The 60948-nt window shown below is 47.0% G+C and overlaps 3 protein-coding genes and 1 pseudogene across 4 annotated transcripts; 3 read left to right on the top strand and 1 right to left on the bottom strand.

Annotated features, from left to right (window-relative positions):
• Nucleotides 1–16600: 16600 nt before the first annotated feature.
• Nucleotides 16601–28890, bottom strand: Wfdc3 (WAP four-disulfide core domain 3). The gene is made up of 4 exons (XM_051144958.1): nt 28717–28890; nt 19959–20090; nt 17591–17776; nt 16601–17060 (listed from the first exon to the last, which is right to left on the bottom strand). Exons 1-4 carry the CDS (start codon nt 28793–28795, stop codon nt 17044–17046), a joined length of 414 nt encoding a protein of 137 aa, XP_051000915.1. The 5' UTR covers nt 28796–28890; the 3' UTR covers nt 16601–17043.
• A 3176-nt stretch (nt 28891–32066) lies between these two features.
• Nucleotides 32067–56790, top strand: Dnttip1 (deoxynucleotidyltransferase terminal interacting protein 1). Of its 2 annotated transcripts, none has more exons than XM_051143772.1 (13): nt 32067–32239; nt 32767–32837; nt 33510–33606; nt 39007–39105; nt 42835–42903; nt 43158–43211; nt 43490–43548; nt 44817–44865; nt 50803–50861; nt 50953–51013; nt 53120–53191; nt 56323–56378; nt 56461–56790. In XM_051143772.1, the coding sequence occupies exons 1-13, from the start codon at nt 32135–32137 to the stop codon at nt 56597–56599; spliced, it is 990 nt and encodes a 329-aa protein (XP_050999729.1). In that variant the 5' UTR covers nt 32067–32134; the 3' UTR covers nt 56600–56790. The 2 variants fall into 2 exon arrangements, with proteins under 2 accessions (XP_050999729.1, XP_050999730.1); XM_051143773.1 differs by having other exon boundaries at nt 32068–32239; nt 44820–44865; nt 56461–56788.
• On the top strand, nt 35373–35901 carry LOC127187681 (peptidyl-prolyl cis-trans isomerase A-like; annotated as a pseudogene).
• A 974-nt stretch (nt 56791–57764) lies between the features above and the next one.
• Ube2c (ubiquitin conjugating enzyme E2 C) lies at nt 57765–60494 on the top strand. Its single transcript, XM_051143774.1, has 6 exons — nt 57765–57938; nt 58267–58294; nt 58854–58940; nt 59677–59881; nt 59983–60042; nt 60284–60494. Exons 1-6 carry the CDS (start codon nt 57841–57843, stop codon nt 60340–60342), a joined length of 537 nt encoding a protein of 178 aa, XP_050999731.1. The 5' UTR covers nt 57765–57840; the 3' UTR covers nt 60343–60494.
• Nucleotides 60495–60948: the final 454 nt, after the last annotated feature.

Here is a 60948-nt window from a genome sequence, read left to right on the forward strand (position 1 = left end):
TATAGTTTGTAGTTTTATTTGTTCAGTTATTTATTTATTTATTAAATATTTTATTTGTTATAAAGATTTTATTTATTATGTATACAGTGCTCTGCCTGCATGTGCACCTGCAGGCCAGAAGAAGGCATCAGATCACATTATAGATGGTTGTGAGCCGCCATGTGGTTGCTGGGAATTGAACTCATGACCTTCAGAAGAGCAGCCAGTGCTCTTAACCTCTGAGCCATCTCTCCAGCCTGAGATTTTTTTTTTTTTAAAGAGGAGCCAGTGCACACTCTACATTCTCTTCTGATCTGTGTAGACTTAAACACACATGCATACACACCACACACACACACACACATGCACACACGCACACACGCACACACACACACACACATGCACGCACACAGACACACACCACACACACACACACATGCACGCACGCACACACACACACACACACATGCACGCACGCACACACACACACACACCACACACACACACACATGCACGCACGCACACACACACACACACCACACACACACACACATGCACGCACGCACACACACACACACACACGCACACACACACACACATGCACACACACACACATGCACGCACGCACACACACACACGTGTGTCTGGTCATACATCAACACACATGCACGCACGCACACACACACACACACCACACACACACACACATGCACGCACGCACACACACACACCACACACACACACATGCACGCACGCACACACACACACACGCACGCACACACACACGCACACACACACACATGCACACACACACACATGCACGCACGCACACACACACACGTGTGTCTGGTCATACATCAATGGCCTCCACATTAGTGTCTGTTCAGTCATCCTTTTCCTTGCTGCTCCCTTCTCTCCAGATAAACTCAGCTCTGCACAGGTGCCCACAACTTCCCTCCACACTAACACATGGGAAGATTCTATATCCTTCTACAGAGATGGCTGTTCATCCATGTTCGTTGACCTCCAGTCACATGGATGTCTATCAGTAGGTAAATGGAAGAAAATACAGCACATTTACACGATAGAACATTATTCAGCTGTTTGGGGTTTTTTGTTTGTTTGTTTGTTTGTTTGTTTTTTAATGTGAGATTTTTAGGTAAATGGATAGAGCTGGAAAACAATCATTTCTGGGTGACGTAAATCCAGCTCAAAAGGTAAAAGTGGCTTGTCTTCTCGCATTTGTAGATGTTAGCTTTAAATTTTCAGATGTGTGTGCTTCATCTGGAGTACCCACCAAGGTCGGGGGATCACTGAAGGGCCACGGTGAGGAGGGGTTTCAAGAGAGGGGAAGCAGAGTGCAGTGGTCTAAAGGGTTAATACAGGAAAATAATGGAACAGAAAGGGTTAAATCGGGTAGGAGATGGGAGGGCACAGTAGAGGAGGAAATACAGGAAGGAGTAACTGACACGAGAGATTTTTTTTGTTTTTTAATTCCTATGGAATTGTAGAAGCCTCCTAAGACATGAACAATACTCATATAAAGAGTCCAAATGGAATGACCCTGTAAGGTGGCCAACGCCCCTACTAGACACCACAAACTAACAAACAGACGGCCCAGTGCCAGGGATGTATTGCCTCCTATGGAGTTGTTTCTCAGTGAGGTCCCGCCAACGTCACAGACTATTGCCATCCCTTTTGTTAACCCTCCAGAACTTGGTGGTAAGACGATCGCTGCCGACACCACACAGCTTTAGACATCGAGCTCGGAGGAATCAAGCTTGGACTCGCCTGGAAGGTCGATCTCCACTGGCTAGTTTTCACAGTGCTGGAAGAGGATATGCACATCCATGGAGGAGAAAAGTAATCATCAGTCTCACCCAGCTGTGAGCCCGACAAGCTACGATACTGAACAGCCTGGCAAGACATGCCCATGAGAACAGTAGTGGCACAGATGTCAAGGGAGTAATCCACCGCTTTCTGATTTTATTTAAGGCACGCTCTACAGGATATAAAACCCACAATGGGTACCACTACCAGGGCCAAGAACCCTGGGCCAGAGGGGAGAGCATCCTACTATTATTCTGCCAAATATATATCCTATTAGATGGATTTATTGTTATACCATAGATTAGCGCATCTCTCAAGCCTCAGCAGAGAAGTTTCTTTTTGTGGAAGATGGCGATTAGTACGGAGACCCACAACTGGTCAAGGTGCAGGGAATAAGAGAATGCTGGGGTTTTAGCCGTAAGTGAGACATTTTTATCGCAATGCCTCCCAAGGCTCAGAGATCATTGTGGAAGAGGGGCAGAGAGGTTGTGAGAACCAGAGATGGTTCATGGTTCATGGCTACCAAAAAAAAAAAAAAAAAGTTTCTAGATGCTCCAGATACGACTGGGTAGCAGCACGCATGAAATCACAGCAGGAAAGAGAGCGTGTACACAAGACCCGCAGGAGCTCAAACCAAACCAGACTGAATCCCAGCACTGCTAGGGGAGACTAGCCCCAAGAGTCCCTCCCGGAAGTGGAGTTCTTGGTGATTGATAGCTGCTGGGATAGGCGTGGCCTATATCCAAGGCAAGGCCGTATATCCAAGAGTATAGGGGCAGAACAAATTTGACTTGATAGGTTGAAAAGGAAACAAAAGATGACACAAAGTTAGGTAAGTCGGAGAGTAGTGGATCTTGGAGGAGTTGGGGGAGAGGGGTGAATATGATCGAAATAGATTTTATGAAATTCTCAAAGAAACAATAAAAGGGGGATTTTTTTAAAAATAAAAAATAAGATGCAGATTATTTCAAATGGTCATTTTGGATTGCTATTGCAACTAATAAATACCAATGGCTAAAAACCTTGATGTAACCTGTAAAAGGAACTTTATTTTTTTTAGGTGTGCACCACCACCACCTGACGATACTTTTTTAAAAAGATTTATTTATTTATCATATATACACAGTATTTTGCCTGCATGTACACCAGAAGAAGGCACCAGATCTCATTATAGATGGTTGTGAGCCACCATGTGTTTGGTAGGAACTGAACTCAGGACCTTTGAAAGAGAGCAGCCAGTGCTCTTAACCTCTGAGCCATCCCTTCAGCCCCATAAAAGAAACTCTTATTCTCTTGTTTCATTTGTTGTCTGGGAGGCTTACCACGTCATTCTGCTAACCTAGACCTAGTCCTGGAAGCTCTGTCCTCCATACAACCTAACATAGGCCTAAAATGTTTTCAGCCTATGAGACTTACTGCTTAATAAGCTCACCCTTTCTCCTCTTTCTGAGCTCTGGGCTGGCTCAGTTCAGCTCTTTTGGTTCAAACTCCTCTTCCAGCTGACTTATTTAATGTGGCTTCTTTCTTGGCCCAGAATTACTCTGTCTGGCCTCAAACTAACTCAGCAATCTGCTCTAATCTTCTGGCTTCTTCTCATTTTCTGGCTCATTCTGTCTTCACCTGAGTTCTCTCTATATAAAAAACCCGTCTCACTATTGCTGTCCTAGTTAAAAACAAACAAACATATTACTGTCCTAGTTAAAATAAACAAACAAACAAAAAACAAAAAAGCCTTCCTCCTCTCTCTGAAAAACTGCCTCTTAAGTAGCTTTCCTTTCCACACTCTTGGGCATATCCTATTCTGTCAAATCTTCTCTGATTTGTCACCTTTTATGCCACTCAATTAGACACCACTTCCAAACATGGGTGCTTCCTTCTACAAACTAACTTTCCCTTCATTTGGGTTTAAAGACATGTATCACCACACCTGGATCTAAGCTTTTCTTTGCCTGATACTTGCTCTGCACCAGGCTGGCCTTGAACTCCGATCTGTTTGTCTCTGTCTCCTGGATTAGAGGGCTGCTTGTATTCCAGGCGGATCACACAGACCCAAAGGATGTTTGCATGTGATCCCCTGCCAGCTGGATCCCATGGACCTAGAGCCAGATATTCATTTCTAATATGAAAACTAGGTGCCCTGGAGCCGTCATTTTACATTCTTACGTTCCAGGATCCCTCTTTTTGTTAATTTCCACTTAGTACAATGGCCCAACTGAGTGATTTAGGGAACCTTATTACATTTTTTTTTTTATTATTCTTTACTGTTATACAAGGTCAGCCGGGGCAGGCAAAGCCATAACCTCATTTTTGTTTAGCCATATGAGCAGGTGCCACTCTCTCGTTTCTCAACTCAGTGGGAGTCCTTTCGTCCTTTCTTAGTGGAAGTAATCCCAAACTTGATACAAGAAATACTGACTGAATACAAGTAAGATATCGCTAACCTTCTCCCAGAGGACCAGGGCTGATTCTCAGAACTACATGGCAGCTCACAACCATCTGTAACTCTAGACCCAGTGCCATCTCCTGGCCTCTGTGGGCATAAGGCACACAAGCAATATAGATATACATTCAGACAAAACACCTATATACGTAAAGTAGAATATTTTAAAGATTTATTTTATATTAATTATATATAATTGATATATACGAGTGGTTGTATGTGCAGCTCAGGGCAGATGCCTGAGACACTGGACATCCCAGGAAGCTGGAGTTACAGGTGGTTGTAAGCTAGCTATCTCATCTGGGTACTGGGAACTGAATGCAGGTCCTCTGCAGGAGCAATACACACTCATAACTGCTAAGCCATCTCTCCAGACCCCTTAAAACTGCTTGTTTGGTGCTGGAGAGATGGCTCAGAGGCTAAGGACATCGACTGCTCTTCCAAAGGTCCTGAGTTCAATTCCAAGCAACCACAGGGTGGCTCACAACCATCTATAATGTGATCTAACATGCTCTTCTGGCGTGCAGGTGTACATGCAGACAGAGCACTGTATACATAATAAATAAAATAAATCTTTTTTTAAAAAACTTCTTGTTTATTTTTTAATTCAATCTCACCCATCCAGAAGATCCGTCATCAAGAAAGTAACAACAGCAAAGCTAGTATTGGCACAAGAGAGAGGGAACCTAACTCACTGTTGGTGGGAGCGTAAACTGGTGTAGTCACTATAGAAATCCTTAAAGAGTGTCCTCAAAAAAAAAAAAACCCAAAAAACTGGAAATAAAAGTACCATATGACCCAGCTGCATGTCCATGCACACATACCCAATGGATTCTATGTGCCACCGTAGAGACATTTGCACAGCCCTGCCCACTGTATGTGATTCACAGTACTGGGAAATGGAACAGATTGTATGTCTCTAAAGAACACATGGTGGCACATGCCACACAGCATGGTGGCGAACACATTTAATCCCAGTACTTGGGAGGCATTGGCAGGTGGGTCTCTGTAAGATCAAGGCCAGCCTGGTTTACAGAGTGAGTTCCAGGACAACCTTATTTCAAAGAAAAAGAAAAAGGAAGAGAGGAAGAAAGGAAGGAAGAGAGGGAGGGATGGAGGAAGGGCAAAGGAAGGAAGGAAAAAAGGAAGGGAGGGGAGGAAGAAAGGAAGGGAAGGAGGGAGGGAGGGATGGAGGGAAGGAAGGGAGGAAGGAAGGAAGGGAGGGGAGGAAGAAAGGAAGGGAAGGAGGGAGGAATGGAGGGAAGGAAGGAAGGAAGGAGAGGCATTGCCTGTACACAGCAGAATTCCATGTATCTATAGAAAATAAGGTCATACTATTTGTAGGAAACTGGCTGGAAACGGGTGTTTCCATCTCAAGCAACATACCTCAGACTCAGAAGTGCAAATACACACGGCTGCTCTCAGAACAGACTTAAAGTTCTAGCTATGTGGAGACTTGTGTAAGGAGAGACAGGCCATGAAACTTGAGAGGGGAAAGATGACCTTAGGGAAGGAGATTTTTAAAAAAGGAAAAAAAGAGAGTAATGGAGTGCATGTGACATGAAGGCAGGAGGGCTTGTGGAGGCAGAAAGGGACCAGGAGGAGCGGGGACAGGAGACTGAGGGGGCAACAAAAACAAATATGAAAATCCTGCAATAAAACCCATTGTCTTGCGCACTAATTTTAAAAAATAATGGAAAGAAGCATATTGGCAGCTTGACTGCTCGAGTTCTAAGCAGCTCCACGCCATAGATGAAGAGAGAAGAAGAGGAGGGGCTTGTCCTGGGGCCTCTGGTCTGTCAGACTCCATGGCTGGGTACCCACGTACTTCCTGTCCTGCTCACTACACTGATTCTGGCTCCACCAGAGCCCTGCCCAGGCCCCGAGGAAATTAAATTCGAATATGGGTTTTGCTTCTCAGAAAAGCCAAAGCTCTGCCTCCAAGACATAGCATTCCAGCGCAGCCCAGGCCTCTCCCAGCATCTCCTGTCAGGGGCACCATGGAGGCTCAAGGGATCCGCCTCGCCCTGTGGCTTCTCACATTCTCTGTGCTCGCGCAGATGCTTTCTAGCAAGCTGCTTTCTGGCAGGCTGGAAAGAGAGCTGTGTGAAAGCGGGCACCTTGGAGGTAAGCAAAAATGAAAACATGAACCAGAGGGAAGCGGTGAAAGAGAGAGAGAGAAAAAAAAATCTAGGTATTCTGGATGGTGTTGCCGATGACCAGGATGAAGCCCACCTTTGATATCAAACTCTGTGGGTCTGGGGCTCCTGGTTATATTGCGTTCTCGCTATAGGTTAAAGGAAGAGGAAGACAGGAAAGTAAAACCAACTTAAGTCTCTGCCAAAGAGTTTCAGTAACAACAAAAGGTGGAGAATCGTGGGTTGGATTGATATTAGGGGTATCCAAGAAATTCTCTCTCTCTTTCTCTCTCTCTCTCTCTCTCTCTCTCTCTCTCTCTCTCTCTCTCTCGGTCTCTCTCTCTCTCTTTGTGTGTGTGTGTGTGTGTGTGTGTGAGAGAGAGAGAGAGAGAGAGAGAGAGAGAGGGAGATAGGAGCTTCTTTTTTATTCAGCACATAATCACAGGACTACTGTCATACTCCTTGGATTTAGAAGGGTAAAACCATCATCTGTACTTCCATGCTACTTTTAAAATGTGAATTCTAGCGGGCACTCTGGGAAAACTCAGAGTGGAGATACAAAATCCCTAATCACGGAAAACACTATAACCGGGACTTCATAAAGAATAATCTTAACACTCTGTTCTGTGTCTCCAACATGGTCGCCGTGACTCCTGCTGGAATCCACCTTTACGCTGACAGCGAAAGTCTGTGAGTCCAAGTGTGTCAACAAAGGGAAGTTGGGATGAGGGAGGACAAGAGAGACCTAGAGGGAAGGGAGAGCCGGCCAGATTTGTCAGCGGAAGTCCAGCCTTCAGGAGCAGCTGTCCAAGGTGGAAAGGCTTTTTAGCATATGTGCTCTGGCAACGAGGGTGGAAGGGACTAAAAGAAGGGTTCCGGATGAGGAGCATCCGCACCAAGTTAGATGCTCACCTGCAAGAACCAAGGAAGGTATGCAGAGACTCGGAAAACGGGGCGCATAATGAATAAGGGATTCTGGGGAAGCTGGAGGCTGGGCGCCCTTCTCCGAGCATCCTCTGTAACACCGACCCAGGCTGGAGCCCAGGTTCACTATCCTGTATCACGGATAGAGCAAAGTTCATGCCCTAGTGATTATAACTGGCTCCTCAATGATAAAATCAGATCTATGTCGAGGTGGAGTAATTTAGGTCCATGAGGAAAAGAGCGGTGACTGCTGCAGTAAGAGGGTCTAACCTGGACTTCTTATCGACAGCACTCTGCAACTACCCCGTCAAAAAGGGCTCCTGCAGCTTGTCATTGTACAGATATTACTTCAACAAAATAACGTCCTTGTGCGAGCCCTTCATTTTCTCTGGCTGTGGAGGCAACAGAAACAACTTCCACAGTAAATACCTCTGTGAACAACATTGCCTTTATAAGCAGGTAAGCCTCTTGGTCCCTCACCCCACCATTAATGATCCTAAACGGTTGGGGGGGGGGGGTGGAATCACAGCTTTACAGGTAACACCTAGAAAGAGGCTAGGGGGAAGTGAGCACGGAATAAGAAATTACTTCCAGATGTGAAGATCTTATATCCAGTACATATTATCCCAGTGCCCTGTGTTGTTTTCAAGCTGAAACTCAAGCTATGGTGAGTTGCTTGTGAGATCCCAGCATTTAGTAGTCTGAGGCAGGAATCTGAGGCTAGCCTGGGCTATGTAGTGAATAGTGAGGTCAGAACGAAAAGGAAGAAATGGAAAGCCTCAGGTGATAATTTGTTTGTTTCCTGGGAGGACGTGAATGTACAGCCCCTGACTCTCTGCCCGGCATCTCACTACCATGGCAATGGCCTGGGTCTTTAAGAGCCCGATAGGTTGCTGCGTGATGGTTAAAATAAAAGCTGCTGGAGCATCAGGAGAATGGAGGGGACCTCAGTCAGAGTACAATACCTGACGTAACTGTCTAAATGGAGGGTTCTCATTCCAGAGAGGAGAAGCTTAGTGGCCCAACCTGCATAGTCCCACAACCTAGCGTTACATGCTTTTAGTGGTTTCCAGATAGGAAAATATTATCAACAGACAGCTAAGAAATTCGGGCGAGACCTTAAGAACCAGTTGATTGGGCCCTTTTAACCTTACCGATGACCACAATAATCACACATTTTATTTATTAACAGAGAGACTAATCCAAAACCAGCAAATCAGTAAGCGAAACCAAATAAAGGATGAGGAAAAAATGGTGCAGAAATTATGCAGAGTGAATAAAGTAGAAATTTCTGACAACATTTAGAATTCAAAATTCTTGTTCATTTCCTTGCCTAGCTGGTTAGTTGTATACAATTTTAATTAAGATGTTTCTGAACCTCAGCCCTGGTGTGAATTCATGCGTCACTCCTATCCAAGATGCTTCTGGTATAAACTACATATGACCTCCTACAGGCAGCAGCCCTCATGCGTCAATCTCTGTGGCATCCTTCATCTTTGCTGTCTATCTGACTTTATTTCTGAATTCTGTTGCGGACCAAATTAATTGTCATGCAGTTCTCATATCTGCGACAAATCGTCTGTCCGTCAACGCTCAAGCCTGTCCATGTTCTAGGGAAATGCCTCCCTCACCCCAGAGCAATAGAAGCCACCACCTTGCAGCTGGGAGCTCCAAGTCTTTAGCTGTCATGGTATGGAGGGTCAATGACTTCTGCTCTGCTTGTTCAAATTCTTGTCAACAGTGGAGCCTCACAAAGGAATCTAGGTACACGATCCAGTGGCCTAGCAGTTGTTAAGTGATGAAGGAGCCGTGGTGCCACATGTGTTAGCTTGTGATGATTTCAGTTTAATCCAAACACCAGCAACCACAGATCCTGGCTTATGGGCACAACTAGGGAAACCTCTGGAAAGTGGCAGAAACCATAGATTAGAGGCCTGGGCATTTGTGCTCCCTAACCCAAGGGATCACTATAAGGCAGGGGTGGTGAGGGCAAAGAAAACAAGACAATTCTAGTAGACTCTAAATATTGGGTCAAAATCTCCAAGTCCAGTATCCCACAGGATGCTGTGGTCAAGTAAAACCTTGTCCCCTTGTCCTAGGGCCTGACACCATAGAGATGACTTACCTGGTACCCATCCATGGGATTTGGAGATAGTTTCCTCCCTCCAATTATAGAAATACTTCCTGTTTTATAAATATGGCTCAAGTGCAATTTCTTTTAAAAGTTTTTGAGAACTATGCTTTAGTTCAGAGGATGACTCTAAGTAATGAGTTTGGTAGAGACAAAGAAATCATGACCCGATTTCCTCTTAGGTTTCTTCTGTTTCTTGGTAGATCCAAATTATGCCTCCTTTAAAAAAAGAAAAAAAGAGCTGGGCAGTGGTGGCGCATGCCTTTAATCCCAGCAGAGGGAGGCAGAGGCAGGCAGATCTCTGTGAGTTCGAAGCCAACCTGGTATATAGCCCCGGATAGCCAGGACTGTGTAGAGACACCCTTTCTCAAGAGGACAAGGAAGAAGAAGAAGAAGAAGAAGAAGAAGAAGAAGAAGAAGAAGAAGAAGAAGAAGAAAAAGAAGAAGAAGAAGAAGAAGAAGAAGAAGAAGAAGAAGAAGAAGAAGAAGAAAGAAGAAGAAGAAGAAGAAGAAGAAGAAGAAGAAGAAGAAGGAAGAAGAAGAAGAAAAGAAAAACAAATGTGGACTACTCCTGAGGAATGACACCCGGGGTTGATTTTGACCTTAATGTACACATGGGAGAGGTAACTGAGGGCCACATCGGATCCACAAGCATGAGACAGAGAGAAGATAGCTAGGAATGATCCAAGCTTTAGAAACCTCAAAGCTCATCCCCAGCGACACACCTCCTCCAACAAGACCACACCCCCTAAACAGTTCCACCAGCTTTGGACCAAGAGTTCAAATATATGAGTCCATGGGGACCATTTTCACTCAAACCACCACATTGCATCTCCCTGCCCACCCCACCCCCCGGAGGCTCGTAGCCAAATCATAGTGCAAAATGCCCTTTAGTCTAAGTTGAAAAGTTTCTGTAGTCTTTCAGTCTCAAGACAGTTTCGAAGTCCAAGGCCCAATGTCTCTTTTGAAACTCGAGGCAACCTCCTAATTGTAACCCCTGTGAAATCAAAGGACAAATTACACACTTCCAACATACAATGGCACAGAATGCATAGTACATTTCCAAAAGTAGAAGAAAAGGAGCATAGTAAGGAAATACTGGACCAAAGCAAGACTGGTCCAGCAAGACAAACGCTGGGCTATCCAGTGGATATAGGGGCAAGCTTATATGGCTAAATGGAAGGAGGCGGCGTGTGTGTACATGTGTCTACAGGTATGTTCATTTGTGTACATGTGCATGCAGGCCACTCTCCATATTATTCCTTTGAGGCAGGGTCTCTCTCTGAACCTAAAGTTTGAATGTGTTGGCTAGGCTGCGAGCCGGCAAGCCCTAGCAATATCCCTGTCTCTACCTCCCACAGTACAGGGGTCACATTTCAGACCATACTTGTCTTTATTATATGATCTCTGGAACATAAACTCAGGTTCTGAGATTGCTCAAAAACACTCCTAAACACTGAGCCATCTCCCCAGGGCCCCTGTTTGGTTTTTTGTTGTTGTTGTTGTTGCTGGACTTTTTGTTTGTTCGTTTGTTCTTGTTTTTGTTGTTGTTGGGACAGAGTCTCTGCCTTAAACTTCCTCTATAGAGCCAAGGTTAGCCATAAACTTTTCTGATCTTTCTGCCTCCGCCTCCCAAATGCCGTTATTACAAGCATGTACCACACCCGGTACACGCCGTGCACGCTAGACAAGCACTGTGCCAACTAAGCCATGTCCCCAGCCTCTTGCTCTGTGTTGAGGAATCTTAGTCCAGCAACAACGCTACTCTGTCTGGAATACAGACACGTGCTTAGTACACTCCTTTTAATCCAAAAACAATGAAGGTAAAGTTAGTTTATAGAAGGAAGGACCCATGTTTGAAAGTGAGGTCTAATTGAGAGGCAGGCAAAGCGACAACCCAGAGGAAGATCTGACAGAATAGAATCCACGCAGCTCTCTCGAGAAGAGAGAGAAAGGGGAGGCAACTAAAGGCAAAACAGTGCAGAGAGGGAGGGAGGAGGCAGGGTTGGGCCTCCAGGAGGCAAAAACCAATGTAATAGCATGAAGGATCTTTATCACAACTCGAGTAGGCAACCCACTGCTCTGGTGTGTAAAGTTTTATATATATATATGTCCTTTCCTCTCCCAGTGTTTCAAAAACAAAGAGAGAGGGTCCCAGCTTGCCAAGCACTTTTCAGTAAAGATACAAAAGGGAGTCTAGTGTCCTAGGACGACAGGCTGCAGAACAGGTGCCAAGGGCTCTGAAGCTGTAGCTTTCCTTTGATCTCTTTTGTTCATCTCTTCGCTGAGGGGGAGTGTCCCCTTTGGATTTCAGCTGAAGGTCCAGTCCAGTGCTAATCCAGTGCCAGCGGAGCCAAGCGACAGTGAGGCAAGCAGAACGGTCCTGCGACTGTGACCCTAAGATATGGATTTTAATTCTTTGGCTTCCCAGCAGTTCTACCCTGACAGCTGTACAGAGACAGGCTGCAGGGAAAGAGCAAGCTAGACACAGGTGACAGAGGAGAGAGTGAAAGAAAGATTTGGCAGAATAGGCTATGCATAGCTCTCATAAGCAGAGAGAGGAAAAACGAGAGGGTTTAGCAGAAGAGGGCAGAGAGGAGAGAGGAGGCAGTTTTACCAGGACAGTTTTAAAGAGATGGGTTTAGCCAGACAGTAGTGACCTGTGTCTCCAATCTGAGTCCTTGGGAGGCAAAGGCTGGCAGCTCTCTGAGTACAAAGTGAGTTCCAGGACACCCAGGGATACACACAGAAACCCTGTCTCTAAAAAGGGCGGGGAGGGAGGAGGAGAAGAGGAAGAGGAAGAAAAAAAAAAGAGGAGTGACCAGATATACAAACATACCTGCACTCTGTGTATTTTGCTGATATTCTGTGACATGTACACACTCATAAACCTCCAGAAACAAGAGCCAAAGTAAATGTCTTTTTCCCATAAAGTACCTGCCTTGGGTATGTCATTACAGCAATGAACAGTGAAGTAACCCCCTCCCCCCCATAAATCAAGTCTACACAGACATTCGCTCGTGTGCTAATGACAGACGTCTGTGGCTGGAAAGCTCTCCTTTGAATTTTTGCACATTGCTTTGAATATCCCAGCAATGATGTGTGTGTGTTCTTTTTCAAAAACTGAAGGGGTGAAAGAAAGGAACTTACAATCCTAAACATATAGAAACCTCTCACGTTAGAAGGAAACTGAAGAGAGGAAAGACAGAGGGGGGAAGAATGCTTCCCAATCAGCAAGGGCAAAGACGGAGCGATCAGATCTAGAAAGCACCAACCAGAGTGCGATGAATAGCATTCCCAAGGTAAGTATTGCCCCACCTGAAGAAACATGTCACATCATGAAAAGAGAGGCCATGACCTGCCATTGTAATTTATTAGGTGTGCCTCCGCAAGATACAGAAACTGACCACAGCGACCTTTGCCTTTATTTGGGTTGCTAGTGTGGCCTTTAACGGTCTATGGCCTAGATTTTTGCTGCCCCCTCGTGGCTCAGAGACCAAAGTGCACAGCAAGGAATTCCTTTCACTTCCTAAGGGCGTCTTCACTCTTGTTTCGTTTTGGTTTTGGTTTTTCGGTTTGTTTTGTTTTGTTTTTGTTTCTTTGAAGACAAGGCTTCCCTGTGTGGCCTTAGCTGTCTTGAAACTTGGTCTGTAGACAAAGCTGGCTTCGTACTCACAAAGATCCTCCTGCCTCTGCCTCCCCGAGTGCTGGGATTAAGGGCAGGCGACACCACCACCTGGCTCTTCATTCTTGTCAATCTGTGTGAAGCTGGTGTGTCTACACACTGCTTCCCTTGGCACCAGATCTTGACTCAACTCAGCGGCAACTCCCCCACCGTCCTCAGCCTGCACCCCCACTAGGCACTGATGTCACGAACACGGGAGAAAAGAATAAGACTCCGAACGGCGGAGAAGGGTGCTGCTGGCCCTTGGCGTTGCTGGAGGGCGGGCACAGAGGACACAGGTGGTCAGGGAAAGGGGTAGAGAGCACAGGTCATTCCCAGCCCGGACATGGGAGAGCCCACTGTAAGGAAGCTGAGGGTGGAAGCGAGGGTGGCGTTTCACTCTGGTCAAAGGCTAACTGAGGGCAGTAAGTAGGATCAGGGTTCACAGGGACCTGCTTTGCAGAATTCAGGCTGAGGAAGGAAAGCTTTGTATGGCTTCTTTGGTTTAGGAAACAACAGAAGAGAGAACAGCCCGGAGATTGCACAAAGACTTGAAATATATGTTTCTCTCTGTGTTTGTGTGTGTGCCTGTCTCTATCTCTCTTCCTCCCTCCGTTTCTCTCTGTCTGCCTGTGTCTCTCACTGCCTCTCTTTTTCTTCTTCTTCTTCTTTCTTCTCTTCTTCTTCTTGTGTCTGTACCCATGTGTGTGTGTGTGTGTGTGTGTGTGTGTGTGTGTGTGTGTGTGTCTGTATGTGCCTATCTCTCCCTCTGTGTTTCTCTGTGTGCCTGTCTCTATCTCTGTGTGTCTCTCCCCACCCCAACCCGTGTTTCAGTGTCTCTGTCTCTCTGTATCTCTCTGTTTCTCTGTCTCTCTCTCTTCCCCCCCCCTCCCCCGTCCCTCTCTCTGATTCTGTGGACCTCCCTCTGTCTCTGTCTGTCTGTCTGTCTGTCTGTGTATGTCTGTGTGTGTGTGTGTGTGTGTGTGTGTGTGTGTGTGTGTGTGTCTCACTCTCCCTCTTTCATCCCTCTCTCCACTCTTCCCTTCTCCTATACTGTTGCTATGGATGCAGGCTACACAAAGTAGCCACCACCTGATGGAAGGAGAGCTCTGGGTCGCAGGCCCCAGCCTCCAGTCCCATTCTTACCTGGCTGAAAATTGCCTTACAGCCTCTGAAGGTTCCCAGGGGCAGTGAGCCTCAGCTGTTTTCACAGAAGTCTCTATCGTACTGATTTTTTTTTTTTATCGTACTGATTTTTAATTATGTGTATAAAGCTATATGAGAAGCCCTGCACTCAGACACTAGGGAGACATGAGAGCCGCCGCTCAAGTCAACGAGCTCAGGGTCAGTCTGAGCAACATAAGCAACACTCCAAACACACATGTTTTTCTTTTGATTTTTAGTAAACAATAAAATAAGCAAAACAGTGGAAGAAGATCTCAGGAACTGTCTAGCAGCCCATCAGACTCATACAAGCCCTTCCCAGAGTCAAGACTGTGGTGGGTCTGCCCCCTCTAAAGCTAGTGGCACAATTTGGCCACTCGTCATCAGATCAGGCAAATCCAACATATACCCACTCAGAAAAATGAGTGTTCTCAACCCAGTAATATCCAGGATCTCAGCATTTTTAAATATTTATTATATCGTCTGTGTATGTATGTATGTATGTGGGTACAGGTGCCACAATGCACACATAAAATAGAGGACAATTTGCTGAAATAGAATCTTTCCTTCTGCCACGTGAGTCCTGGGGATCGAACTCAGGCCATCAGACCTGGGGGCATGCACTTTTAACCACTGATCCATCTCACCAGCACATGCCTAGCCACCTGAAGCCTGATTTTAATTGCACATGCCCCTGAGCCAGTACAGAATCTGCATCGCCTAGCTAGCCAGACAGCACTCTTTCCTTCTATGTCTTGTCCCTGGTGCAAAGCATGACTAATCTAAGTCACTCCCTATGCAGACATCTGCTCTCCCAGCCCCTCTGTGACAACTTCTCAGGAAGCTGTCATAGGAAGAGGGTCTTGTGAGGTGAGATCCTGTTGCACGGCCATCCCTCATGGCTTCGCCCTGCTGTGCCACCTGGAGCTTCCGTCAATCCTCCTGTACCTGTGAAGAGGTGAACGGGCCGCACAAAGACAAAGCTGAGGCTCTGAGCCACTGAGCCAGCAGCCTCCTCCTGCTTCTGCCTGTGCCTTTGTTGACCAAAGCCCTTGCTCATTGCATTCCTTATTGCTCGCAGCCCAAAACTTCTTATTTGACATACTAAGAAATCCCATTCATTCTTTAATTCATTCAAATATTTATTGAGCCCTTCAAGGGGGAGCTAATTTAAAAACTAGAATTCTGTTACTAAGACTTTGTCCCATTTCCTTGGGGAAAAAAATGTAGACCAAAATATATGCATATAAAATGTAGGGATGGAGGGGTAGGGTGGGGGTTGTGATGTGGGGTAGAGTGTGGATAATAACTATTTTACTATCTGGTAGGAGACAAAAGAGGAAAGCAGAAAGGCGTTTTAGCATGCGTGGTGACTAGTTAGCAATAGACAGGGGATGCGTACAAAGCCTGATGACCTGAGTTCAATCCCCAGAACCCACACAGTCGAAGGAGAGATGTCATCTGAAAGCTACACCTAAATTGTGCACATGTAGCTTACACATACATACACACACAATTTTTTGTTTGTTTGTTTTTTACATATACAATGGAATTGTTTATTTCTTTTTCCTTTTATTGAATGTCTATGATTTACACGTCATGCACCAAAATTCCTTTCCTCCCCCCAGTAAAATAAAACAGACAAACAAAAATTCTTGTCACAGAAGCTGTAGTGTATCACGCAGTATAGCCTTTTATCCACTTATGTTTACTTTCAAATGTTCATTGCTATGAGTCATGGGTCTGGTTTGAGGCCTACAGTACTGTTACCGAATCCTCACTGGGACTGCTGTCGGATATTCCGTTGTTGTCATGTGTCAAGTAGATGGTTAATCTTTGAATCTGCAGGCCAGGCCCCTTCATGTGTTCCAGCAGGTTATACATGGGGTAGATGTTGTGGTGAGGTCCACTCAGAGCCCTGGATTAGGGCCCACTCCCTTGTCCTTGGGGCAGGACCCGCTCTCCTGCTCCCATGTTTGTTTGGTTGGTTGGTAGGTCGGTTTTTTGAGACAGGGTTTCTCTGTGTAGCCTTGGCTGTCCTGGACTCACTTTATAGACCAGGCTGGCCTTGAACTCACAGTGATCCACCTACCTCTTGCCTCCCGAATGCTGGGATTAAAGGCCTGCACCATCACTGCCTGGCTTTGTTTGATTTTTGAAGCAGGGTTTCTCTGGGTATCCCTGGCTGTCCTGAAACTCTCTCTGTAGACCAGGCTGGCCTCAAACTCACAGAGATCTGCCTGCCTCTGCCTCCCAAGTGCTGGGATTAAAGGTGTGCGCCACCACACCTAGCCTAATTATTATATTTTAACATTTAAAAGAAAAGCTTTTTTATTTATGTTGCTATGCACCAAACAAGTCAGGATGTATTACTTCCAAGATGAGTAAACTCATCCAAGATCACCCAAGGCTTCACACGTAACTCGTTACTAGTCCTCCAGACAGTGGCTACTCTATTGAACTTTATCTTTATATACGTTACATTTTAAAAAGAACCTGCTCTTTCTTTAGTCCATAGTTTCACAAGGCCAAGGCCATGCCCAGGGAGAGCCACAGCTCGCCTGCCTCGCTGAACCCTACACAGTACAGACAAGAGGTTCCATGCCAGCGTTTTATTGGGAAAGAGAAGCACCCACCACCAGGGCTGTTGTATGTGCTCTGTGTAGCAGCAAAAACAAGAAGGCATAATGTCCCTGGGAGTGTCACAAGCCCAAGGATGTCACCCCTTCCTGGCTTCCAGAAGCTTCCTGGCGCTCCAGACGAATCAGGATGGCTAGGGTACTCGAGCCTCTGCAAGTAGAAGAAATCCCAGGTCACAGCTGTGTCTTGCTGGCTCCAGTGGCTCAGCTGTTTCCCTTCTCCCCTGGGGAGCTTCAGTGCCTGTCACTCTTCACAGTTCTACATGGTTTCGGCTTCTTACCTGGTTCTGAACACTCTTGTCGGCTAGAAATCAGTCTCATATCTGCTATGAAGCCGGAACAGTATCTGTTCTGACTTTTCGACTGCCCCCAGCCCTCATGGCCAAACACATCAGATGTACTCCCACCCTCTGTGATGCCCTCACTCATCAAAGCTGCTCAGGCTGTTGGGCCTGGATCAAATCCCATCTCTCCCAGAAAGACCTCCCCTTAGAGAGCCACACCCACTGTGTGCACTATAGTCCCACGGTGTCTGTGAGAGGGTGTGGTCTGTGACTGGATCTTTCTAACAGCATTCTTTATGGCCTCCAGAAGCCAGCTCCCCAGCATCTAAGCCATCCCACACAGCCAGAAGCCTGTTAACTTCGTAGCTGGTCAAAGGCCATCACGGGTTAGACTCACCTGATTCAGAATTAGACCCATTGGTCCTGTTGGAGTCTGTGAGCTGTTGGAGTGGCCGGAGTCCTGGGACACAGAAGCGGCCACAGCCTGACTTACAGCACTTTTCCCCGGGTTGACAGTTCTCATCCATGAAGCAGGTGACAATACACAAGCCCATCAGAATTTGGGGACAATGACCATCCCGCCCTGCGGGGAAACACCAGCACAGGGAAAGACATGGGGAGTTGGCTCCTTTCTTCCCAAGTTCCTACCTCTAACTTAGACACAGGGCCCAGGCAAATCAATCCTGACTCCCAGCTAGATGTGCCTGGGAACAGGGAAACTGGGGGCCTGAGACACTACATCCAAGCAGGTCTGACCAAGGAGTCACTAAGCTCCCAATGCCAGGTCCTTGGAGGTTAGTAGAGTAGGCTTGCCAATAGAGGCCAGAGCAGAGAGACAAGGCCCTACCTTGACAAGGCCCCCTATGATTAAATTTCGTGTCACTGCCTCATTTGCTACCCTAGAGAGGTTCTATGCCCCTGCTTTGTGCTGCCACACCCCTGTGTAAGTGTTCTTTCATCAAAATGTATTGTGTGTGGTGTATGTGTGTCGTGTATGTGTGGCATGCGTGTGTGGTGTGTATATGTGTGTGAGTGGTGTATGTGGTGGGTGTGAGTGGTGGTGGTGGGGTGCATGCTTGTCACGGTACCGTTGCTCAATGGTACCAGAATGGCACAGACTCAGGAGGAACAGTCCCTTAATGTGCAAGTTCTGTCTTGCACAGATCAGCAATATGCAGTATGGTATTCATTCAATGTTGAGCAGCAGCAGCCACAACTCCCAGTCCGCCATGGCACAGAGCTGGACACTCCACAGTGGGCTGTATAGGTTGCAAAGCTTGAAGATTTTGGTGGATTGAGAGTTGTGCTGGCTAGTTTATGTCAACTTGACACAAGCTAGAGTCATTTGAAAGGACGGAAACTTAATTGGAAAATGCATCCGTAAGATCTAGCTGTAGGACATTTTCTTAATTAGTGATTGATAAGGGTAGGCCCAGTGCATTCTGGGTGGTATCATTCCTGGGCTGGCAGTCCTGGGTTTTGTAAGAAAGCAGACTGATCCAGGCATAGTGGCACACGCCTTTAATGCCAGCACTATAGATACCTGTGATACCTCACAGCAGATACCTGTGAGTTTGAAGCCATCTTGGTCTACAAATTGAGCTCCAGGACAGCCAGGGCTATTACAGAGAAACCTTGTCTTGAAAAACAAACAAAAGAAGAGATGGAAAAGGACTAGGAGGAGGAGGAAAGCAGGTTGAACAAGTCATGGGGAGCAACCCAGTAAGCAGCACCCCCCTCCATGGCCTCTGCATCAGCTCCTGCCTCCAGGTTCCTGCCTTAAGTTCCTGCCATGACTTCCTTCAAGGAGGGACTACAGTGTGGAAGTGTGAGCCAAAGAAACCCTTTCCTCCCCAGGTTGTTTTTGGCCATGGTGCCATCACAGCGATAGTGACACGATCTAGGACAAGATTATTAAATATGCTTTCAACTTATAAGAGTTGCCATTTACAGTGGATTTATCAGGTAGGTAATTCCTCATTTGTCTTCCCTAACAGGCTACATGTAAGGACAAAGGTTAAGCATTGCGTAGGACTAGGAACTAAGGGGCTAGGAACGTCGCTCAGCTGGTGGGATATTTGCCCAACATCTATGAAGCCCTGGGTTCAGCCCCCAGGAGTGCATAAACTGGGTGTGGTGGTGCATGCCTGGGACCCCTGCACTTCGCAAGTAAAGGCAGGAAGATCACAAGTTCAAGTTCATCTCGAGCTCCATAGGAAATTCAGTCAGCTGAGTTGCATGGCTCAAAAAAAGATAAATATATAGATTGAAATTTGATAGGTAGATAAATAGGTAGATGATAGATAGATAGATAGAGGGTTGATTGATAGATAGGTAGATAGATGATAGATTGATAGATGATAGGTAGATAGACAGATAAATAGATAATGGATTGATTGATAGGTAGGTAGATTGATAGATGAGAGAGAGAGAGAGAGAGAGAGAGAGAGAGAGAGAGAGAGAGAGAGAGAGAAATGGGCTCAACAAGAGGGAACTATTTACCACCAGCCACAGAGCATACCCACAGCTGAGCTCAAACCAGGAGCTATGTCACCACCAGGAGCTATGTCACCACACCTCCGTTCTCTACTTCTTTTCATGCCAACAGTGACCCTTTCACCCTAGGCAGAAGCGTTGGGTTGGAGACCGAGGGGTGGTAAAGATGACAACTGACTCCCCCAGGAAGGCCTCCAGAGGCAGCACCTCCAAACTGACCTGGGACCCAGGGGGTACTTTTGACTCTCCTCCCAAAAAAACCAACATACCTCCCTGGATGTCCCCTCGGCAGGCCTGGCCACAGCCAGTGCTACAGCATTTGTGGCCCTCGGGACAAGATGTGTCCCCATCACACAGCTTCTCGCACGGAAGAGGGTCAGCAGGACATTCACCACTTAATTCTGCCACAGAATGAAAGTGTTAAAGCTCAGATGTGCACAAGCCAGGAACATAAAAGGCATTTTTCAGTGGATGTTAACACAGACTTTTACTATGCAATACACCCTAATAGTCCACATTCGTTCTATTTCTTCTGGCCATGAGCCACTCCACTGGTTTTGGTGTTGGCATCAGCCCTAGCCCACTGCGGCAAACATGAACTACACATCTTATGTCCATTCTCCCTCCTTTTGCACTGTGACAGGCAGGTAGTATTTGTCCCTAGTCAGCTGTATCTCCTGGGACTTGTGCCCTGGTGAAGTTCCTTCCCACACTGACCTGGGTTTCATCTTATTAGCTAGGCTATAGTGGGCTGAGATGTCACTTTGGCAGGGAACATGGAAGGAGAAATTGCTATCCCAGGGGGACATAAGTTGATCCCCAGTGTCCGTGCAAAAGGCCGGCTATGGTGGCACTAGTGGTGGCGTGGTGGAGACAAGCAGACACCTAGGGCTCACTGGCCTGTCAGCCTAATAAACAAGCCTAAGTCCTAGTGAATAACCCTGACTCAGAACATACAAGGTGTACAGCTCCTGAGAAATGACATCTCAGGCCGACTTGGGGCTTCCATATGTATGTGCACATACACACAGACATGCACAAATACACAAATTAATTGATGTAGAGGAATTTTAATTCAGAACATGGCTGCTCAGGCAATAGGTCATATCCAATGACCTTCTAAATCTGTGTGATCTGCCTGGAGCACAGACACACCTTTAATCCAGGAGACAGAGGCAAGCAGCTCAGAGTTCAAGGCCAGCCTGGTATAGAGCAAGTTTCAGGTAGAGAAAAGCTTAGGTTCAGGCATGGTGGTGCACGCCTTTAATCCCAAGCAATGAAGGTAGTTAGGATGTAGAAGGAAGCACCCATGTTGGAAAATTATGTTTAATTAAGTGGCAGGAAAAAGTGGCCAATCAGAGAAATATTTGACAGAATAAAATATGCCAAACTCTCACGAGGATAGAGAGGAAAGGGAAGCTATTTAAGGGAGCAACACAGAGAATGAGAGAGAGAGGAAACTGTCTTACCAGGAGAGTTTTACAGAAAGAGGTTGAATGAAAGAACAAACTAGACACAGGTGAAGACAGAATGAGAAGGAGCCAGAAGATTAGAAAATATTACTGGAGTTAGTTTGAGGCCAAGCAGAGCAATTCCGGGGCCAAAAGAGAAGGCAGATTGAATAAATCAGCTGGGAGAGGAGTTTGAGCCAAAACAGCTGAATTGAACCAGCCAGCCCAGAATTCAGGAAAACAAGAAAGGGTGAGATTGTTAAGCAGTAAGTCTCAGAATCTGAAAACATTCTAGGCCTAGGTTAGATTGTACGGAGACTAGAAGCTTCCAGGTCTAGGCTTAGGTAGCAGAAGGAGACAGTAAGCCTCTCAGACAGCAACTGAAATGGCAGAATAAATGTTCCTTTTACAAATTGATAAATTCATTAAAATAAATCAATAAAAAATAAATATCGCCGGGCATGGTGGCACACACCTTTAATCCCAGCACTTGGAAGACAGAGGCATGTGGATCTCTGTGAGTTCGGGGCCAGCCTGGTCTACAAATCGAGTCCAGGACAGCCAAGGCTACACAGAGAAACCTTGTCTCAAAAAAAGAAAAGAAAAAAATAAAAAGAAAAGAAATATTATTCCAGACATTCTATCTCTACTGAGCTCCCACCTGCATGCGTGAATGACCTCAGCTGTACCACATGGAGAGGTCAACTCTTTCTCCAGCGAAGCCTGTGCCACCTACAGCTGTGATGAGAAATGAACCATTGTCTTAGAGCACTACATCTGGGGACAGTCTGCTCTACTAGAAATGAGACTCATTCATAAAACCTCAGGTCTGGCCTGAGAAGCAGTGAGTCCCGCCTCTCTTATAACCAGAGGTGACAATAAACTAACATGCTGATGGGGGAAGTGTATATTCTTGATACAAACTGTTAAGTCACTTCTTTCTTCTTCCAAAGACAGACATAGGAAGTCACTAGCATGAGGACCGGCATGGTGAGAGAGAGGGAGAGAGATGGTTCCTTCTTGGTAGCATCACTGAGTTGCCATGACAGCTCTGACACCCACCTCAGAATCCTTGTAAATCAAGGATAGTGAATCACTGTTCTGTTAATGTTCTCTTGTCCCTATATAGCCATATACATTCGGAATGCACCTCTTCATCACTGCTGTCACACAAACAAAACCCAGAGAAGAGACTAGGGCCCGCCCAGAACTACAGAGTTAGCTAGCAGCTACGCAGGACAAAACCCAGCTGCCTGACTTGCAATGAGTTACAGTCTAATACGCCATCCTTACAAGATGTAGGCACCTGGGCCTCAGGAACAGGCACGCCCAAAGACTACAACGCCTGAGTGAAACTAATTCACCATGACTCATTTCAGAGTTTATTTCCAGTTCTTTAAATATGGAGAGAGGTGATGAGCAATTAAGTTGTGTAGAAAACCAAAACATACTTGGCCCAGAGCCCCAGAAGCAACAGGTATGAATGATTACAGGTGGCTGGCTCCAGAGAGTCTGCCGTGATGGAAAGAGTAAGTGTTGGACCCCAAAGACAAACCCTGTCATCTTGTGACTTAGGACTTTCCTGAACAGAAATATTCCATGTTGTTATGATGTCATATAAAAACTATGTCCCCTCACTTTTTTTTATTTGGAAAGCATGGCCACTATAACTACCTGATGAATCCCACTGCGCCTACTCATCGCCTACTTGGCAAACACTGCAATACCCTTGAAAAATAAATCTACAGTTGAGAGAGCTGATATGGAAATCACCCCAGAGAGCTGAACAATGAACTTTACACCATACTTATCGGGTGTCACCATTTTAATGAGTCTAATGGGACGAAGGCCAGGGGCCTCTGCTCTTCAAGACAATAGCACCTCTGCTCTCTCCCAACCCAATTTCCGCTAAGCTCCCTAGAGTTTTGCTTTAGAAGCAAGGAACGGATCCCTTGGGAGGCAGGCTGGGGTCGAGGGCCCCCTTGACCATTGCTCAACACTGCCATCCTCTTTTATACTCAAATCCATGTCAAATAATTCCTGTCAGCTCAAACAGGACTTCATTACCTCTAAGACTATGCCATCCTAATTTTTTAATTTTATGTTCATGGGTGTTTTGGTTGTATGTATGTCTGTGTACAAGTGTCAGAAGCTCTGGAAATTGAGTTTCGGACAGGAGTGAACTGACATGTGGGTCCTGGGAATTGAACTCAGGACCTCTGGAAGAGGAGCCAATGCTCTTAACCACTGAGCCATCTCTCCAGCCCTGCCATCCTCATTCTTTATTAAGCTAGACAGTGTTTGTAGTCCCTCATACTCTCCTGAAACCAGATTCCTTAGAAGTTCTAATTGCCCAGGCTTGTCTTGCCTCCAGGAACCTTGTAAAACTATGGTCCCTGCAATGCCTTTGGCCAGGATGCCCTGCCCTCGGCCTCTTGGTTCTGCTAGCCTAGGTGAACTCAGCCATTACAAAGTGTGCGTCTTAGTAAGCTCACAATAATTACGGTATTTTACCAAGGGTCAGGACAAGAAACAGGACTGGTAGCTAGAACTGGCATGATCACCCCACCCTCCATCTGCATCTTTCCTAACACCCCACCTCTCCCCAAAGAGCCGGGAAGCTGTAGACAGGCTTCCTCCTGCATCAGCTCCAGTGTCTACCTCCCTGGGGGCCCCTTCTGTCAATGGGCTTCACTGCCAGTCGCTCAGGCTGGATGGATATGTCACAGCACTTTTGGCATCCGTCCCCCATTGACTTCTTTCCTGGTCCTGTCAACTGCCTGTAAGTCTCTGCTTTTCCATGTCTGTATTGGGACCTCCTTGTCCTAAACCATGGCCATCTCTCACCCAGTCTGCCACGATGGCTGCTCACCTGGTCTTCCATTGTCTCCTCTTGCCCTCACCCAGTCTTCACACACCAGAACAGCCTTTTCAAAATAAAATCTGGAATAGGCTTCTCCTTCATTTAGACTCCCCTCAATGACTCTTTTTTTCTTTTTGAGGCAAGGCCTCCTGTAGCCCAGGCTGCCTTATGCTCACTATGCAGCTGAGAATGGCCCTGAACTCCTGATCCTCCTGCTTCTGCCTTCCCAGCGCTGGGATTACACATGGCATCTGGTTACTTCTTTTATATGTATTTTTAAACTAATGTTTAATATTGTATTGTGTTATGTGTGTCATTATGAGGACACGAATGTCACAGTGTGCCTCTGCTGATCAGAGGCCCATGTTGGAAGTCAGTTCTCTCCTTCCACCATGAGGTTGAACTCAGAGCCTAAGGTTTGTATGGCAAGTCCTTTACCCAAGAAGCCATTTCACTGCCTCTAATTACTTCCTTCTGCACTTAGAACAAAATCCAGGAAAGAAGCCCGAAGCTGCCCCAACTCTGAGCCTTACCTACCGCCTCCGAAACCTCAACAAGAACCACCACCCTCTTTGCTGTTCTCCAATCACAATGGCTTCCTTTCACTTCCTTAGGAACAAAGCTCTCTCTTTCCTCATAGCCTCCGCTTTTGCAGCTCCCTCTTCATAACACTCTGCTGAAGGTGTGGGCCTTGCTCACCATAGATACCCACATGCCAGGTAGAGCTGACTCTCCATATGTAGTATAAATGAATGATTGATGAGTAAGTATCCAGGTGCAAATGCAAATGAGTGGCGAGGGGAACAGCCCAGAGGGCTGTTGGACTAATTGTAAGAGGTCCTGAAGCTGGGCAGTTTTGGTGCACGCCTACGCTTTTAATCCCAGCACTCAGGAGGCAGCGGCAGGTGAATCACTGTGAGTTTGAGGCCAGCCTGGTCTACAAAGCAAGTCCAGGACATTCAAGGCTACACAGAGAAACCCTGTCTCAAAAAGCAACCCCCCCCCAAAAAAAAAGTCCTGAGAATTACTTGGCAGATCTAATGCAGGCTCTTCAAATGTATTTCTTCCAAACTACACCATGAAGACGACAAAGGAGAGATTCAAAAGGCCGAGCACAGTTGCCTAAGCCCATAGAGCAGACAGACAGAAGAGTCACCACAGGCTCACATTCAGACCAGAACTGCTCACTGAGAGCACATTCCTATGTCTGCCCGCACCTCAGGCAACCTGACTGGCACTCCACCTTTGTCAAACAGACCAGCTCATTTACACTATACCCCTGATAACTTACTTCAAAGGTTAAGAAAGGCCTGTTTTTCACAGCTCAGGAAGGAGAGCTTCCTGGGACTCAGTCTTATCAAGTGCAACCCTTCTCTCTGACAGGAGCTATAGATGCTGAAGAGGCAGTTAAACACTAAGTGCGCCAGCTGGCAGAGACCTGCTCAGCCTGTGGGCTCTGAGGGGTCTGCAGACTACTTTCAGCCTGCCTGCCTAGCCCCAAGGGAAAAGAAAGTCCCATCGATAATGGCCAAAGGCCAGAGTAGCACCACAGCTAGGAGCCACTCTCACCTTCAACTCCCACAATACAGATTTCAGAGTCAGCCGTGGAGAAGATTGAATGAGGCCCTACAAGCTGACAGTGACTGACTCGCCCAGAACAGATTTCCAGGTTTGATCCCAGAGCTGAGCACTGAAAGTCCTGGCAAGACCACAGTGTTCCATCTCTCTTATGGGCAGTCTGTCCAAGATAGATGTCTAAACCAAGTACAGATCACCCCCCTGGGTACTGGAAAGGAGCCAGACAAGGTGGTGCATGCCTTTAATCTCTGTGACGATGAGGCCAGCCTGGCTTACAAATTGAGTCCAGGACAGCCAAGGCTACACAGAGGAACCCTGTCTCAAAGGAAGAAAAAAAAAAGAGAGAGAGAGAGAAGTGTGGAAATGAACAGGAGGGGCATAAAGAGAAGGAAAGAGAACTCACCGCCCAGACCCGGTCCTCCAGGGAGCCAAAAAAAAAAAAAAAAAAAAAAAAAAGGAGAAAGAAAAAAGAGAGAGAATCTACTATATACTGAAAGGCTGACACACCCTCTAACTCATTATAACACTTCTCCAGGCTCTTTCCATCTGACAATAAAGAAGTAGAGACACACAAGAGACTTGCCTGGGATCCACTTGTCTCAGGCAACCCAAATCTATGCTTACAACTCTAACATTCTGCCATGTGCTCATGGTGAGAGCCCGGCTCCGGTGTCTGCAGACAACAGAGTATCACTCAGGAGACAGAGGCAAGAGAGTCACAAGCTCGAGGCATCCTGGGAAAAGCAGTGAGGTTCTGTCTCCAAGAGGAAAGGACAAGAAGGAAAGAAGAAAAAGGGCCAGGTGTGCTGGTGCATGCCTGTAATCCCAGTACTCAGGAGGTGGCAGAAGACCAAGGGTTCAAGGCCAGCGTTGGCTATACAGAATATTGGAGGCCAACCTGGCTTACCTGAGACAAAATAAATAAATAAATTATCTCATTTCAAAAATCAGGGAATAGAAGTGATTACTCAAGAATAAATGTATCAAGAAATATTTTACATCTATAAAACACCTTAAAGTCTACATCCTGAGCAACAGGCAGACATATAAAGCTGGATATTATCTCTGGGGTAGCTCTCCAAAAGCTAGTGCATTTACCTAACATCTCCCCCAGAAAGTTAGGTGGAGAATGAAGGATGAAGGAGGGCAGGAAATATGATCATAAAAGAGACCGAGAAGCGTGAACAAGCAAAAGCAGCCATGGAAATAGCAGGAAAACAAGGGGGTTCTGCACAGAAGACACCATTTAGAAAAGGAAGGCAGGAGGGTTATCCTGGGCTACACAGCAAGACCTTGACTTTGGGGGGTGCTGGGGGAGTGGGGGGTGGCTAGGCATGATGGTACACACCTGCAATCCCAGCACTCAGGAGGCAAAAGCAGGATGATCAGGCGGCACGTGTGCCATGCACAGCATGCATGTGGAGCTCAGGGGACAGCTTTCTGAGGCAGTTCTCTTCTCACTTTTGTATGGGTTCTGGGGCTGGAGCTCAGGTCCTCAGTTCTGCAAGGCAGGCAGGCAAGTGCCTTCACCTGCTGAGCCAAGTCACCAACCCACCTTCCCAGGCTTTCCTTCACAGCACCACTCAAGTCCAAAGCAAAAGACGGGGATCAACATGACCCTTCCTTTTTTTGTTGTTTGTTTGTTTTTTGTTGTTGTTTTGTTCTGTTTTTCGAGACAGGGTCTCTCTGTGTTAGCCTTGGCTGTTCTAGACTCACTTTCTAGACCAGGCTGGCCTCCAACTCACAGCCTACCTTTGCCTCCCAAGTGCTGGGGTGCGCCACCACGCTGGGCTCATCAATTACCCTTTCTTTCCTGATAAGAGGCAAAAAGCTGAGGTAAGGACTGGTTAGAGACCTCAAAGGGAAAAAGAGGTAACCCACATAGCTAGGTGTCCAGAGACAATGGAGCAGATGGAAAACTCTGTCTGCTTCTATCCATTCACGAGATAGGTCCAGGGAATACGCTGGGATCCTGCCCCTCGAACTATCATTCTGGCACAGACCTTTGCATGGGCTCTGACCAAGAGGGCACTTTAACTGAAAAAGAGTACATAAGAAAGTTCAGATGAGCCAGGAGTGGTGGCGCACGCCTTTAATCCCAGCACTCGGGAGGCAGAGGCAGGTGGATCGCTGTGAGTTCGAGGTCAGCCTGGTCTACAAAGAGTCCTTGACAGCCAGGGCTACACAGAGAGACCCTGTCTCAAAAAACCAAAAAAAAAAAAAAAAAAAGTAGTAGTTGTTCAGATGATTGGACAGGCCTCAAGAAACTGGGGATGGAGGCTAAAGAAATGGCTCAGCTGTTAAGAACACTTGGTGCTCTTCCAAAGGACGCAAGTTCGGTGCCCAGCACCCATCTCTAGCAGCTCACAGCCATCTGTACCTCCAGCTCAAAGGGACACTACTCTGTCTTCTGGCCTCTACAGGCACCCATATACACATGCCATACACAGAGAGGGACATATAGACATAAACGAATCTTTAAAAAATAATTAGGGCATGAGAGTCCCATGTGCCTCAAGGAGCTCAGTAGCCCCATGCATTTCCTATGCAGACTATCTCTGCCACCCCCTTCTCTTCCTGCCACACAGACACTAACACCCTTCTACGACTATTCAAAGACAAGTAAGGGGACTGGAAAAATGGCTCAGTGGTTAAGAGCACTGACTGCTCTTCCAAAGGACCTGGGTTCAATTCCTAGCACCCACATAGCACCTCACAACTGTCTGTAACTCCAAGATCTGACACCTTCACACAGACATACATGCAGGCAAAATATTGATGCACATAAAATAAAAATAATTTTTAAAAAAGACAAGTAAACCAGTAGTACTGCAGAGAAAGACAGAGAGATAGAGACAGACAGACAGGCAGGCAGAGAAGGGGGGCTTTTGCATGGTCCTGTCCTCAGTTACTAAGCATTAGAAGATAACCAGAATGTATATCCTTGTAAGTCCTAGCTCCTCGCTACAGGGACAGGAACAAAAGTCAAGACAACTTATCCTTGCCATCTTTCCATCTAGCTCTTCCTACAGAGATGATCAGCTCCACAAATGAGGAACTTTAGAAGGCAGGAGATGACCTCTCCTCTAGTAACTTAAAACAGTTTTTAGCCAAGGACCCCAAATGATAGCTCACCGTGCTCTCCTGCAGTTACCCAGGATGCCAGGGACCAAAGAGCAAAAATTGCCTCCATGAGGAAGAGGTATCTTAACATCCTGCCGATTTTGAGAGTTGAGACTCAGTTCAGGGCTGAGGGACTAGGTGGCTGTTTTCAATCTAATCCCAACGGTTTCATTTATGTAATAAACTCCCAAGATCATCTTCTCCTAACAATAAGAACAGTGATTGGCTGCTGGCATGTGGGAAATTTCCTGGCACTGCCAAAGAGCACATGAGAGGGGAGGGACCAAATACTGCCATGCAATATACATAACACTCTCCGTCAAACAAGGAGGATCCCAGTGGGCAGCTAGAAAAATGGATAGGTGGCTACCGTGTTAAAGGTCAGAGATTGGAAGGACTTTGGAAGGACTCAGTTGCAGTCAAAATGACAGAGGATGAACCAGACTCTCTTCCTGGGTTCACACTGGGACTCTGAGAGGAGGACCAGGGATGAGAAAAATAAACAGTCCAAAGCTGGGGGCTTGAAGGTTTGGAGGACTGATGACTCAAGCCAGCAAATTTATTATAATCACAGCTCTTTTCATACCCTCAGATGGGGAAGCAGAATACAAGTCACCCAACAGCAGAACTGCAGGGAGCTCTGGTTCCTGTTTTACAAGGAACATTCTGGTACGGCAAGCAAAACATTTCATAGCTCGGAGTCTGGAACATTCACTGAACCACAGCTTACAAGGGAACTGTCAATCTCTAGGCCCTGGCCTTGCCCCCCCCACCCCCTGCAAGAGCACCAGTCCATTGCTGGCTTTGCCAAGAATGACCCTGACAGGGAACAAAAGCTCAGTGTTCCCTGTTAAAGCCGCAGGATCAGGAAGGGCCAGCCGGGCCTAGCCCTTGACAGAGGCAAGAACTGGAAAGACATTTTAATAAGAAAATAGCTGAGCTAACTATATAACTGAAGCATAATATCCTGCCCATCCTTGGGAAGTATTAAAACCCATGGAAAGGCACATCAGAGTGTTTCAGCATCAATGCAAGAGCACAAAAGTTTACAGCCTGGTCCCTGAGGCCACTCAGGCAAATGAAGACAAAATGAAGGACAGTTGGTGAAATTAGAGAAGACGGCTGCTGTGACTCCGTCTTTCACATATGTCCTGCTTTGTCGCCTTTCCCCTTGTACTTTTATTTCTGTTGCCCATGTCCTTGATTGGCTGTCATATCTAATGGTGTCCAGTGACACAGCTGAGCCTAAAGGATATCTAAGGTACAAGGTAAAAACTTTCTCCAGAGTTCGACGTGGTGGCTCACGCCTTTAATCCCAGCACTCGGGAGGCAGAGGCAGGTGGATCGCTGTACGTTCAAGGCCAGCCTGGTCTACAAAGCCAGTCCAGGACAGTCAAGGCTACACAGAGAAACCCTGTCTCAAAAAAACAAAACAAAACAAAACAAAAACTTTCTCCAGATATCCAAAGAGCCAGGCATGGGAGTGTCTGTCTGTCTGTGATTCCAGTAGTGAGAGGCAGAGACAGGTGGATTACAAAGTCAGCTTGGGCCACATGGTCAGTTCAAAGCTCAAGGCCAGTCTAGAGCTACCGAGGAAGCTCTTGTCAAAGAACAAAAACAAGATCCACTGATGTTTAGAACAAGGAAGTTACCCTTGTTAAAAGGTGGATGGTGGGGCTACAAAGATATGGCTCAGCAGTCAGGGAACATGTGTTGCTCCTGCAGAGGACCAGGGTTCGGTTCCCAGCACCCACATGGAAGTTTACAGTTACCCATAACTCCATTTCGAAAGGATCCAAGCCGGTCGCGGTGGCGCACGCCTTCAATCCCAGCACTCGGGAGGCAGAGGCAGGTGGATCGCTGTGAGTTCGAGGCCAGCCTGGACTACAGAGTGAGTCCAGGACAGTCAAGGCTACACACCTTGTCTTGAAAAAAAAAAAAAGGATCCAATGTCTTCTTCCGACTTCTGGGGGCCCAGGCATATACATGATGTACACATACATACACACATAGATATACAGGGCAGCAAAACACTCATCCATAAAGTAAGTAAACCTTCTCTACAAAAGAGAATGTTGGAACACGGAAAAAACTGGTATTTGCTATCTAATTAATATGTATTTTGTATACAGTATTTTAATCCACATAATAGCCCTTCAGAGGGAAAATCCTGTAAGCGGAGACTGATGGAAATTACTGTTAGAATAACTTAAGGATTTTACTTAAGTGCATATATAAAATAATCCAGTCCTAGTATCAACCATGTGACCCTGGGGTCAGTTTCCAACACCACAGAAACCAAACACGGTGTCGCATGCCTGTGAACCTGGCACTGTGGAGATGGAGTCAGCTCCTCAGCTGCACATCGAACTGGAGTCCAGCTTGGAGTACTTGAGACTGCAGAAGAATGAGAGTGAGGCTGGGGTTAGCACTCAGGAGAACAACAGGTGATCCAGTCCCACAGCCAATGCCCTTGGCTTTGAGACAGGGTCTTGCTCTGCAGCCTGGACTGACCTCAAACTCTTGAGCTCCCCTGCTACTTCTTCTTGCTGGAGTAATGTAATCTCACCTGGCTGTGGCCAACGTTAATGATCATATCACACCGGGTTCGAGTCTAAACCTTTCTTTAAACAAAACTCAAACCTTTTACACTACGTGCTTATTGTAACCTGAGAAGAGTAACTTTGTCACCAATCCTTAAATGAATTCAGCTCTTTCACCGACAGCTTACTTCTGAGACAGTGCTAAGGGGGGCTCTGGAGAACGTCAGAGTTGTTAAACCCTTCATCCCTAACCTACTCTAGAGCCAATCATCTAGGGAAGGGAAGGCCTGCTCTCTGGAACAGGGCGAGTTCTCAAGCCAAAACTCCACCTTCTTTCTAATGCCTTCAAAGACAAGTGGCAACCCACAAAGCCTAGTGGTGTGGTGTATTCAGGTGTTTGGGTGTTTGGGATGGCGCGAGCAGCCTTCTTTTGTTGGCTTTTCTGGTTCCTGGGTCGGACCGCTACATTTGGGGGCGGGGAGGGGGCGGGAGTGGGCGCTGTGCCAAGTTATCAGATGTTCCTGCAGTTTTCAAAGACTGAACTTCGGACTGCTCCCCCCATCCGAAGCCCTGTGCCCCTCAGCTGCAGTCTATGCTCTGCTGCCATCACACCCGCACTCGTCCCTTGTCTGAAAGGTCCCTGAACACCCACACTCGGTCTCCAGTCATCGTCTTCCAGGGTGTTGGAAGCCGCACCATCATCCCTTACACCTAAGATCCGGAAATCCACCAAGACACCGCCCCTAGGCGGCAGTTCGGTTTCCATAGCAACTCCTCGGCGCACTCGCGTCGCGCTTCCGGTCTGGTGCCGGGGCGCTCCCGTGACGTCACGGCGCCGCTTTCCGGTGGCTGAGTCGAGTTGAGGTTGTTGTGGGCAGAGGGGCGCCATGGGGGCGACTGGCGACACCGAGCAGCCGCGGGGCCCCGGCGGGGCAGAGCGAGGCGGCCTGGAGCTGGGCGACGCGGGCGCGGCGGGGCAGCCTGTTCTCACGGTGAGGACGCCCGGGCGAGGGCGGGGCTCGGGCCGGGCAGAGCCTCGGGCTCCCGGGCTCCGGGCCCGCGGGCGAAAGAACGCGGCGGCTGTGTGGCTCTAGGGGTGCCGTTTGCTCCGTGCGACGATCAGGATTCAGATTCTAGTTAGGTGACGTGGGCCTGATGTGACACCCTCTGAGCGACAGGTTTCTCCCCTGTGAAATGAACAGCATTAACCCCAGCTTGATGGAGTTGTGTGGTGGGATGGGCAGAGAAAGGCGGGCGGAGAGCCCTGACCCATCACCCGCCTCGGTAGACCCTCGGTAAACACTGCTGCTCTTCCAGGAAAACCGAGCTTTGGACATGTGTGGCAGAAAACATTTTCCCAGTTCCTCCACCCTGACAGGGTCTTCCAGCCCCTGAATTTCCCTTCAGCCCAAGATGGGAGACGTGAGACGCAGGGCCGGCTAGGTTTACCTGCATCCTCACTTTCTCCTCATCCGCACTATGAGAGGCCTCAGTGACACTGTCCGCTTGGTCTCCACAGAACCCTTGGAACATAATGATAAAACACCGACAGGTGCAGCGACGGGGCCGCCGCTCTCAGATGACCACAAGGTAAGGCTAGCCCTGGATGAGACCTACAGCCGGTTATGTGGACTTGGAGGAGTCTGACATCAGTGATGTGGGGGGAAGGAGACTCGGGTGCTGCAATTCTTACTGTAACCCTGTCAGTTCCACTTCCAAACTCTACAAAGCAGGGTAGGAATAAAAGTCTAGTAAGATCTCTAACTGTCTGTGGTTGAGATCTGTAAGTCAAGATTCAGACATCTAGTGCAGACTGTGACGTTTGTTAACTGAACAAGTAGGGACAAGTCTTTAGCTTCTCTTAGCCTCTGTTTTCTCTGCTGTGATGTGGGGCTACTAGTTAAGTGTCCAGCCTAGGGAAGGGCCTTTGGAATTGTGCTTGTATTTTTGACTTGGGATAGGGACGGTCGTTTATTAATCACAGCACTTGGCAGAGACAGGCCGACCTCTGTGAGTTTGAGGCCAGCCTGATCTACATAGTGAGTAGTACCACGGTAGCCAGAGCTACATAGTGAGACCCTGTCTCAAAGAAAAAAGAAAGTGTGTGTGTGTGTGTTATTTCATAAAGCCATCTGAAAATAATTTTCACTCCTCAGAATTATGATGAAATAAAAATTAAAAATCCCGTGTCAGTAACTGGCTGCGGAATCTGGGAAGGTGTGTTTGGAATGCTCCCCTGATTCTGTCTCCCTCCCGATGCAGTTTCACAGACCCAGCTATCTCTATGGATCTCCTCCGTGCTGTCTTGCAGCCTAGCATCAATGAGGAGATCCAGAGTGTCTTCAACAAGTACATGAAGGTGAGAGGATCACTGTGGCTAAAACTAACAGCACTTCTAAAACAAAACAGCACAACCAGGTGCAGCGGCAAGCACAGCTACCCAGGAAGCTGAGGCAGTAGACAGCCCACCTGGACAACGTAGCAAGACCCCTTGGTCAGGGAGGGAAAAGGGATGGATGCTTAGAATCTCCTGTATAACCCAGGATAGCCTCAAACCCATGACCCTCCTGCTTCTACCCGTCAGTTCTGTAAAAGAATCGCTGACTGTTTTAGGGAGAGTCTCAGCAGTTAAAAGCACATGCTGGTTTTGTATGGCAGATCCTAGTTTGTTTCTCAGCATCCATGTCAGGTGGCTCACGTCTGCCTGTAACTCCAGCTCTGAGGGATCCAACATCTCTGGCTTCTACAAGGCCATTTGAACACATAAACATAATTAAAAATTTTATAAACCAGGCATGGTGGTGGCGCACGCCTTTAATCCCAGCACTTGGGAGGCAGAGGCAGGTGGATCACTGTGAGTTCGAGGCCAGCCTGGTCTACAAAGTGAGTCCAGGACAGCCAAGGCTACACAGAGAAACCCTGTCTCAAAAAACAAAACAAACAAAAAAAAAACAGGCATGGTGGCATATACATACCGTTAATCCCAGCCCCTGAAAGGCAAAGGCAGGTAGATCTCTGTGTGGTCTACATAGTGAGTTCCAAATGGACCAGGGCTACATAATGACAATACATACATAGAGAGAAATAAATAGAAATGTTAATTAATTAATATAAGTTTTGATTTAATAAATTACTGACTATGAGGTAGAGAACAGACTGCAGGAGGACCAGTTAGGAAACCAAAATAATCCCAGCAAGAGATGATGGTGGTTGGGGCCTCAGCAGTAAAGAAAAAGTTGATATATTTTTATATCCATGACTGTGATGTGGAGTGAAAGAGAAGAGGAAGTGTGTGCCTCCCAACCTATCTGTTCTGGACAGCCATGGAAACAGCTGCCTTTGGCTCACTGTGAGGAGGGCAGGAACAAACCGGGGATCAGAGCTCAGTTTTGGGTCATTCATGTAGAAACCTACCTTCTACCCCATCTTCACATATAGTGGTCTGCTGCATGCTCCATGTCCCATTCTGGTTCGGTCCTTCACTGTTTCTCACCCAGGCCTCTACTGTTGGCCAGAGCTGACTGTTCTTCCCTTCTTTAAATCTACCCTCTACAACTGCCAGAGGTACCTCTGAAATAAGAATAAAGCCAGCAGTGCCACTCCTGTGATGCCTGGGCTCATCTGAGTACTTTTAACACTGTTGTCAAATCTTAGCTGACAATTTCTTTAAAGGTTTTTGGGGGTTTTGTTGTTGTTGTTGTTGTTTTGTTTTTAAGAATTTTTGTTCTTAAATTATTTATTTATGTGAGTGCTCTATCTGCATTACACCTGCATGCCAGAAGAGGGCAGGAGATCACATCACAGATGGCTATGAGCCATCTTTAAAATTTTTTAAGTACAAGTTTTAGTTATGTCTGATCTTGCTCAAGGTGTGAATCTTTCCTGATTTATTTTTAATAAATGTATGCTACTTTTTGAAAAGATATTCTAGGGCCAGCAAGATGGCTCAGTGAGTGAAGGCCCTTCCCACCAACCCTGACACCGACTGAGCACCACATAGTGGAAGGAAAAGAACTGACACTCACAAATTGTCCTCTGATTTCCATGTTATGCCATGGAATACATGTTCACATACATGTACAAAAAATAGATAAATAAATGTATATATTTTTTAAGACAAAAAAAAATTCAGACACCACTGTCCCCTGTCCCCACTTGCTACAGCCATGGTCATCCTCACCATGTTCTACCTTGCGGCCGATGGCGAGCCCTTGGGCTGCATCTCCTTCAAGCTATTTGCAGACAAAGTTTCAAAGACAGCAGAAAACGGCTGTGCTCTGAGTACTGAAGAGAAAGGATAGGGATATAAGGATTCCTCTTTTCACAAAATTATTCCAGGATTCATGTGCCAGGGTGGTGAGTGACTTCACACACTAAAATAACACTGGTGGCAGGTCCATCTATGGGGAGAAATTTGAGAATGAGAACTTCATCCTGAAGCAAACAGGTCCTGGCATCTTGTCCATGGCCAATACTGGACCAAACACAAACAGTTCCCAGGTTTTATCTGCACTGCCAAGCAGTGCCATGTGGATGGCAACACATGGCCTTTGAGAAGGTGAAAGAAGGCATGAGCATCGCGGAAGCCATAGAGTGCTTCGGGTCCAAGAATGGCAAGACCAGCAAGAAGATCACCATTTCCAACTGTGGATAGCTCTAATTCTTTTGATTTGCGGGCATCTTACCCACCAGACCGTTCTTTCTGTGGCACAGGAGAGCGCCCCCACCCCACCTGCTTGCAGTACCCTGTAGTCTCTGCTCTCACTGAAGCTCTTTGGGTTCCATATTGTCCTCATTCCCTACCAAGTTTAGCCTGATTGCATAGTTAAGTTTATGATTATGAATAAAAGTAAATAGGGAAAGAAATTAGGGCTGGAGAGATGGTCAGTGATTAAGAGCACTTGTTGCTCTTGCCATGGACCCAGGTTCAGTTCCCAGCACCTGATGGGGGCTCACAGCCATTCCATAACTCATAACTCCAGATCCAGCAGGTCAGCCAGCTATTCTGACCCCTCAGGCACCAGGCACACATGTGGTGCACACATACCTGCAGGCAAAACATACACAAAATATAAATCTAAAAATATTTTAAGATATTTTTCTAAAAAGATGCTCTGATATATAGAATATTTAATATTATAATACTTAATAATTGGCCTGACATGAAGTACATACTTGTAACTCCAGTACTCAGGAGGTGGAAGCAGGAGGATTATGAGCCCAGGGCTAACCGGAGCCACTACTAAGACTCTGTCTCAAAGAGTTAAAGGCTGGAGCCATTGAGGTGGCTCAGTGGGCAAAAGTACCTGATGCCAAGCCTAGTGGCCCGAGTATAGTTTCCAGAACATGAATGACAGGAGGAGAGACCCAACTCCACAGATTGTCATTTGACCTCTACCACATGCGTACACACACTATGTATGTATACTATATGGCTTGGCCTGCCTAGCATCCACTAACTCTGGGTTTGCACCTTAGCATTGCAAAAAAAAATTAATAATGTTTAATAACATTAAGTTGATGGGTAGAAGAATGAGTAGATGTATAGAAAACAAACATGGTAGGACTTTGGACTGCATCCATGGAGGGTATTAGGTGTTTGTTGGATAATTCAACTTTTCTATTTCAATTTTTTGGTAAAATACTCTCTAAATCTAGGTGTGGCACATTTCTGTAATCTTAGTGTTTGGAGGGTAGAAACAAGAAAATCGGGAGTTCAAGCTCATCCTCAACTCCATAGCAAGTTGGAGATGAGTGTGGGGTACATGAGGCCCTGTTCTAAAAACAGACAGTAGGGCCAGTGAGACAGCTCAGTGTGTAGAGCACTTGCCACAAAGCCTGACACCCTGGACTTGGATCCCAGGACCACATGGTGGAAGGAAAGCACCAGCTCCACAGAATTGCCGCCTGACCTCTACACATACTGTGGCACCAACATGCTTGTGCACACATGACAATAGTAGACATTCTTAATGTTAAAAGCAAATAGAAAATAGTCCTTACAAAATAATACAAATATTTTTAATAGAAGCTGAAAGTTACTAAGACTTGCCTTCCTGAAATAGCTGGCTGCCACCAGGGACCATGCAGCCTTCTAGCTCTCACTTGTCACCTTGACCGACTTCACTTAATATGTGTCATTAATGTTTCCATATCACATAATAGTTCACACTGATTCTTCATAATAGTTACAGAATAGTCTCTTTCATCAATGCACTATAACTTTTTTGGGTTTGGTTTTTTTGTTGTTGTTGTTGTTTGTTTTTTGAGACAGGGTTTCTCTGTATCCTTGGCTGTCCTAGACTCGATTTGTAGACAAAGCTGGCCTCGAACTCACTGTAATCCGCCTGCCTCTGCCTCTGCCTCCCAAGTGCTGGAATTAAAGGCCTGCGCCACCAGGCCTGGCAGTACACCATAACTTAATTAGCTAGTTCCTAGGAGATTCAGATTGTTTACAGCTTTTCTCAAGTTACAAGAAATACTGTAGCGGAGCTAATGAGATGGCTCAGCAGATAAAGGCCTTGCCACCAAGCCTAAAGACCTGAATTTAGCCCCAAGCCTCAAATTGTGAACATTGTGGAAGGAAAGCTTCCAACTCCTGGACGCTGTGCTCTGACCCCCACATGAAACAATAAATAGATAATGAATGTAATTTTTAAATTTAAAAAACTATACTGCAGTGACACTATAAGTGTGCATCTTTATTCACTTGAAAGGGTTTCTGAGGGGTTGGCTCCCTGAGGTAGAATTAAGGAGTATGAGGGAGAGAAAGTTGCTCTCCAGAAAGACGGTGCTATGTGCGGTCATTTCGTGTGTTCTCCCAGGTTTGGTTCTGTCTTTTCCTTGTTTTGTTTTGAGACAGGGTTTGGCTGTTAAGCCCTCGCTGTCCTGGAACTCACAATGTAGACCAGGTTGGACGCGAACCTACAGAGCTCTGCCTGCCTCTGCCTCCCAAGTATGCCACCATGCCTGGCACTCTCCCTAGTTTTTATGTTAAGCTGAGGCATTGAACTGGCTGAGTATAAAGTCACATGCATCCTCCTACTTGCCTCCCACAGTAGGAACATTGTAGCTTCCAGAACTTCCTATACCCAAGAGAGAACTGATACTTTTCTTTTTAGAGATACAATTTGGACACTTGTTTAAAGATTTATTTGTGCCTGGTGTGGTGGCGCACACCTTTAATCCCAGCACCTGGGAGGCAGAGGGAGGAAGATAACTGGGTTCGAGGCCAGCCTGGTCTACAAAGTGAGTCTAGGACAGCCAAGGCTACACAGAGAGACCCTGTCTTGAAAGAAAAAAAAAAAGATTTATTTGTATGTGTTAGCCCACTAGGCCATCTCCTTGGTCCAACTTGGATACGTAAATGTGTTCTCAGGTGCCTCTCCCATGTTTGGTGCCCCATCATGAAGTTCTTAGCATCTTTTACGCAGCAGAGGAAGCTTCTGCCCTACTTAGCCTTTGTTTGTTGGTGTTGCTGGTATCTTGGGACTCTTGGACAGGTCGCCTTCCCAGTTCCATAGATAAGGGATTGGATAATGCAAATCCAGGCATGGTATTCCATTGTCTGAATGCTCTCTGCCTACTTTGGCCCATTAGCTTCAGGCACAGCATTCCTTCTTTACATGTGATTATAAAGTGGAGAGCTGTGCATAAGTAAAGCCAACAGCCATCCGTAGTGTTCCCACATTACACATATGCTCCTTTGGGTAATGCAGACTTGCAAGACTCCTGACCTTGTCCTGATGTCCTCCCCTAGTTCTTCCAGAAGGCAGCTCTGAATGTACGAGACAACGTTGGAGAAGAGGTGGATGCAGAGCAGCTGATCCAGGAGGCTTGCCGCAGCTGCCTGGAGCAGGTAAGGCTGAGGGTGCAGACAAAAGGTTCAGTCACTGAGTCGGCTAAGAAAAGTGCTACTTTCCTTAGTGGCACTTGGGGGACATCAGGTGGAACTCAGGGCAGCTGCTGACAAAGTAGGAAGAGAAGTAGCTTAACCATGTGCCCAGGTATCATACAGGTGCATGTAAGGGCTGTTTTGTTCATCCCTGTTTGACGATGAGGAAACTGCTTAGCAAACTCACAGAAACAGAATGAGATGGTGGTTACCTAGGAAGCTAAGGATGCTTGCAGTTAGAAGGAGGATTCATTCTGGGGTCTGACACTTGCAATGGTGACAGTGGTTGTTGACCTTGTTTACTTGATATCTGCTAAGAAAGTACTTTTTTTTTTTTTTTTTTTTTTAAATTACATATACATGCCAGAAGAGGGCACCAGATCTCATTATAGATGGTTGTGAGCCACCATGTGGGTGTTGAGAATTTAACTCAGGACCCCTGGAAGAACAGATAGTGCTCTTAACCTCTCAGCCACATCTCCAGCCCCAAGAAGACACTTCTTAATTGTATACACGTGTACATATACACAGTTGTAACTCTGTAGTGATATAAAACTGTGATAACCATTCATACATACATCAAATTAACACATTGTACCCCATATGTCTGTACCACAATAAAGGTAGAAGAAATTTAAAAGGCAAACCAGGGCCAGTAAGCTGTTTGCCTGCAAGCCTGATGGCCTGAGTTTAATTCCCCTGAACCCATATCTGCAAGTTGTCCTCTGACCTACACACAAATGTCCACATACATACACGTGCACAGTAAATAAGTAAGTGGAAATGTTGTCACATTTTTTTAAAAAGGCAAACCAGGAAAACATTGTAATTCAAGATGTACCTCGCCTTTGCAAGTGGTTGGTGGCTCCCCCTTCAAATAGTTATAGCCCCTTTGGGGGTCATGGGGCCTAGTACCCTTTTCTGTCTTCTTGCACCTCAGGTGTGGTCAGCAGATTTGACATCAGTTCTAAAATGGCTGTATTCCAAGACACTAGAGAAGCTGTTTGCTTGTGTCAGCTGTTGTTATTAATAGGGATTGTCAGCATCAACCACGTTCTTCACTTGACTGTGAATTTGTTAACTGCCTTGCATAGCTGTGAAAGACAAGCTACTCAGAGCCTTAGGAATAGGGCACGGCCTGAACCCCAGCTCCACCCTCTAGAGCACTGAAAACCAACGTGCCTTCTCGGAGACTGCAGTTTAAGCTGTTAAATTCCTTAGAGGCCAGATTCTTTACTCCAAGAAGGAGCGGCGTATATGAGCAGTTGTAACAGTTACTGGCAACAGACATTTGCTAGGAGGGTTTTCAGACAGTTGAACTGAAGCAGGGTTAGCTTGAGAAGACCTTCATTTACGTGCATCTCAAGTCCCTCTCTGGGTGTGGATACACATGTGCATGTGTGTGTTCCATGGCAAGCATGGAGTGCATGTGTGCAGATGCTCTGTGGGGAGTGTTTAAAGTCAGAAGACAACTTTCTGAAGTTCTTCCTTCCACCAGATAGTTCCCAAGCATGGAACTCACTCAGATTGTCAGTACATATGCCCAAACACACACACTAATAATAAATACTTTTGTTTGAAGTTAAGTAGGCATGACCTGCACTCACTGCATCACTGCTTTCCAGTCTCCTGATCCCCCGTGCATGCTGTGCAGCTAAGCCTGGCAGTGCTGGACTCCTGAGAAGCACAGGTGTGGAACTCAGGAGGTTTTGATCACTTGGAATCAGAGCAGAGCGAGGTAAAGCCCAGGACACAGGATGCTTAGAGCATCCTTTGCTTCATTTTTCTCATCTCTGAAGCTGGGAATAGAACCACTCCCTGCGACCAGTGCTTTGCTGGGCACATTGGATGGAATAGTGTGTTTAAATTCACAGCCCAGCACAGGCACAGACACATGATACAAACATGCTACACGTTAACTACATTGCAGTTAACCTGCATTTCGGAACCAGGTGTACTGGCATATACATGTAGTCCAGAGCTCAGGAAATAGAGTTTGAGGCCAGCCTGCTGAGTACATAGTGAGTTATAGACCACCCTGGACTACACAGTAAGATTCTGTCTTTAGAAACAACACAAATGGGCAAGAGAGATGGCTCAACAGTTAAGAACACTGGCTGCTCTTCCAGAGGCTCTGAGTTCAGTTCCCAACACCTACATGGCAGCTCATAGCCAGCTATAACTGTAGTCCCATGGGATCCAATGCCTCTTCTGGTGTGCAAACAAAACACCCATACAAATGAAAAATCCCAGGACCTGAGAGGCAGAAGCAGGTGGATATCTTTGAGTCCAAGGTCTACATAGTGAGTTCCTGCACAGCCAAAGCTACACAGAGAAACCCTGTCTCAGAAGAAAGAAAGAAAGAAGAAAAATAGACAAATAAACAAAAGCCATGTATTTCAGATGACTGGGATACTTGGAAGCATTTTGTTTTGGCCTTCCCTTGTCTAAAACATACAAGCTTCAACCAGGTGGTGGTAGCGCATGCCTTTAATCCCAGCACTTGGGAGGCAGAGGCAGGTGGATCACTGTGAGTTCGAGGCTAACCTGGTCTACATGGTGAGTTCCAAGACAGCCAGAGCTACACAGAGAAACCCTTTCTTGGGGGAAAAACAGTCCATTGCCTAGTTGTGTGGCCTTAGGCAAGTTGCCTCACTTACTGTTTTCTCAACTGCAAACTGAGGATGAAGGTTCTACCCTGAAGGTTATGAGGATTAAGTGTGTTGGGGGTCTTAATACAAGCTCAATAAGAGTTCCCTGCTGCATCCTATTGATAGAGCACATACTGTACCTGATCATAGCCAAAAGACTGGACAGCAATTACTTGCTGCATTAAGATGTAAAAGTATAGGCTGGAGAAATGGCTCAGGCTCTAAGATCAATGTGTTCTCTTCCAAAGGACACAGCTTCAATTCCCAGTCCCCCCATGGTAGTTCACAACTATCTACAACCCCAGTCCTAGGGGATCTGATACCCACTCAGGCCTCTTTGGACATCAGGCATGCATGTAGACATACATATAGACAAACACCCATACACATAAAAATAAATCTTTTTAAAAGGGGGATGTGAAAGCGTGGGGGTTGGGGAAGTGGCACACTGATTATGAGCACCTACTACTCCTACAGAGGACCTGAGTTCAGTTTTCAGCACTCACGTCGGCTAGCTCAACCATCTGTAACTGCAGCTCTCATGCCCTTTGCCAAGTCTTCTCTCCTTGGGATTTTTCACACCTCCTGGCTCTGTGCACGCACACACCTTTTGTTTTTCTTAGACAGTATCTAAACATGCAACAGTCCTTGTGCCTCAACCTCCTGAGTGCTGAAGTTAATGTGAGCTGGCTTTGTGCTGCAAAGCAGGTTCAGAGCCGCACACACTGTGCACACTGCAGCCTTTGTGTACTAGCTCTTCAACAATGATCATAACCAAAAAAAGCGGGGGGTGGGGGGGGGCAAATAGGTGTCTCACCAACTCCTTCCCTTTTCCTTCGTAGTCAAAAAGCAGAAACAGAATGTGCTTCATAGCCATTGTTTATAAATGGACTTATGTGCTAATCCTTTTTGGCTTGTTGATCTTTGTCCATGCTTTGTGTTGGTTATGGGAAAGTTAACCCATTCTGAGGTTGTGTTTACACACTGCTGCACTTCCCGACCAAGCTTACAATGGACAACAACACTGGTCTTTCCCTTCCAGGCAAAACTGCTCTTTTCAGATGGAGAAAAAGTGATACCCAGATTGACCCATGAACTTCCAGGGATCAAGGTCAGAATCACTGTGCCCTAGGAATGGCCTTGGGAGGGGAGACATTCACATGGGAACAAGGTAAAATATGTGGACCCAGGAAATTCCACACATCGTCCACAGGGCCACGTCCAAAAGACCCCACTCAGGACTTCTGAGACCTGGGTCAGGTGGTAGCCAGAACATTGAGTCTAGGGGCCCTGCTTACTGTAACTCCATAAAATTGCAGCTCCCAGATATTAACCTTGCACTGGCTCCCTTCCCTTTTCCTTCAGCGTGGCCGACAAGCAGAAGAGGAATCCCACCGAGGAAGCCCCGTTCCCAAAAAAGTAAGTATGTCCTTGTTGGAGCTTCCAGCTGGGAAAGAGCCCTTATGTTCCAAAAGCTTTTCCAGGCCCGGGGTGGCAAGGAGAGAAACAGTCACTCTCCAGGGCACTCCCAAGGTCATTTGTCCATCTCTACTAACCAACCTGGCCCTGGCAAACTGGTGGCAGGGATGCTACCTATGGCTAGAGCTCCACTCTCGGTAGACAGCCAGCTCCACTAACTGACCTGGTCCCAGCATGCTACCCACAGGTCAGGGCTCTGACAATTCTTCTTTGTGCAGAGGAAAGGTCGGCCTCCTGGACACGTCTCCTCAAATGACCGGGCAGCTGCTGGCATGGTGTGAGTAGCGGTCACCAGTGCTGTAAGGGCTGAAGGGAACTCAGGGAGGAGTGGCTGTAAGTGGGAAGAGGCCAGAAGTGAAAGTCCGGTGGACTCGGGTCCATTGATCAAAGCTACTGTGGGAGACGGTTGCCTGGTATTGGGTAGTGAAGGGGCCATGAAATTGAGTTGTTTTATCCTGCTTTTACAAAACCCAGAACAGTTCCAGCTTCATTAAACATCAGACCTGATTCATATTTGAGTGTTTAGAGTTAGTTGGTCTAAGTACCAGCTTACAGCTACTCTCTAACGAACACTGCAAGTTAGCTGGGCGTGGTGGCACTCACCTTTAAGATCACTATGAGTTCGAGGCCAGCTTAGCCTACAAAGAGAATTCTAGGACAGCTAAAGCTACACAGAGAAACCCTGTGGGGGCAGGGGAGACATCTGCAGTTAGCAGAGTTTTTAAAAAACAGTCAGAATTACTTGCCCTAGTAGGGCATGGTAATAGGCACCTGAGACCCCATCCTTAGGAGGTGGAGGCAGGGGGCAGGATAATCAGAACTTAGTGGTCACCCTCAGCTACATAGTGGTTACTGAAGGCCAGCCTGGACTGCAGGAGACACTGTCACCAAAAGACAGGAAAAAAGATGATACAATTATTAAACAGCAAAGCACTGTTGGAGACTAGAGGATGGGTGCTCTCAAAGAGCTCTTTTAAGTTTCACTCATAGAGCATGTTAGGCACATCACAAACTGAATAGAAGATACAGGGATACCTCAAACCCTCCCTGTCCCCTACTTCTATTTGTGTACCTGTTAGCAACATCTGACACTAGAATGGCACGTTTGATACAGTTGGTGAATTTGCCTTGGCTTAATGCCATCACCCAGTCTGAGGGCTACTGCAGGTTCCTTCCTGGTGTTGTGAGTCTGAGTTTGCACAAAGTTAGTTATCATGGTCTGTATCCAGTTACTGCATCCTTCCTGAAGCCTTTTTGTCCTGTTCTGGAGACAGGGACTCCATAACCCTTTCTGACCTGGAGCTCAGTAAGTAACCACGTTTTTCATTCCTCTGAACACAAGGTGGGCAGGGCAGCTGCCGCCCTTACCTCCCTTCCTCAGATGAGAGAGCTGCAGCTCACATTCCTGGACTTGCCCGTCACAAGGTTCTAAAGTGCTTTCTGAGTTGCCAGAAAACAGTGTGCCATCATCACCCTGGTGAACTTCCAGGCTCAGTCCCTCCCTCCATCACTTGGAGAATTCACCTGTCTTCTTTTCCTTCTAAGCAGATGGAAACCAAAATCGTGTGAGCCAATTCGCCGAGAAGGCCCCAAGGTATGCTGTGTGAGCCTGGCAGTAGCCGAGGCTCCGGGCCCCTGTGAGGTAGAGAGGTTGAGGTGGTACATGATGTGCTCACGCCATTCCAGAGCCGTCTCCTCACCTCTGCCGCCAGCCTCCTTGGCCTCCAGACAGTTTCCAGAAGGAACAGGAATGAGAAGCAAAACAAAGAGCTGGGCTGGCCATAATGTGGTGGAGAATCCTTGCCTGACATGTGGCTTAATCCCTAGCATGGAGAAAAAAAATGTATTTTTTGTTTGTTTGTTTTTGTTTTTTGAGACAGGGTTTCTCTGTAGTCTTGGCTATCCTGAACTTGTTTTGTAGACCAGGCTGGCCTCGAACTCACAGTGATCCACCTGCCTCTGCTTCCAGAGTGCTGGGATTAAAGGCGTGCGCCACCACGCCTGACTCAAAAAAAAATGTATTTTTTGTTCTGCTCTATATTTTCCTCATTGTCCACATGTATGATACACTGAGCAGGCCCTTCTCCATACTCTGCTACTTTCCCATTAGTTCCCTTTGTTCCCCTCAGCAGTGTCACTTCTACATATACATATATAAGCACACATATATGATATATATGGCCTAGAAGTTACATGTGAGAAAGCATACAGCATTGTCTCATACTGACTCGATTCATTATGTGATTCCTTGCGGACAGCATGACTTCATTCTTTATTGGAATTAGAGGGAAACTAAAGAGCAGGGCCTTGGGCACAGCTCCATAGCAGAGCACTTGCCTGGTATGAATGAGGCCTTTGGCTTCATTTAGTTTTTTAAATTAATTTTAAAATTCAGAGCATAGTGCTGTACGCCTGTAATCTCAACACCTGAAGGCAGAGGCAGGAATATCACTGCAAGTTTAAGGCAAAAAGTAAGTCTCTAAAAAGAGGCCGAGTCTTTTAACTGGTAGCCACTAACACTACTTTGTATGTGAGGACACCACCCAGAACCTCTTTGTCTGTGACTCTCTTACTCTCTATGATGGTGTACAAGATACAGAGTGTGTCCTGTTCTGGACTTGAGCTTCCTTTCCTCCCAACACCCTGTGGACACACATGATCTTGTTTTCTGGTGTTTTTTTTTTTTAAACAACTTTTTAAAAAGATTTATTTATTTATTATGTATATAGTGTTCTGCCTACACATCAGATCTCATTATAGATGGTTGTAAGCCACCATGTGTTTGCTGGGAATTGAACTCAGGGCCTTTGGAAGAACAGGCGGTGCTCTTAACCTCTGAGCCATCTCTCCAGCCCTTCTGGCGTTATCTTATGCTGCCAATACATTTGAGGCTTCCCTAGCCATACAGCTAGCTAGACAGAGAGTCAACTCTCAGATCCAAAATCTGTTGGCACCTTTAGCCTCTGCCACCCCCAGGATATTTACTATCTTTTTTATGATAAGAATTGTTTATTGAAATATGGAAGCCTGGTGGGGTAGGTAACAGTATCCCCTCTCCTTACTGTCAAGCCAGGTGGCACTGCCCACAGAAGCCCTAAGACTTAGTCAGACTCACCTTCCCCATATCCGTAGCAAGGGTGTCTCGTGAGGCTCATCCCAGCCTCTGTATGTGTGTTTTAATGTATGCGTGCACTTAATTCACCTTCTTTCTGCTTGGATCAGCAGTGATCAGCTTGGGGAGGGCACTCAGCACTCAGGGAGGCAGAGACAAGTGGATCTGTGAGTTTGAGGCTAGCCTGGTCTACAAAGAGAAACCCTGCCTCAAACAAACAAAAGTTAGCTACTGTCTTAGTTATGGGTTTTATTGCTGTGGTAACATGCCATGGCCAAAAGCAACTTGGGGAGGAAAGGATTAATTTCATCTAACGCTTCCACATCACAGTCTTATCAGCAAAAGGAAGTCAGGAGAGCCGGGAGTGGTGGCTCACGCCTTTAATCCCAGCACTCGGGAGGCAGAGGCAGGCGGATCGCTGTGAGTTCAAGGCCAGCCTGGTCTACAAAGTGAGTCCAGGACAGCCAAGGCTACACAGAGAAACCCTGTCTCGAAAACTAAAAAAAAAAAAAAAAAAAAAAACAGAAGTCAGGACTGGCACTCAAGGCAGGAAGTTGCTGCAGAGGGTATGGAAGGCTGCTGTTGACTGGCTTGTTCCTTGTGCCCCACTTAGCCCACTTTCTCTCCCCAGGGTCTCAAAGTGTAGTTCTAGCTATCCTGGAACTCACTATATAGACAAGGCTGGCCTTGAACTCACAGATATCTGCCACTTGTGCCTCCAAAGTGCTGAGATTAAAGGCATGAGCCACTGTGCCACTGCTTTCTTGTAACATGTAGGACTACCTGCCTGGGGACAGTAGCGTCCACATTGGGCAGTGTTAAAGTAACTTATTCTCCTTGCTCATTTGTTGTCTGTGAGGCTCTCTTGGCAAGGAACTGCTCTGCTTGGCCTCAAACTAACTCAGCAATCTGCTCTAATCTTCTGGCTTCTTCTCATTTTCTGGCTCATTCTGTCTTCACCTGAGTTCTCTCTCTCTGCAACTCATCTCTCTATTACTGTCCTGGTAAAATTGCCTCTTCTCTCTGAAAAACTGTCTCTTAAGTAACTTCCCTTTCCTCTCTGTTCTTGTGAGAGTTGGACTTCTCCTGTTCTGTCAGATCTTCTCTGATTCGTCACTTTTCTGCCACTCAATTAGACATTATTTTCAAACATGGGTGCTTCCTCCTACAAACTAACTTTACCTTCAGCTTTTCTTTACCTGATACTTGCTTTATACCAGGCTGGCCTTGAACTCAGATCTCTTTGGGTCTGTCTCCTGGATTAAAGACATGATTGTATTCCAGCCGGATCACACAGACCTAGATCTTTGGATATAATCTCTTGCCAGAACAGCCATGTTCTGAATTAATATTCCTCTACAGGGCAGGGCCTTCCCGCATAAAACTAATTAAAAAAATGCTCTATAGACTTGTCTAAAGGGAGATGGGGTATTTTCTCAGTTAAGAGTGAGTCCAGGACAGCCAAGGCTACACAGGGAAACCTTGTTCCTCTTCCCAAATGACTCTATCCTGTGTCAAATTGACACAAAACTGTCTGACACAGCCTCTTCATCAAGCCTCCTTCCACAGTTGTCATGAGTTTTTAAACTTTGAAGAAATTTCAAGAATGCTGGTGATTCTGCCTCTCCTGAATCTTTCTGTTTTCTCTAAGCCCCCTCCTTGGTCTGAGCTCTTGCTCAGAGTGACCCATATACTAGGCATTCCCCGGCACTGCCTCCCAGGCCCAAGTCACCTGAAGCTCCTGTGTGCCACTGTTACATTTATTTACTGTGTGTAGGCGCACAAGATCATGTGGAGGTCAGAGCACGTCCCAGGGGAGTTGGTTCTCTCCCTCCACTGTAGGGTACTGGGGATCAGGCACCTATTCAGGCTCAGAGCCGGTGCTGTTGCTCTTTGAGCTATCACACTGGCTATCTAGATCTTTTGTGTGTGTGTGTGTGTGTGTGTGTGTGCAGATACCATGAAGGTCAGAAATCACTATACTCTTTTGGAACTAGAAGTATGGGCGGTTGTGAGCTGCCTGGTGTGAGTGCTAGGATTCAGACGGGTCCTCTGCAAGGGCAGCAGCTACTCTTGACCACTGTGGGCACAAAGTCACTTTGTCGTTGTCACACCCCTCAGCTTTATGCCTTGTGTATCTTCCTCTCTGCCTGAAGTTGCACAGGCATGTCAAACACAGCTTACCTAGGACGTGAAGGCAATCTGGCTACATTTGTCACCCTATTGGTCACTAAAGTTGACTAAGGCGATCTGGCAGGCTAGGCAAGTGGCCTACCCCACCCTCACCACTCCATGTGCACCCCTCCTAAAGCTGCATTCTTGTGCCAAGAGAACAGCCCTTTTTGACAGACGAAGGTTTTTATTTGGTCAGGTGTGCAGCTCTTGTGTGTGACCCCGGCCAGAACCTCCAAGCTAGCTCCAGACACAGCAGATCCAAATTGTAATGAGGATCTTTCTTTAAAAACTATTTGTTAGCCGGGCATGGTAGTGCATGTCATACCTTTTTTTTTTTTTTTTTTTTTTTTAATTTCCTCCTCCTCCTTCCTCCTTCTTCCTTCTTCTTATACTATAGGGTTTCTCTGTGTACCTTTGGCTGTCCTAGACTCACTTTGTAGACCAGGCTGGTCTCGAACTCACAGCAATCCACCTGCCTCTGCCTCCCAAGTGCTGGGATTAAAGTCCTGTGCCGCCACCACCCGGCCCTGATCTTGTTTCTTGTTCCTTACCTTAGCCATCTTTTGCAGAGGAATTTTAATTTAGAACATGACTGTTCTGGCAAAAGAGCATATCCAAAGGCCTTCTAGGTCTGTGTGATCCAGCTGGAATACAAACACCTTTAATCCAGGAGACAAAGGCAAGCAGATCTGAGTTCAAGGCCAGCCTGATGAGCAAATTTCAGGTAAAGAAAAGCTTAGGTCCAGGCGTGGTGGTACACGCCTTTAATCCTAAACAATGAAGGTAAAATTAGTCTATAGAAGGAAGCACCCATGTTTGAAAATAATGTTTAGTTGAGTGGCAGAAAAAGTGGCAAATCAGAGAAAGATTTGACAGAACAGGATGTGCCCAACTCTCAACGAGAACAGGGAGGACAGAGAAGCTGCGTAAGGGAGCAGCAGAGAGTGAGCATGAGAGCTCTACCAAGAGCATGAATGAGGGAGCAGCTAGACACAGGTGAAGACAGGAAGGAGCCAGAAGATTAGAAAAGACTGCTGGAGTTTGAGGCTAAGCAGAGAAATTCAGAGGCTGAGAGAGAAGCCAGTTTGAATAAGTCAGCTGGGAGAAGCGTTTGAACCAGAACAGCTGAGTTGAACCAGCTGGCAGAGCTCAGAACAAAAGTAGCTTATTAAGCACTAAGTCTCAGAGGCTCAAAACATTCTAGGCTTTGGTTAGATTGTACGGAGAACAGACAGTTCCAAGAAGGCCTAGGTTAGCAGCCAGAGGCAGTAATCCTCAGAGTCAACAATTGAAAAAAAGACAACTAAAAGCCTTTTACAATCTTGGCCTGTTGTCTTCCCTCACCTCTTTGTATGCAGTCAAGCTCTCACCCCTTGATGTCCTACAGTTCCTGTTCCCTCCTCCTCCTCCTCTCTGCTGGCTTAATTTAGGCCCTTCATCACTTGATGTTCTGTTTGTCACAGCAGCCTCTGAGTTGCTCTCCTGTGATCATCCACGTTGCTGAAAATAAACTGTCCTTAAAATGCACCAGGCTCTCACTTCCAGCAGAGGCTTCAGTGGTTCCCTATGGTCTGTGGTTCCTCAGCCACCTGTCACTCACTTCCCCTCTCCTTTAGCAACACAGAGATTATATAGTTTCTTCAGGGTTCCAAACCAGTGCTCATCAGCCTTGACATGTACTGCACTATGTAGGATGGCCCTCTCCTCCCTCTGCCTGCTTGATTTGCACTCACCCTTCCAGAAGTAACTTCAGGGAGTATTTCTTCAAGAGAGACTTTATGCCTAGTCCAACCACCCCTTTAGTCGCCTCTCATGCCCTGCACCCAGCCATGTCATGGCACCACCAGGTAGTGGTCTTTCAGTATGTGTCCAGGAACTATCTGTATCTTACCCCATCTCTCTACCATTTCTGGCACAGGGCCTAGCATATTGTAAGTACTCTGTTTCCTGCATAAACTGTTGAACAGTGGATAAGAGGGAAGGAGTGGTGCCACCCTGCCCAGCATATTAAACCTCCTCGGGGGCTGGAGAGATGGCTCAGAGGTTAAGATTGGCCGCTCTTCCAAAGGTCCTGAGTTCAATTCCCAGCAACCACATGGGGGCTTAGAACCATCTATAATGTGATCTGGTGCCCTCTTCTGTCATGCGAGGTTACATGCAGGCAGGGCATTGTATATATAATAAATATCTACTTAAAAACAAATGAACCTCCCCATCACTGGCCTGTTTTGTTTTTTTTTCCAGTGGGACCCAGCTCGGCTGAATGAATCTACCACCTTTGTTTTGGGTTCTCGAGCCAACAAGTAAGTCTGAGGCCTTAGTACTAATGGGGAGGGGATTGGCTCAAGGATCCACTAACGGGGTCTGCACATGCTATCACTCATCTCATTTCAGGGCCTTAGGGATGGGAGGCACCAGAGGGAGAATCTACATCAAGCACCCACACCTCTTTAAGGTGAGTGCTGGAAGGGACAGGAATGGGACAGTGCATGGTGGTAGAGGCCTTAGAAACTGCAAGGCACAGAGAAACTTGGACATACATGACCTGGTAGTCAAAACATCTGGGTTCTACGTCCCTAGCCATCTCCTATACTATGCTCCACTTCCTAATGGATGAGATTGTCCTGGGATAGTAGTGTAACCTGCAGTTGGCCTGCACTCTGCTATTCCAGCTAAGGCTAGGAACAGGCACAACCCACCCTGCTCAGCTTCTTTTCTGATTTTAGGTTTTGGAGAGTTTTGTTTTATTTTGTTTGTTTGTTTTTGGAGAGGTTTCTCTGTGTAGCCCTGCCTGTCCTGGAACTGACTGTGTAGGCCAAGCTAGCTTCAAATTCAGAGATCCTCCTGCCTTTATCTTCTGAGTACAGGCATCAAAGGTGTGTGCCGCCACTGCCTGGCAACTGACTGGTATTTTCACAGAAGAACCTGTTGTCAGTGTGGTAGATGACATTTTAGTGGCTTATCTACCCTACAGGGATATCCCTCATCTTACTTTCAACAGCTGTAGAGAATTCATAGGATTCTTGTTTTGTTTTGTTTTGTTCCAGACAGGGTTTCTCTGTGTGACCTTGACTATCCTGGATTCTGTCCAGGCTGGCCTCTGCCTCCCTGAGTGCTGGGATTAAAGGTGTGTGCCACCGTGCCTGGCTACTTAGGACAGTTTTTCAAGACAAGGTCTCTTGTTGCCCAGGCTGTTCTTTAACTCACTCCAGGTCCTTCTGCCTCCACCTCCCAAGTGCTGGGATTATAAGCATGAGGCACCACGCCCAGCTAGTCCTTACTTATTGGTGGATATTTCCTTCCTGCCTTCTGATGAAAACTGCTCTACCAGATGTCCTTGTCACATGTCTAGATGATGGTGGAGGGTAAATGCCTGAAAATGAGATTACTGCATCAACAATCACACCTTTTTAACTTTTTTATTATAATAATACTTGGGAAGTGAGATATTTCTTAAAGCCACAAGGGAAAGTAACCATATATGTGCTGGGGGTAGTCACAGGCAAAAAGCCCACATTTGAGATCAGCCTAATTTGCATATGAGACCTTGTCTCCACAAAATAAGGACAGTATTTTCAGCAGAGAGACCAGGGGTGACTCAGTGGTAAAGCGCTTGCCTAGCAATGGTGAGCCCCTATCCAGGTGTGCTGACACGTACCTGTAATCCCCAGCACTTGAGAGGCAAAGTATTGCCATGAATTCAAGGTTAACCAGGGCCATCTAGCAAGACTCCACCTCCAGGCAAGCAGTCACCTAGCTAGGATCCCCACATCCCTGTTTAAACAGCCTGCCCAATTCATGACCTAGCTCTTGAGCCCTTATGTGTCACAGCTGCATTTAGCATTTGCACTATCATTTGTTCCTGACAAGAACCTTGTCAAATAAATGCTGGCTGTCTCTTGACAAGGTCTTAGTTGGCCCAGGCAGACCTTAAATTCACCATAAAGTTGAGGGTGAACTCCAAATCCTCCTGCCTCCACCTCACAAGTGCTAGGATTATAAGCATGCACCACCATGCCTGGAGGTACCACTCCCCATTTTACAAATGAGGAAACTGAGTCTGGAGGAAATTACTACCCGGACTTCTATCATCTATAGAGTTTAATTTAAACCTTACTCATCTTTGACTTTGGACTCTTGAACCAGGTGGTTTACATGATGCTATTTCTTGACTTTAGTTTTAGAAAACATGGTCCTGCCAGGTCCTCCTAGCACATGCTCATAGTCTCAGTACTCAGAGGCAGAGGCAAGGGGATCCACAGTTAATCCTAGCCTGGCCTGCATTGTGATACCTTGTCTGAAACCAAAAACATAGAAAACACTGACCCCCATAATGATTATAGGTATTAGTAGGCACCTGTGATTATTTTTAAATAGGTTCTAAAATAATTGTCACTGTTTCCAGCGATGCTGCATTTTAAGAAAGGGGAGTTAGGGGAGAGTGAGCATATCCCCACTCTCTGGCTGGCTTCCTGGGCTTGGTTTAGCCTGTATTGTAGAGATTCATGCGCCTCGGGCATACACAGCTGTGACGTGTTCCCACTAACTTTATCCCTCACAGTATGCAGCAGATCCTCAGGACAAGCACTGGCTGGCCGAGCAGCATCACATGCGGGCAACAGGTGGAAAAATGGTGAGTGTGTACCACTGCCAAAGACCCACTCAGGCCAACTTTTAGTGTCTCCAAATTTGGTAGACTGCCTAAGCACCAAAAATGTGGGGAGGGAGACACATATGAGACCTGTTCTTTCATGCTAAAGAGCAGATTGAGAGTCCTAGGGCTCCCTCTCTCCCTCCCACACACCCACCCACTCCTGCAAGATTTGGATCATTTTAGATGCCCATAAGAAAAAAAAAGACTGTTTACAAGGCGTGTTTGTTTGTTTGTTTTTCTTTTTGGGGGGGGGGTTGGAGACAGGGTTTCTCTGTGTAGCCTTAGCTGTCCTGGACTAGCTTTGTAGACCAAGCTGGCCTCGAACTCACAGAGATCCACCTGCCTCTGCCTCCCGAGTGCTGGGATTAAAGGCGTGGGACACCACGTCCGGCTCTGTTTGTTTTTCAAGACAGGGTTTTCCCTTTGTAACAGCCCTGGCTGTCCAGGAACTTGTCCAGCAATGCTTCTTTCCAAATATGCCTATACATGGAGTTTTATTCTTTGACCACAGCAGTTCCCAGATACAACTGTGGGCTTCTCTCTCAGAATAGTATGGACACAGAGAATCATCAGAGGCACAGCTATGAAATGCCTTCTCAACACAGTAGGGACACAAGTCAAACGATGTTAACAGCCAGGCATAGTGACAGACACCTTTAATCTCAGCACGTTGGAGGCAAAGGTAGGCGTACCTCTGTGAGTACAAAAGCAGCCTGGTCTACACAGTGAATTCTAGGACAGCCAGAGCTACATAACAGAGAGGCCTATCTCAAAGAAAGAAAGGAGGGAAAGTAAGAAAGTAAATAAGGCCGGGTGTGGTGGTACATGCCTTTAATCCCAGCCACTCGGGATGAAGAGGCAGGGGGAATCACTGAGTTCAAGGCCAACCTGGTCTACAAAGTGAGTCTAGGACAGGCAAGGCTACACAGAGAAACCCTGTCTCAAAAAACAAAAAAAAAAGTAAATAAGATGCTCACCATGCTAGGCAAAACTCTACAGATTGTTTTGTTTTTCGAGACAGGGTTTCTCTGTGTAGCCTTGACTGTCCTGGACTCACTTTGTAGTCCAGGCTGGCCTCGAACTCACAGCAATCCACCTGCCTCTGCCTCCCGAGTGCTGGGATTAAAGGCGTGAGCCACCATTCCCGGCTCTCTCCAGATTCTTATTTGCTCCAAGACATCTCAGCTCAAACGGAGCCACGACCATGGATCCTTGCTGTATGTGCTGAAATGAGCATGGGTGCCTTTCTCCGCATGCAGTGTCTTCCACCTGAGGATTGTTTTGGCGACCCCATCTATGCCATCTGCTTTCTAGCAGCTTTCCCCACACACACCCCACCCCCGCCCGCCCAAGACAGGGTTTCTCTGTGTAGCCTTGGCTGTCTTGGAACTCTCTTTGTAGAACCAGGCTGGCCACAAACTCAGAAAAGATCCACCTACACTGCCTCCCAAGTGCTGGGATTAAAGGTGTGTACCACCATGCCTGGCTTTAGCAGCTTTTTTACGTTGTGACTGCCCAAACTTTTATAAATGATTAAAAATTGTTGCCACTTACAACATAAAATGCAAATGCTATCAAGTAGAAACAGATGGGCAGGGCTAGGTGTGCTGGTGCACATCTTTAACCCCAGCATTTGGAAGGCAGAGGAAACCAGATCATTGTGAGCTGTAGGACAGCCGTGGCTTCAGTGAGACTGCCCCAAAAGGTGGAGGATGATGAAAGGGACAGCATAGATGGAGCAGAGCCTCGGGAACAAGTCAGGAAGTTGAGGCAGGGGGTTTGTTTTCTTTCTTTTGAGATAGTTTCTATATATAGCCCTGGCTGTCCTAGAATGCACCATGTAGTCCAGCCTCAAGCCTGCCTCTGGCTCCTGATCACTGGGATTAAAGGCACCACCAGCCCAGCCAGGAGGAATTTTAATTCAAGGCTTGCTAAGCTACAGAGCAAGTTCAAGGCCAGGCTGAGCAATTTATTTAGCAAGCCCTTGCTTGTATCAGAATTTTAAAATAGGTTGTTTTTTCCAAAAGTCAGTAATGTTGTACCACATCTATAGTCCCAGCACTTGAGAGGTTAAGGCAGATTGCTGTGAGTTCGAGGCCAGCCTGGTCTACAAAGTGAGTCCAGGATGGCCAAGGCTACACAGAGAAACCCTGTCTCAAAAAAACCAAAAAATAAATAAAATAAAGCCAGCCTCCACAAGTTTGAGGCTACCCTGGGCTACATGAAACCCCATCTCAAAAAAGCAATTAAAGGGAATGAAGCAGGCTGATGGGGATATATACAGCTCAGGGGTAAAGTGCTGGTCTGGCTTCTGTGAGGCCCTAGGTTTAATCCCCAGTACTAATTTTTTAAATTGTATTACATTATTTAATGTATGTCTGTCTGTCTCTGTATGTGGCACATAACTATAATCCCAGCACTTGCGAAACTAAAGCAAGAGTACTGCAGTGAGTTCAAAGCCAGCCTGGGCCTATGAGTTACAGGCCAATCCCAGGCACAGAAACACAGATACCGTGTATGAGCTCAAGGAACACAGACTGTGGCATTGTACTGACCCAGGAAACCCCAGTGCTGCAGCCACTGTACAGCAGCACTCTTGACCAACCTTTCTTCTGCACAAACTCACAGCCATGTTGTCTGGAGTCCCCAGGGTGAACACCACTTCCTACTGTCTCCTCTGTATCCTTTTGGCTCTCACCATTTTGTTATAAACCACATCTAAGTCTTTTATTATTATTATTATTATTACTACTACTACTACTACTACTATTTTCTTAGGGGAAAGGCCATAAATACCCCCAAGTCCAGGTTCTGTGGCACATACTATACTCCAGCTATGGGGGTGGGGGAAAGAGTTGAGGAGGCAGGTCCTTTTGAGTCAGGAAGTTCAGGGACAGCCTGAACTCTGGTCAACTTTTTCTTTCTTAGTCACTGGTATCTACCCCACCTGTAAAGTTTCTGTCTGAGTGCAAGATGCTAGCAAGGACCTCTTCCCAGTGTCTTCCTGCCTACGGCTCCCCAGAAATCTGTAACCTAGCAGGGCACTTAATAGAGTTTCTGAGTTGGTGCAGAATGGATCAGAGGCCTTAATTGGTCTCTCTTTCCCCCAGGCCTACCTTCTGATTGAGGAGGACATCCGAGACTTGGCTGCCAGCGATGACTACAGGTAAAAGCCTATTCTCCATCTGCCGCTGTAGGCACATGGACGAGGCCATCACCCTCCCTTTGCTGTCCAATGTCTCCTCCAGAGGATGCTTGGACCTGAAGTTGGAGGAGCTGAAATCCTTTGTCCTGCCACCCTGGATGGTTGAGAAGATGCGGAAGTACATGGAGACACTGCGGACAGAAAATGAGCATCGTGCTGCTGAAGCACCTCCCCAGACTTGAGCCAGCCTGCCTCCAAGACCCTCTTTCCCTGCCTGGCTGAGGCCAGCATGGGGAGTTGGTCTAGTTGGGTCTTAGCAGCAGAAAGCTGTACATGAGCTAGTCTATATAGTGACTCACTGCAGAGCACCCCAGACTGGCATGTGGTTCCGTGTTTTTAAAGTTATTAGAATAAGAAGCAATTAAAGTTTGTAATAAATACAGATGGTGAGCCTGCCTTAATGACTGCTGACAGAACCAGGGCAGGAAAAAGTAGGTATCACCTGCCCACCCACCCCCACCTTAGTCGGAACACTGTGTTCTTTGCCAGTCTCCCTGTCCTTGTTCCAATTTAGGAATGTTGCACAATATGACAGCTAACCCAAAGGGATCACCTGTGTGTAGCCCTGGCTGACCTTGAACTCTTAGGGATCCTCCTCTGTTGAGATTAAAGGTGTTCAGCACCATCAGACCTTTTTGTTTCTTTGAGACAGTCTCATATTAGCCCAGGCTAGCCTAGAGATGACCTGCCTGTCTCCACCTTCCAAGGGATTACCTGAATCCATCTTTACTAATAAAAAGGGAGTCTAGGTTTTTTAAGTTCTTGAGACCCCAACAGAGGTAACTTAAGTTATTTTAATAGGGTGAGGAGAAAAGGCTTCTGGCTTAGGGGAGGATAACACTTATCAAGTTCTTCGACTCTTTCTCCATAAGAAGTGATCCCTGCTGGACTTGTGCCTGAAGGGACCAGGGGATTTGGACAGAGGTCCAACCACTGCTGGGCCTGTGGTGCACTCACTCGTTACATCTCAACACTCCGAAGTGAAGGCAAGAAGGATCAAGAAATCAAGTTTATATCTGACAGCACAACCAAATTACAGATGAGCAGCAGGAGTCCGGGTCCCAAAAGACCGGGCGGGGACGGGGGAGGAGCGGCATATACACGTGCATGGCTCCTTGACCCTTTAATGGAGTCGTCCAAAGGCCACCAATCCGCCACTGATTCGTTAATTAATGGCAGCCTTCCCCACCAATCGGTTGTCCGAGGTAGGCTCCCCGTCCAATCACGGCACGGTACTAGGTAGCCTAGCAGTTGCGCAGAGGCCGAGCGCTCCGGAGCGTCCCATTGGCTGGATCAAACCCAAGCGAGCCTCTGATTGGCTAGCGCTGCGGGAGGGTTTCAATTCAAACGCGGGCGGCGGCCCGCAGCCCCGCAGTTGCCCTTTTAGTCCCTTCACTCCTGTCTCGGTGCCAGCGCTCCCGGGATGGCCTCTCAAAACCGCGACCCAGCTGCTGCCAGCATCGCCGTTCGCAAGGGAGCCGAGCCCAGCGGGGGCGCCGCCCGGGGCCCTGTGGGCAAGAGGTGAGTGGTGCGGAGGTCACCCCGGGGGGGCTGCTCATCCCCGGTAGCCGATGAGACTTGGGACACTTGAGGGGCACCGGGAACGCAGGAGATGGAAGGCTGGCGGCGCTGCCAGGCGGCCCTCAGAAGACGCCCTGGAAGGGCTGGGGTTAACGTGCTGAAAAAGGCTCACCCGGGTCCTCCTATAGATGATGAGCGCCCGAGCTGAACCTGCCTTTGAAGGTGGGGCAAGGCCTCCGTGACAGCTCCTCACGATAGTTGGATGGGAGGTGATATAGCACCTTGATAGCATCCTTGCCCACAATTGACCCTCGACTTCTCTTTGCAGGCTACAGCAGGAGCTGATGACCCTCATGGTGAGTGACTGTGTGTTCTAAGATCAATTGGCCTACCTTCCCATCCCCCACCCAATTATCGGTAGCCTTCTAAACTACATCAAGCCCCTTGCTAAGCCTGTAGGTGTAATTTCCTCTCTTATGGGAAGTCCGTTGAACGCCCACCCCCGCTTGATCACTGCAGCCGCCTTCCCAGTCGTCGGAGGCTTATCTGAACTCCCTTCTTACTTTTGGCTCCCGCTCTAACCTCACCCATCCCCTCCCTTCTTGGAATTGCTAGTCCCATCGGACCTTAGAATTAATTCTCTCCTGGTGCGTCTCTGCTCCGTTACCCCTAAATACCAATCTGTGTGTTTTAGTGGCATACTAAATATCTGAATTCCTGGTGACAAACAAGATTTTGGAGAAAAGCTGCCTGGTGCTTCCCTGTCCCACCCCTTCCTCCTAGCCTGTGATCAGCCTGTGGTCTGGCTCTCCGAAGCTTTGGGGCCAGGCTGTAATGAGATCTCACCTAGAGATCCTTTCCCTAAGCCTGAGTGTGTACTCTGGGATCCAGCAGTTGGGTGTTTTCCTTCCCCAGACATCCGGTGACAAAGGAATTTCCGCCTTCCCTGAATCAGACAACCTGTTCAAATGGGTAGGAACCATTCATGGTGCTGCCGGCACGGTAAGTGCAGGGTTGGGGTTGCGGGGAGGGGTTTGTGAGGGGGCCACCTTGCTGAGTGTGATGGAGGAAGCGCTAATTCCGGCTTCAGTCCCCTGTGCCACCAGTGCACATGGTCTGAGCCCTGTGGCTGTGTTCTTCCAGTACACTGGTTTAAGCAGTGCCATCTATAGCCCATGATAAAGTGGGTGAGTGAGGGCCTTGACTAGTGGGAGGGCACAAGCAGCCTCTCATCACTGCAGATCCAGTTTTAAGTCAGAAATTAGATCTGAGTCAAATCTGGGTTTTTTTTTTTTTGGTTTTTTTGGTTTGTTTTTTTGTTCTTGTTTTTGTTTTTCGAGACAGGGTTTCTCTGTGTAGCCTTGGCTGTCCTGGACTCACTTTGTAGACCAGGCTGGCCTCGAACTCACAGCGATCCGCCTGCTGCTGCTGCCTCCCGAGTGCTGGAATTAAAGGCATGCGCCACCACGCCCGGCTCCTGAGTCAAATCTGAACTGTCACTTTAGCAGCTAAGATACTGAGGACTACTCTGATAGCCCTCAAGACGCCAGGTCACATCTCAGGAAGACACCATCAGGGACCAACTTAACATATAGTATGCTGGTCAGACACAGATAAACTCAGAAGTTCCTACCCGCTTGGCCCCTATTTGGGGTTTGGATGGAACGTGGGGATGGGGGATGGGGTGCATACAAGGTGGGTGGGAGACTTACTCTGCCCTTCTCTCCCCAAATGCCAGGTATATGAAGACCTGAGGTATAAACTCTCCCTGGAGTTCCCCAGCGGCTACCCTTACAACGCACCCACAGTGAAGTTCCTCACACCCTGCTACCACCCCAATGTGGACACACAGGGCAACATCTGCCTGGACATTCTCAAGGATAAGTGGTCCGCACTGTATGATGTTAGGACCATCTTGCTCTCTATCCAGAGCCTTCTAGGAGGTAACTTCTAAGACCACCCACCCCTACACATCATGGGAGTTTGCCAGGGCTCCCCTGAACCAGCCTCTTTATCCCTCTGACTGTTGTGACTCCATCCACAGAACCCAATATCGATAGCCCTTTGAACACACATGCTGCCGAACTCTGGAAAAACCCCACGGGTAGGTCCTTCTCCAACCTTCAGAGGGACCCTGGGGACTGGGTTGGGCTCCTTCATCGTTTGCCCTGTTGCTTCTTCCATGCTCACATAGATTAAGAGATCCTTGGATAGAACATGTCCCCTGTACCTGTCCTGGGCCCTGGAAACAAGTCTATCAGGGAGCCAACTAGATGGCAACACAGGGGTATCTACTATATGGGGCCGGTCCATCCCTCACCTGAGACCTGCGTGTTCTCTTCCAGCATTTAAGAAGTACCTGCAAGAAACCTATTCAAAGCAGGTCTCCAGTCAGGAGCCCTGATGCAAGCTGTGCCGTTCTCCTTTGTGTCGTCCTCTTTTGTTCTTGGATGGTCTGTCCTCTCCTTATTTCTAAGCTGTGGTGATATTTCTGTTTTATTTGTTTTTTAAATTAAGTCTGCTTGAACCCTTAACAATGTATATTAAATAAAAACATGTTGGTTGTTTTTGTATAAATTGTTGCCTCCAAGTTACCCTGGGGTGGGTGTGGGTGGGGCAGCTAGCTTAACATCTGGGTTCTGGCCTGTTCTCTCCTGGAGGCAGCTGGTGGGCAGTGAGGTCACTAAGATGTGACCTTGTATCTTAGTTACTTTATCACTTTGCATATATTTCTTCTGCCTATAAACTGGGTGTCACATTAATGCTTATCTCCCTAGAGGTTATAGCTCCCTGGCAGAGAGAATGTTTAATACAAGTGAGGACCTAAGTCTAATCTCAGCACTCAGGGAGGCAGAGGCAGTTGGGTCTCCTAGTTGGAGGCCAGCCTGGTCTATAAATGTGAGTCCAGGGCAGCCAATATAAAGCAACCCTGTCTCAAAAAAAAAAAAAAAAAAAAGTTGGTTTCTGAGGAGTTTCAGCATGCATTGGGAATGCACAGTGGCTGTGTTAT

This window comes from Acomys russatus, chromosome 4 (genome assembly GCF_903995435.1).
Source record: "Acomys russatus chromosome 4, mAcoRus1.1, whole genome shotgun sequence".
In the NCBI taxonomy this organism is placed as follows: Eukaryota; Metazoa; Chordata; class Mammalia; order Rodentia; family Muridae; genus Acomys; species Acomys russatus.

Coding starts and splice junctions, on each gene's coding strand:
- Ube2c (XM_051143774.1), top strand. CDS start 57,841: ATGGCCTCTCAAAACCGCGACCCAGCTGCTGCCAGCATCGCCGTTCGC. Junction 58,295..58,853: donor AGGAGCTGATGACCCTCATG/GTGAGTGACTGT, acceptor TTCCTTCCCCAG/ACATCCGGTGACAAAGGAAT. Junction 60,043..60,283: donor ACTCTGGAAAAACCCCACGG/GTAGGTCCTTCT, acceptor GTTCTCTTCCAG/CATTTAAGAAGTACCTGCAA.
- Dnttip1 (XM_051143772.1), top strand. CDS start 32,135: ATGGGGGCGACTGGCGACACCGAGCAGCCGCGGGGCCCCGGCGGGGCA. Junction 43,549..44,816: donor CGGGCAGCTGCTGGCATGGT/GTGAGTAGCGGT, acceptor TTTCCTTCTAAG/CAGATGGAAACCAAAATCGT. Junction 51,014..53,119: donor AGCACCCACACCTCTTTAAG/GTGAGTGCTGGA, acceptor TATCCCTCACAG/TATGCAGCAGATCCTCAGGA.
- Wfdc3 (XM_051144958.1), bottom strand. CDS start 28,795: ATGTTAAGATACCTCTTCCTCATGGAGGCAATTTTTGCTCTTTGGTCC. Junction 20,091..28,716: donor GGTAACTGCAGGAGAGCACG/GTGAGCTATCAT, acceptor ATTCTGTGGCAG/AATTAAGTGGTGAATGTCCT. Junction 17,777..19,958: donor CCGAGGGGACATCCAGGGAG/GTATGTTGGTTT, acceptor GTTTCCCCGCAG/GGCGGGATGGTCATTGTCCC.